At 32.5% G+C, this 71,678-nt stretch overlaps 6 protein-coding genes and 1 pseudogene across 9 annotated transcripts in view; 3 read left to right on the forward strand and 4 right to left on the reverse strand.

Annotated features, from left to right (window-relative positions):
* Positions 1-6,653: 6,653 nt before the first annotated feature.
* Positions 6,654-8,318, reverse strand: LOC111020328 (protein BIG GRAIN 1-like B pseudogene; annotated as a pseudogene).
* A 9,611-nt stretch (positions 8,319-17,929) lies between these two features.
* LOC111020306 (dentin sialophosphoprotein, putative (DUF1296)) lies at positions 17,930-26,455 on the reverse strand. 2 transcript variants are annotated; one of them, XM_022296941.2, is made up of 10 exons: positions 26,067-26,455; positions 24,646-24,689; positions 23,504-23,630; positions 23,060-23,189; positions 20,810-21,390; positions 20,189-20,531; positions 19,627-19,888; positions 19,347-19,439; positions 18,692-19,141; positions 17,930-18,413 (listed from the first exon to the last, which is right to left on the reverse strand). In XM_022296941.2, the coding sequence occupies exons 1-10, from the start codon at positions 26,239-26,241 to the stop codon at positions 18,069-18,071; spliced, it is 2,550 nt and encodes an 849-aa protein (XP_022152633.1). In that variant the 5' UTR covers positions 26,242-26,455; the 3' UTR covers positions 17,930-18,068. The 2 variants fall into 2 exon arrangements, with proteins under 2 accessions (XP_022152633.1, XP_022152635.1); XM_022296943.2 differs by having other exon boundaries at positions 19,347-19,436; positions 26,067-26,454.
* Positions 26,456-31,241: 4,786 nt separating this feature from the next.
* Positions 31,242-39,847, forward strand: LOC111020303 (polyadenylate-binding protein-interacting protein 3). Of its 3 annotated transcripts, none has more exons than XM_022296935.2 (15): positions 31,242-31,535; positions 32,971-33,131; positions 33,214-33,375; positions 33,515-33,654; positions 33,868-34,058; positions 35,708-35,885; positions 35,986-36,219; positions 36,889-37,016; positions 37,153-37,213; positions 37,310-37,346; positions 37,657-37,964; positions 38,124-38,270; positions 38,527-38,625; positions 38,725-38,787; positions 39,393-39,847. In XM_022296935.2, the coding sequence occupies exons 2-15, from the start codon at positions 32,993-32,995 to the stop codon at positions 39,420-39,422; spliced, it is 1,917 nt and encodes a 638-aa protein (XP_022152627.1). In that variant the 5' UTR covers positions 31,242-31,535; positions 32,971-32,992; the 3' UTR covers positions 39,423-39,847. The 3 variants fall into 3 exon arrangements, with proteins under 3 accessions (XP_022152627.1, XP_022152629.1, XP_022152628.1); XM_022296937.2 differs by having other exon boundaries at positions 37,313-37,346; XM_022296936.2 differs by having other exon boundaries at positions 32,974-33,131.
* A 4,124-nt stretch (positions 39,848-43,971) lies between these two features.
* Positions 43,972-46,034, forward strand: LOC111020343 (ankyrin). Its single transcript, XM_022296991.2, has 2 exons — positions 43,972-44,891; positions 45,164-46,034. The coding sequence occupies exons 1-2, from the start codon at positions 44,226-44,228 to the stop codon at positions 45,947-45,949; spliced, it is 1,452 nt and encodes a 483-aa protein (XP_022152683.1). The 5' UTR covers positions 43,972-44,225; the 3' UTR covers positions 45,950-46,034.
* Positions 46,035-46,944: 910 nt separating this feature from the next.
* LOC111020350 (Ribosomal protein L34) lies at positions 46,945-50,361 on the forward strand. The gene is made up of 3 exons (XM_022297001.2): positions 46,945-47,282; positions 49,376-49,475; positions 50,101-50,361. The coding sequence occupies exons 1-3, from the start codon at positions 47,012-47,014 to the stop codon at positions 50,171-50,173; spliced, it is 444 nt and encodes a 147-aa protein (XP_022152693.1). The 5' UTR covers positions 46,945-47,011; the 3' UTR covers positions 50,174-50,361.
* Positions 50,362-52,541: 2,180 nt separating this feature from the next.
* On the reverse strand, positions 52,542-54,508 carry MYB26 (myb domain protein 26). The gene is made up of 3 exons (XM_022296992.2): positions 54,227-54,508; positions 53,619-53,748; positions 52,542-53,541 (listed from the first exon to the last, which is right to left on the reverse strand). Exons 1-3 carry the CDS (start codon positions 54,357-54,359, stop codon positions 52,755-52,757), a joined length of 1,050 nt encoding a protein of 349 aa, XP_022152684.1. The 5' UTR covers positions 54,360-54,508; the 3' UTR covers positions 52,542-52,754.
* A 15,501-nt stretch (positions 54,509-70,009) lies between these two features.
* LOC111020282 (IQ domain-containing protein IQM1-like) overlaps positions 70,010-71,678 on the reverse strand; it is a 3,974-nt gene continuing 2,305 nt past the window's right edge. Inside the window, exons 6-8 of the mRNA XM_022296899.2 lie at positions 71,662-71,678; positions 71,255-71,356; positions 70,010-70,651 (exon numbers count right to left, since the gene is read on the reverse strand). The exon at positions 71,662-71,678 is cut by the window's right edge and continues 217 nt beyond it. Of these exons, the coding sequence (XP_022152591.1) occupies positions 70,256-70,651; positions 71,255-71,356; positions 71,662-71,678 (515 nt within the window). The 3' untranslated portion in view covers positions 70,010-70,255. The remainder of the gene's footprint in view (positions 70,652-71,254; positions 71,357-71,661) is intronic.

Below are 71,678 nucleotides of genomic sequence, written 5' to 3' on the forward strand. Positions count from 1 at the left end.
ATATTCAACTATGATTTATTATTATGGATCATAGTTGGTACAATTTTGATTAATACGTTAATTCAATTTAATGAATGTTTTTTTCATAAGAAAATTCCGTTTACTTTACTATTATGGTTAGTTTATAATTAGTTTAATGACAAAATTTAAAGATTTCAAAATGTAATTAATTTTGTCTCATTTAAATCTTTATTATAGTAATCAATCTGAAGCTAGCTCACAACTAGTTAAAACATGTATCTCTAATAAACAAGTTGTTTACGTGCTTACCATTTAAAGAACTTTCTTCATTATTGTGGCATGCCAAGACGAATTTTAAAGTTTATTTCAAAAATGAGAGGGTAGTTGAAAACTTTATTAGGGTTTTAGGGTTGTTAAATACTATTCAAGTTATGGAGAGACAATTTTATTAAATGAAGTAAGAAATTGTCTATTCAAAAGAAACTATTTCATCAAATCATTCAAAAAAAAAAAGTTATTCGAAGTGATAGCTTTAAAACCAAGAACATCTTATAATAAAAGTAAAGATATAGTTGAAACTATTCATTCAAGAAACGGTTTGTGATGTAACATCCCTCGTCTTTATGGAAAGTGTGAATTAAATGTAACATATTTTTCTATCAAGTTTTATTCGACAAATCAAAGATGACAGTATAATTAGGAGTGAAAATGAGAGGCCCCTTCATGTAGGGATAGAACTAGAATTAGCTAGGCACAACATAGAAAAGAAGGCGGAGAGGCAATAATAAAAATAGTAAAGGAGCACTTTTTAGTAGCATGAAAGAAAGCAAAGAGATAGAATGTTTTCCATGTTAATTGTCACGTCGTTTTTGATAATTCTACCATTGAAAAGTAAACTCTCTATTCAAAATATTAACGAATATGCTTGTTCAAAGAGTATTGTTATCAGGTCGAGAGTAGTATCGAAATTTTTGAAAGAACAGGGATATTTTATAAACGAAGGACAATATTTAGATTGTAATTTAACCCGAGAGATTGAAAAAACCCTAATCTAGAGAGAGAGGAGAGGTCCCTTCATGGGAAATTGTATTTGTATGGACAGACAAAGGCAGTGGATAATGTTGGATAGGTGTTTGTGCATGGTTGGTGAGTAACATAACATGCCAACTCAAGGATTTGTGCTCAAACTTAATTCAATCAAAACCCCTTTTAGTGGAGATTGTACCTAAAACCTTCCCTTTCTTCTTTCCTTCTTTAAAGGGTAGGAAGCTTCCTAGCTTGACCATCAAAAGCCCCCCCTCCCCTCATTCATTATAATTGAGTTGAAATATTTTTGCTATTTTCAAGGAAGAAAAATCTCAAAATTACTTGTCGTGTATTTAATGTCTTGTTTCGTAACTATCCTACTTTTTAAGGTTGTTTACTTGGGTGAATATGAATTTTGTTGCCAATCCTGATATAGATTGTCAGTGAAGGGACACATATTATCATCTCAGAATCGATAGTGGTTATTAAACTTAAAAAGGAAAAGGTAAGACAAGTTCAACTGAAGCTATGCAAACCATGCACATGTAATTAAATTAAACGGTATTCCCGTAGCAATTCAGGTTAAGCAAAAGAAATTGAAGTGGATATGGTTAATTCTCTAGCTCAATGATCATTATCTTTTTCTAAAAAAGAAAAATCTAACTAGCTCAGGTTCTAAATATCGTTATTTTCTCGTCGCAAGAAGTGAAATTTCTTACCACGGTTGAATGTTGAATTTAAAAATTTTCAAATATCAAGAAAGAAGGGAGACAAATTTTGACCCAAAATTTTGTAAATTTCAAGTTTTCTTTAAATGGTTATGAATAAATCACCACTCAACCCAAAAGCAATAAGTTTAGTAAATTTAATTCATTTATATGGATTCTTAACACTCCTCCTCACTTGTGGGCGATCTCCCGTTCTGATATCATGCTAAAGATAAATAAACCAACCACTCAATCGAGAAGCTTAAGTACAATTAAAAATATTAATTAGAGATTCGATTGAAAATTTTAAAACTTTAGAGATAAAATAGAAACTTTTAAAATAATAACGATGAACTCAAAAAATAATATATGCTTTAGTGAGTATGTATGATATATTTAGTTTATCCTTTTCAATTATATTTGTCATTAATATAGTTCCACTAAATTCTCTTATTTCCTTTAATAATTAAACAAAAATAGGATCCCAACTATCAAGGGAGAAAGGGATTCTTTTTTCTTTTTTAATTTACCTTCAATCATATCATCAATAATTAGTAGTAGTAAATAAATAAATAAAATATTGATTTAATTAAATATAAATGACAGTAATAATGTAAATTTTTAGTGAAATTTTAGGGGACAAACGATTTGTGTCATAATTAAATGCATATTTCAAAAAAAGTACTCAAAGCAATAATAATTAATAATTAATGAACATGTGTGGAGCATATTATGGGAAAGATAAGACCTCACCAAACTCAATTATAAAACTGCCTTTTTGTATTAATTAAAATAATATTTTGGCTTTTGCCCACCATGCAACTCTCTGTTCAATCTTTAACTTGTAGCTATGAATAAAATCATCAAAACCCAATAAATAAATAATAAAGATGATTAAATTTTGATTTAAAGTCAAAGCAAGAAATAATAGATAATTAGGTGAAATTTATAGTGATGATTAAGAACATTAGTCAACGATTCGACATAAGTTTAATTAGGCCCAACAAAGGCTACAAGTTTACAACAAGTTTATGTCATATTACTTTGCTATCCTCATTATTGTTGTCTTAAATTCCAAACTTCACCAACTAAAATCGACCACTCTCTTTGGTGTAAATGCTATTTTTTTTTCTCTATGCGAAATTTCAAAACGTCCATTTAATTAGTGTTGTTGTACTTTCAAATTTTTTTCATTTTAGTCCGTGTACTTTCAAAATATCCGTTTTGGTCCTTGTACTTTTAACAAGTGACCAATTTAATCCCTATTTGTAAAATTTTATCAAAGATTTTAAATAGATCCTGGGAACCTTTTAATACAAATTTATGGCTACATTTAAAAAAAATTTAACAAACTAAATGTCGTGAAATTATGGTGGAAAGAAATGAGATAAAGAAAAATAAAGGGATCAAAATAGACGTTTTGAAAGCATAGGGACTAAAATGAACAAAAATAAAAAATACAAAGTGACATTTTGAAAATTATAAAGATCTACCTACCATTAATATTCATAGCATTTCAAAATAGAATGAGTTCTCATTCTAGTTTGTTTTTTGTCTACTTTTTAATTAATGTTCTAACAAATTTACGTTTTTCAACTAATTAATACTAATTGCGTTAGCCTTGCATCACTTAAACGAAAATATCATATCACGAAATTCATTTATCATGTCTACTTTTTATTAAAATCGGAACGTAAACCATAAATAAGGAAATTTGATTTTATTATTTTAAAATTTCTTTTACAATTTCAAAAATTTCTGCTAAAATTAGAAAATGAGAAATAGGAATAGTTCCAAAACACTTGTAATAAAAAATTAAGAAAAGGGAAAAAAAACTGGAAACAAAAAAATAAGAAAGTGAAACATCACTTTTTAAAATTAATAATTGGAAGACTATTGTAAGAGCTATAATTTTATAATTTATTATTTATTAGCACTGAATTGTTGAACCCCAATTAAGAGTTGTTTTAATTAATAGATTAAAGGGAAATAAATAGTGTGGATGCTCATTCTATTAGTGTTTAATCCGAAGATATTAATTACATAATTAATTAAGAAACCCACTGGCAATTGGCATAGGTAGCCCCAGGGCATTTGAAAGCCTATTTATTCTACTTTTGACTATAGGGGTAGCCTAGCCTTTTCCTTTTCCCACACCCTAAGCTAAGGTTGCTTTCTAAAATCCCTTTGCATATTTTTTTGAATTTGGTTGTTAACAAATATTATTAATAAATTTACTTTACTTAGTTTACATATCAAAATGCCATCATTTTGAGGGCCGCACCCCCTCTCTCTCACATTTCCATTTATGTCTGGTTGTCTTCTTTCTAATTACAACGAAACTGATTAAATTGAATTACTTAACTAGATCAGATTAGACGATCCATCTCAATCAGGTTAAGTTGGCTCGATCGAAGACCACCTAGCCAATCAGGAGGACATTCTCTTTATAAATAATTAAGGAAAGAGGTTTGGAGCGTAAAAGTACGTTTTCACAATCCTATTGTTTGCTTCTCTTAATTGAACCATTTTGATTTAGGTATCAGAGTGTGTTCGACTTACGACCACATCCTATTGAGAATTTTTTATGTGTAAGTTGTTCGTGTGAAAATTTGATATTTGATATTGAAATTCATATCCAATTAAAGGTTGAGTTGGCAATGTTAATTGTTGTTATTAAAATTATCATGTATTGTACTTTAAGATCTAAATAATGTTGGGTAGAAAAAATTTGCAAAAAAAAATGATGGATAGAAAATAAATCTAGATCTAATTAGTATTATATTAGTATTATATTGTGTCATTATCAAAGTAAAACACACTTTTGAATTGTAGAATGATAAAGTGTGGATTTGATTATCTTTTTTTTTTTTTTTCCTTTTTCCATGAAACTAAAATTTCGAAATGTGTGGTTTTCTAAAATGATAGACACAATCGATAAAATAGTTAAACAAATGATTTCGCAGGTTTAAACACTTATTTTAAAACATGATCTTTATAGTATTATATTATTGTGTGTCATTATCAAAATATAACACTTTTTTAATTGTATTGTGATAAAGAATTATGTGATGAGTTTTTCTCGGTAGAACTAAAATTTTAGAATATGATTTTCTAAAATGATTGGATACAATCCGTAAAATAGTTGAAAAATTAATGGTATTGAAAGATTACCATATTAATTATTCTTACACCATCCTAATAAAACTATACTGCTTGAAAGGGCTCAAATATATTGAAAATTTTGAACTCTCGCCCATCAAATTTCACTTTCGTTTGGGTCATGTTTTAATTTCTGGACTTTAGTCTGTCACGATTTAGTTAATGTACTTTCACATCATCTTAGTTCTTGTAGGTTTAAAATTTTGCTAACGATTTTAATGGTTTCTTGTTATATGTAGACTCATAAAATTATCATGAGGTACTAAACATGTCAATAAACTACCCAACCTAAATTATTATATAATAAAATCCGACATTTAATTTTGATGAGGTTTTTTTAATACAATAAATTGGAGGTATGAGGTTCGAACCTCCGACCTCAAGAAAAAGAGTATGTGTCAATTACCATTAAACTCTAATCATGTTAACAATTTAAATTTGATGAGATCATTGACGATAAATACTAAGCTTTTAAATTGAAAAGTATTGATGAGGAGGAATCTTGTTATCCATACCATTAAATATTTGACGATTTATTTTTATTTTTAAAAATATTTTTAAAAAATTCAAGAACCTTGAGAATCCCAATAAAAGTAAATGGGTGTCTCTTTCAATGGGAATAGTAAATTTGGTGATGTTTTGAAGCCATAGAATTTCTTTGCCAAAAAGAGAGAGAAAAAAAAAACATTACAATTCGGATCCTTAATTCTCTGTGAACAAACAGAATAATAAGTTCTCCCATGCATGGCTTATGAATAATCACATGCAGAAACAAGATTTAAGAGAAGAGAAAAATACAACAAAATTAAATTAAAACCCAATTTAATATTCACCATTTTAAAGTTACAGTACAACACAGGTCGATCGTAAAAGCTAAGGCACAGCCAAACACACACTGCTATATATTTGAGATGATAATCAACTTTGAAACCAAAATCATGCTAAAGAAAAAAGAAAGAGAGAGAGAGAATATTAAGAAAACTTAAAGCCCCAAAAAGGCAGATGAAATTAAAATTACAAACTTTTTGACAAATGAAGGAAATGGTGTTATGTTGAAGCAATGCAGGCCCCCACCCCCAAATAACAAGCAAGAACACAAAGCAAAAGAAAAATCCCCCCCTCTCTCTCTCTTCTCTCTCTCTCTCTCTCTCTCTCTCTCTCTCTCTCTAAACCCACTTGATGGAGAAGAAAATCTGCCCTTTGCTTTTATTATCCCATTTCCAAGTTCCCCCTCCTTCTTCTCACCTTTATTCATCATTTTCTTTTTTATCAACAATATTTAGATGTTTATTGGCTGATCACCGTTAACAATATTTCATGTTTTTCAAACATTTAAAAAAAAATTGTCAAATATTTGATCGATGGTCAACGGTAAGACGAAGATAAATGCTAATAGGTAAGCATGTATCGAATTATTTTGTTAGGTGTTTATACACAACTTTTATTGGTCACCATTAAGCTATTGACAAGTATAATAGAGAGAAATGCAGAAAAAGAGGTATTTTTCTGTTTTTTTTAACATATATATTATAATTATGTTGATATGTTTTGAATTTATTAATTAAAACATGTTAAAAATATTTCTAGTTTTTTAACGGTATAATAGTGCCCAAAGTTTGAATTTCTATATCTAAATTTTGGCAACAACGTTTTGATTTAGTTCTAAATTTAATGTGAATAATACATATTATTCTGGTTAGAAAAAGTGAAACCATTTAGACCCAAATATAAAACCCCTTTCTTCTCCACATGATTTGAATGTCTAGAAGGGATTTCAACTCAACGCTTGGAACACAATTTAACGGTACAAAATTATCAACCACGTAATTTCTTGTTTAGTACAATGTGGGGTGGAAGATTCAAACTCATGATCTTCTAGTCGACCATAGATGTCTTAATCCATCGAACTAGACTTAGGTTAACTCGAATAATTTCACCAAGAATGTAACACAAAGATGGAGAGAAATCCTAATTATTCTCTTAAGTAAGCCCCCAAAATCCATTAATTACTTCAAAAAAAGGAGAGAGAAAAAAAAGAAGGAAGTGATAGAAGTTTTTTCCCAGATGTTCTCGCACTAATTTTGCTGGGAAAATTTTTACAGAACCAAACCATTAGCAATGGCACAATTGGTTTTGAAATTTGTAGTTTCATACACCGGCAATTCTTCTCTGTACCTCTCGATTCCAATAACCGAAAGATTATCCAATTCAAACAGATCAGAACTCGAACAACTCAATCCATCATCATCCTCATCGTCATAATCTTCATCGTCGTCTTCAAAATCATGCTCTGTTTTTACTTGCTCTGTTTTCAAAGGTTTCTTCAAAATGGGTTCGATTTTGTGCAGAATTTTATGGCCGCAGGGCCTGCAATCCTCGTCCACAATCACACTCACAGGGCAGAATCGAACCGATCTCTTGGCGGCGTTCCCTCGCGAAGATGGCGTTTTGCTCAAACAGGACCTTGAAAACGACGACGTAGAGGAGCACGTGGATCCCTGCAAGGATTTGGACGATTGTACGGAAGAATTCGAAAGTTTTTGCTTCGTTTTTGGGGTTCCGCCATTGAAAAGGGAATTGAGGAAATTGGCGAGGCGGGCTCCCGGGGAAATCGGCTGTTTCACTTTCTTCAAATCGTGGTACATTTTTGAGGCTTTGGATTTGGTTTTGAGGAACCCATTTTCGTGCTTCGGCTTCGGCTTCGGGATTTCTGTAGTGGTTTTGATGGGCTTCGGCCGTGAGAGGAATTCCGATTCCGACGAGGAGAATCTGCCGGCGGTGCAGCTGGATTCCGACGAGCTGGAGCTGGAATTCGTGAAATCGCGAACGTTTGATCCGACTTTCTTCTTCTTCATCTCCATCCACTTTTCGACTCGCCGGAATTTCAGAGCTTCGTCGGCGTCCTCTGTTCTCGCGGCGGCGATACTCTGTTTTGTCATCGTGGTTTCTCTGTAGAGAATCAGCTGCGGCTCTTCTCCCTGGCCGTTGGATTCGTCGATCGAACGGTAGATGGCGTCGAGAAGGGAGGAGGAGAAAGATGGGTTTTCGCGGCGGAGACGGCGGCGGTGATCTCGAGCTTCCCTCTGCAGCGGCTGCGGCTTATCCCACAAATTAAAATCCATCTTTGGAAAAAAAGATGAAATTTTGGGGAAAAAAACAAACAAGGATTAATAATGGAGATTGAAGAGTGGGTTTTTTGGGAAAATGAGCAGAGAGAAAGAATTTGGAAGACAGAGACTGCAATTTTTTGTGTTTTTTGTGTTTCTTGAGGTATCAGTCTGACAGAAACTGGAAGCAAAAATGAAAGGAGAGTTGAAGCTTTTGATGGGTAATGAATGACAGAGAGAGAATGATGAATGGAGAAGTCCACGCCTGAGCAGAGAACCAGAGAGAGCAGAAGATGATTGCTCTTTAGAGAGAGAAGGAGAGTATTGGAATGTCAGCCGTTTTCCGAGGCTAAAATATAGGTGACCAATGAAAACGGGAACGAATCTAGTTCAATTGATTAAAATATATATTATTATAAAAAAGAATATAGACGAGCATAAAATTATTCAATAGGGCTACAATCATGTGACTGTTCTAATAACTATAGTTTATTCAAATTCGAAATACAAAATCTATTATGCATTCAATGTTGTAGGCCAATATTTACTAGCCTTATTGTTCCAACTCATTCAAAAATTTAAAAAAAGTGAAGATTTGAAATCATAACCTTTTTTTAATCAAATATATGTCTTAACCAGTTGAATTATGATTGAGTCGACAATTATCTAAAACGGTTGAAATCGTGTGAATTACCATTCTAAATCACTACGTTATGTAATTATGAGGCAAAATTTTAAAATTGTATAAACGTCTATCTTAGAGAACGATCCAACTTATAGGTTAAATCTCTCATCTCGACATTTGCTGTACTAAAAAAAGTTATTAGAATGGAAGAGAGATTGATTTTGAATCTACATCAAACGATTACATGTTAAGGGACCAAAAAATATTGAAGGTAGTCAAATAACATGCCCTAGATACAAGTTTAGTATTATGTTTCCTACTAACTGACGTAAGTTCAAAACTTTGTATGTCCCTCGTAATTGTTTGTAGCATATTTTGTAATCTCTTTCCTCATACATCGAGCGGAATAAAACTATAGGCCTTGTTGTCGAGCCTACTCCTCCAATACTCTCTCTTATGTGATAGTTATATTGCAATAGCCATATTGAATAATTTAATGCGGGGCAAAAACGTGTTTATGTCAAGTGGATCCAAGCTGGAAGGGGTGCCAGATTGTCGGCGTTGACGTGGCATTTTCTTTATTTTTTTTCCCTGTAATATTATCGAAGTGTGTACGTACTCTTTATAGGAACTTTCCTGCTCCACACGGCATATGACCGTTGCTTTTTTCTGTTTAAAAAAACGATCTGACGGCAAATTCCAATTTTAAGACATAAAAAAATATATATATATTCTTTTGTATTTAGGTATATAATAAATAAATATAAAATAAAAAAATATCTTTTATTTTGAGAACGATCCTGGTAAATTTAAAAATGCAAAATTTTAAATAAACGTATTTACATGTGTGTGGTCAATACGTTTGGGTGCATTTGATAATAGTTTTATTTTTTGTATTATATGCTTTTTTTTTAAGTTATACTTTTTTATTAACAAAGTTAGTAATTTACTTTTATAATCCTAATAAAGAAAATTTAAGAACCAAATCAATTTGTTGTTGCCAAATTCTGTCTATCCCAAAAGTATGAGGTAACGAGACCGAGCTATTCAGAACTAGATGAATGAGTAAATTTCTGTACCATGAAAAAATACATTTCGACATTCAAATCAGTAAGAATCACATACATATATGTCAAAAAAAAATAGTTAACGTATACTTTGAAGGGATATAATAATCTATAAACTAGTATATTTTTTTAAAAAAATTAATAAGATACATTATAAGAGAGACGTCGCTTGAACTTAGGTTGAAAAAGGAATAACCAAGATTTTAACGGTTGATGTTGATACAAATGTCAATGTCTCACAATTTTATGTAAATATCAATAAAATGTCGATGTCAATAAATATTTTTAAAAAAATTATAAAAATAAAATATTTATAACAAATATTTAAATTAACAAAGAATCATTGCATTATTTTTAAATAAAAATTATTAACATTAGTGATAATTTATTGATACTGTTTTACACTGATATTTCTACTCAATATTGAAATAACCAAATTTAGGATTAAAGTAGGTGTGTGTTTAATTTTGCCCACCACTTTTTGCTGTTAGTAATCATAATTAACATCACAATTATTATCAATTAGCCTTCAATTAGTGGAGAATTAACACTTGGCACATAGCTTTAACATATATTAATTTTTTAACATGTAACTAATCATTAGGTAGTTGATTTATATGTGATTAAACCAAAAGAAAGAAGTTTTACAACCCTAAGGCATATAGCTTAATTTACTTATTTATCATGCAAAACTTTTTGGTGATCTAGGGATATATTAATTATCCTAAATTTCATGAACTCAAACTTATGGATCAAATCAAACTAAAATTTTAAATATATTCTAAAAAATGACATGAACACAACTAACCAATCATTCTTTTATGCAAAATCCTAATTTCAAGTAAAAGAAACTTTACGCTATAAGTTTCATATACTACATCTTTCATTTCTAAAAGTTCAGGGAGCAAACTAAAGTAAAAACAACAAATTGATAAAGTACTTTTTATATAATTTTTGAGTTGTGATAAATAAAATGGAGGGGCAATAATTATCTTCCTTCCTTTCCTTCTTCGCTCCGCCCTAAAATGAGAATCTAATATGCAAAATTCTCGAATCTTTTATGGGGCCTTACCTGTCTAACAAAAAGAATTTTTTTTATTACTATGAAAAAATGAAACACTGATATAATACGTTTGAAAATTGATAATTAAAGCTATCGAGTAAAAGAAACTTAATAGATGAGTATAACTGTATAAGATTCCTGATCTACAAGAAGAATTTCAACCATTTATTGATATCGTCTATCTACGTCAAACTAATCTTTATCGATTGAATCGTTGCTCTACGCCATAAAAATTCTCTCCAGTGGAGGTGCCAATAACCCATTATTTGGATACTTTCAACATGTTAATAATTATAATATATGCTTTTACTATACATGCATGTATTTATGTATGTATGGTATGTATAAAATATGCATGGAAATGTGAAAGAAGTGGGGAGTGAAAAAGGTGATTTAGACAGAGAAAGAAAAAGGGATTATGAAGATTGAAGAGAGAGAATTTTGTATCAGAGCTTTTAATTTGTAGTAAGTGGAAGTCATGAAGAAGAAGGCTGGTGGCCATATATTTTTGCCATTCAACTCTTTTGTGGAAGCAATATCTTCTCCTCTCCATTAACAAAGAACCTATCAGATGTGATTATCGCTTCATTATTTACTTAAAATAAAAGTTGATATCCTTGAGTGTTCGGACCAGTTTACGCACATATAGACTAATCTCACGAGCCAATCACCTGATCCGGGTGGTCGTCATGGAGTTTGAACACATTCTAAATATTTTATGAAATAATAGGAGTTGGATACTTCCTAAAATATTTCGAATGGGTTTGTTAACATGTAGGTTTAAATCCTTGCCGTTAAAAAGACGTCGTACTTTTGAAAAAGTAGCCATTTTGACCTTTAGAAATTGAGTGTAATGTTAGGCTGAAATTTTAAAAGAAAAAAAAAGAGATAAAAAGTATGTACCAAAATGTACGCTTCAAAAAGGTAGAAATTAAAATGGGATAAAACTGAAAGTACAAGGATGAAATAGGGACATTTTAAAAGTACAGGATTAAAATTAATCAAAAGTTGAAAGTTTAGGAACTAAAATAATATTTAAAGTTATATTATTGTTTTAACAAGTATCCGGCGTGTGTTTATCAAGTTTCATACCGTGTCCAACACATGTTTTGTTGTCATATATATAACAAGTATCTAATACGTGTCTCCAAAATTAGTGTTGGAGTTATCGACTTGTATCAGATGCAAATACGTTACCCAAACTAAAGTATTTCATTTCGCAGATAAAGTAGTAAAAAAGCTGCATCGTAGGCTTCTTAGAATGATGATGGAAAAAAAGGAAAATCTTCTTCTGCAAATATGGTGTGCAGTCACTTCAGTTTTTTCTTCTACACATCTTTTTCTAAGCGTACGTGTGTGCTTCTTTTAGAGAGAGAGAAATGTTGTGTAGTGGGATGGTGCTTACTTCCATAATTATTGCACTCGTGGCCTTTAAACTTTTAGAGAGAGTGAGGAATTGAAGAAGGAAAAAGAATAAGATTAAAGCCTAATGCATGTGATTTGATTAGCGTAATCAAGGATTAGAACCGGGGAGAATGTGATTATAATTAATTGTGGGAATCAAAACCAAAGTGATCCAAATCTCTCTTCCTTAATTGATGTCTCTTTTTCTTTCCTATTAAAATCGGTAGGGTTGATTTGGGATTTGGACGAGGTGGCAAGTCGATATTGGGTTTAAATTGGACGTCTACCTAGTTGAAGTTGGTTATCTGGAACACCAATGTGGTGTCGAGCTAAGTTCGATAAGGATTGTGTTTTAGAAAGCATTGTGCTGACATCTCTGTTCCATCCTGATCGACATCAAATTAAACTTTCATTTAGTTGAACATATAGGTTGATGTCGTCTAACCTTGATTTCTCCGAGCCGAGACTTCAAACATGTGCTCCTACGCGATAGGGCCACAAGGAGATACATTTGAAAATCTCTAACTATGTTAATATATAGTCTTAAATATATCTTAATTGCATTATTAAGGAGAGAGAGGGGAAAAAAATTGGCTACAAAGAAAATAAACCCTGCCGGCCTGGTTTGAGTTTTCAACTGTGGATTTGCTTTTTCTTTTCTCTCTCTCTTTTCTTCACATGCTCTCTTTCTCTCGTCCCTTCAAGTTGAAGGCAAATAAATCAATTATTATATGCAACAAAAGGTTATAATATATATTACATGCCCAATTAATTATTGTCACGCCCATTTTAATCATGCCATTCCTCTATTCTTAAGTTGTTAATTAATTAATTAATCATCCCTAATTAAAATCTCCACAAGGGCCCAATCTCAAAATGCCATGCCAAAAGTGAACACAAACACAGCTTAGAGAGAGATTTGTATATTCCCATTTTCTGGTTGAATTTTCTCAGCTAAGAAACTTTATTTTGAACCAAATTATAAGCTGAAAAAAAAAAGGGTGGAGTATGTGGGGTTTGGTTTTGGCACTGTACCCAAGCAACATATGGTAGAGAAAGAATAAAAGATTTTAGGGTAAAATATATTTGAATTTCGAATTTAGGTTTCCGCTATTTGATCCTTAAGTTTAAAAAACTCATTTCTTTTAGTTCTTGAGATTTAAATTTAGTTTCTATTTGGTTCTTTAAATTTCAAAAGTTGTTGCATGTTTCATACCTAAAATTTGAATTTAGTTTTTAATTGGTCCTTAAGGTTTGAATTGATTGTTGGTTGATGACCCAACGGAATCATGACATGACAGTTAACATGTGTTTAATTACATAACGAATGATCTCTCTTAAATGATTCAATACGAACATCAACAAATCTAGTTGGCTACATAAAACCTTGTTGATTCGCATTGCAAAATTTGAACGACCTGTTCAATTAAATGTTAAACTGGAGATTAACGAAAGGGAAGAGTCGTGGTGTTGTCGGAAGAGTGGAAGAAAGGAAGGAGAAGAGGAGGGAGGGAGAGAAATGAGAGAAAAATGTCACATAGGAGAAAATAATAATAATAAAGAATAATACAATTTTCCAACTCATTTAGAAAATACACCTCATCAAAGTCTAGTTGATATGTGATCATTTGGTCAGGTCAATTAACGGTTCAACTCAATTTAAAGACAAATTAAAAATTAATGAAATTCAAACGTCAATGACCAAACATGTCACTTAATTTGAAACTTCAATGATCAAAATTGAAACTAAATTTAAATTTTAAAGACCAAAAACGATGATTTATTAAAAACTCAATGTCGAAATCAAGTTTAAAATAGCAACTAAAAGCATATTTTTTCCAAAATTTTATATTAATCCTTTCAGATTCGTTTCATGTCATTTGATCTATATGATCCATGAACTTAATTTATGTAAAAAAAAAAAAGTGGATTTTATTTTCCTGTTAGATTCCTTTCAGATCATAGTATGACGATTTAGAGAGCCCCCCACTATAAATTTTAAAGAAAATTAATCAACCTCTACTTTAACACGTGTCTAGCTAATTAGCCCCAATTTTCTATGAAAATGGCCTTCCAATTGAGTATTAACAGTATGATTAATTGTTGCAAGGGGATTACTGACCGAGTTCAACGATTAAGACATCACTCATTTCTTAGTCAGAGGTTCAATCTTCTAGATCAAAGTTTTAAATGTCGATGTCCATGTCGATAAAAATGTCTGAAAATATTGATATCGAAAAATTTTATAAAAAGAAAAAATTAATTAAAAATATTTAAATTTACAAATAATCATTTGATCACCATTTTTAAATACGTTTAAAATTTTTATTATTAATACTACGTCCACCTATTGATATTCTTTTAATATTTTCCAATACTATCTTTCGTTACGTTGATGTCGAACCATGAACGTATAAAAATGTGGACATGTCGACAAAAATTTAATACCTTGGGATAGACGAGAATAGTCAATATCATGTAACGAATTTGGATAAAATTTTGTAGTGGATGAAGAAGCAATTTGTCTACCACTAATCACAAACACTTTGGGCACCATATTGTATAGGAGCAATCAAACGTATTCTTCAATGTATTCGAGTAGACTTGTCGCCTCCCACTGCAATCACAACTCTTGATTATAATGTTTTTCATTGCCTCCTAATTTACTACATGCAAATATAATATATTCTATTATTACTCAACAGTCTCATTGCCAATTGATTTTGAGATGGAACTCCATGAATATTAATAGTTTATTTTAAATTAACAAATTTCTCCCACTATCTCTTATCCACCAAACCCAACTCTACGCTTGCATTCGAGTATAGACAAATCAATCATACTTGTTAATTGAACAAAATAATAATCATGATATATAAAAATTGGTCTCAGCGTACCTTTTGATATAACGTTTTAAATCTGTCATTTAATTAAGTTATTATACAATAAAGTTATTATACAACAATTTCAGATAGAGGACGACTGTGATGTATTAAATTAATAATTTTATTCGTCTAAAATTTGGAGATTGCTAGCTTGTAAATTAAGATTTTGGAAGAAAGACTAATATACTGCATACTCTTGGAAAAAAGACTTGACATTTACAAACCTAATCCACAAATATGATTTAAGAAATTAGTTCATGTTTATTTAAATGTTTCCTTATACTTTCATGTGACAACCTACGCCACTGAGACAAATTTTTATTGCATTTTAAATTATTCATAACCAAATTATGTGAAACAAATTGAAAATTTTCAAGAATATGAAAGAAATATACAACTCTGTTGGGTAACATTTCTATTTCTTGTTTTTGTTTTTGTTTTTCAATAAATAAAAACATAAATGTACATATTTGGTAACTTTTTTTTCTATTGAAAAAAAAAGAAATATGTTTAGTAACTCTTTTTTATTCTCATTTTCAAAAATTTTAAATTAAAACAGAGTACATTTTTTATATGAAAATTAATTTTGTAAATTAAATTTTTTTAACAAATCTCATATTTACTTATTAATATTTATTATACATGTTATAAGTTAAAGAATGATAAAATAAAATAATGATTTTATTTATGGTTTGGAGAAACTTAGAAATTGATACACGAACAAATAAACTCGATTTTGCTTTTTTTTCTTAATTTCTACACAATTTTTTTAAATATTTCCTACAAATGAAAAATGAAAAACAATAATAGCTACCAAATATTTATGTTATCAAAAACTGATAACGATAAAACAATGAAAAAGAAAAATATTACCAAACTAGCCCATAGCCCATTTTTATTATAGTATCCAATGCAATATAAAAATTTGGACCTGATTTTTAAATATATTTTTGTGAGTAGCTCCTACAATGTTGTATCATTTCAATTCAAAAGTGGTATAATCAATAGCTACAATGGAGTAGGGACTGTACGGACGGTCCGCTTAAATATAGGCCAACACCAAGTCACCAACACATTCAAAAAAGTGCTAGAATAAATAAACAAAAATATTTATTAAAAAAAAGGTTGAGAGAGAAAAGAAAGGTTCATGGTTGCCAATTATTAAGTTACCTCCTATCACCTACGTGACTATATACTAGAAAGACAAACACGAGTTTAGCTCAACAGTTTAGGACATCATTCTTTTCATTTAAATGTTGGAAGTTCAATCTCTCATCTTCAAACACTACACTAAGAAGCTGTGAAAGAGAAAAAATTATTGAAATCTCTGTCACAATGTGACCGCCTCTAATAATCGTTGGATGTAAATTCGAAATCTAGATGTCCCTATTTCTCTCATATGTTCACCGGTGTAAAATTACGCTACATTGTTCCGGTCTTCTGGTCTCCTCTAATAATTTATAGGTAAGAAATATAACCTGAATGTGGGTTGTTGCTGTCAACTGGTCAGAAACAGTCCCCTGCTATTCAGATCTTCTGTCCATATCTATTGCCATGGGAGGGATTCATGAGCTCTTGCTGTTATCCATTAAAACTTGCATTTCAAATTAGATTCATTCATTCATTCATTCACTCACTTTTGTCCACCAAATTATGAACTAAGAAACGTTTTAAACCATTTTTCCATAGCATTTCATCATTCATTCTATTACCTTTGATAATAAGACAGGTCCCTGAGTAGACTTGAAACCAAGAGAGAATAATAGAGACTGATGACTAAACTCCTAGTGGGACATTTGTCCTACCTTGGGAAAATAACCTGTTTTCCCAACAAACTGACAAACAGGACAAGAAATAAAACGATGCTGGGAAAAAAAGAAAGAAAAACCGAAGTATGTGTTAAAGTTTGAATGATGAAGCTCTAAAGAAATGCTTCAACTATAAGCATGGTCACAAACACTTGAAGATGAGAATGCATGAACAATGTAAACACAACTTTAAAACAGGTCAAGAAACTATTCTAACCAAAACGTCTAAAGTACAAGATGCTTCTTAGCTTCTGCGAAATGAGTAATGCATCAAACTTTAAAGTTAGTGATTCTTTTTTTTTTTTTTCAATTTCTTTCAAGTGTTCCAAAGTTCGAAGTACCAAGATAAACATCACACAGATCCCCAAAACATGCATCGATTTTTGCACGCATATCATGTCAAGCCATTGTCAAACTGATGATGATGGAAATACTTTGCATGATGTAATCCCAAGACTCTTTAACCAAAAGAAAAAGCAAAAAAAGCGCAGCTTCAAAATAGATGAGGTATATTATAGGGACTCAGATGTGTAGGGTTACTCTTTTTTGTGCAAAGCATGGAGGTGATCGTAAAAGAAAGGGAAGGAAGGAATAATGTGTTTGGCAATCCCAAGAAATTGAGCTGACAGTTCTATAACAAAAAGAGAGAGAATTAAACAGGACAAAGTCTCTATTCAGAAAAAAGAACAAAGACAGAAGAATAAAGCGTCTTACTCACCTCTTTTTCCTAATCACAAAAGAAGCAACACGCATGGAAATGATCCAGAAACCAGCTCTTTGTTACCATCTCCTATAGTAATTGAGATCTTTCAATATGAATATATTAATCTTAGATTCAAAAGTTCAGGGACTTCACCTTGACATTTACCTGGTAAACTGCAGCATAAAATTCCTAAACAGACATTTCCCAATTAATACCTGCAATATTAACGACTATTATCTCTAAAATTCAAATTCTAACAAGTTAAAGTTAAAGGCTAGATGATAACTACAAAAAGTTGCTTGGTCACGTTCCTAACACCAAGGATTCTGTTTCTGTCCACTTGTTACTTTATCGATGATTAAGGCTAGTATGACAAATAATAACTGAAACAGCAGATGAAACCGATGCAAATGGAAAAACCGCATACTACATTGAATATGAGAAGGTTATCGATTACACATTTGACAAAATATAGAACATTTATGGCTACTTCAGTCCCTTGGTATAATAAAGGGGGTTAGATTCACAGTTTTTTTTCCTTCCCATTTGTCTAGAAATTAGTTGTCCAATTAAGATGACCCAACTGAGGCTGCTGGAAAGTACCAACTTGTGGCCCAGGAGTGGCAGCGGCCACTCCAACTCCAACATTCCCACCCATACCAGGCCCCATGTGATGAGGATTTCCAATAGCAGCAGGCTGTGGAGGTGGATGGTACAATCCAGGGAATTGCATGTGTGTAGACTGTTGCGCCACGGCTGCGCTGAAGGAAGCGTGACCAGTATGAGAAGGCAAATAAGCACCATGAGGTGTTTGCCCTGGCATGTTGTAATATGGAGTCGATTGCAAACCTGGAAGATCTCTTGGGTTTTGAATCCAAATTTCAGATGTCTCGGCCTGTAACAACAAATACACAAAAGCTAATATTTTAAACTACCTTATATTATTAATTATAAAAAGGTCTGATTGGCTTGGGAGCGGCTGATATCATGATGACCCAGATTAAATAAAAATGTCAGGGGTTTCATTTCCTTCCCTTTCCCCCTCTAAATAAAACGTCATATGCACTAACAACCCACAGGCAAGGAATGATATTAGGCCAACAATAAGCTTACATGTAAATCCTCAGAACTATAGCAAAACCGAAATAGAAAATAGCAATCATAGTCACTAACCTGAGCATTTGGAACATAAAGGTTGCCATCCTTGTACTTCATTCGAGATGAATCTTCCAGTCCGGTTGCACTCCCAACTACACCAGGAGCATTCATAGCAAACCCAGCAGGATTGTTGAAGTTTCCAAACCCTGCGGGACTGGCAGCAGGGACAGGCTTGAACTGCTGGATCCCATACTTCAGGTTATTGGCATTCATGTGAGTACTACCACCAGGCATCAGTAAGTAACTGTTACCATTGGACGGATGAGGATATGCTGGGCTACTAGAATAACCAGGCATGGCCATTGGTGGAACATAAAAGGGTGATAGGAATTGTCGATATGGCATCAGGTTCCCAAAATGGGAAACATGAACTTGTGGATACATCTGGGCAACTGGCGTTTGCTGCTGTTGCACCATTGGAATTGTTGACGCTGAAATGCCGTTACCAGTATGAGAATTCACCGCCTAGGGTCAGAGATTTAAAACAGTGAGTGAAAAGAAAAATGATACTTCCTGCAGTAGACTAAACTACTCACTCGAAAAGAAAAAATCATAATGATTATAATTTACAATCATTAGACGCACAAAACATATATATGCCCTTATCCATTTAACATAAATCTAGAAGATAATAAACACGAGAAAATATTATGTAAACAACTACTCTTACATCTTGAGATGGTAGGCCTTGCACCCGTACAGTTTCATCCACTGTCGGTCTGAAATAAGGTATATCATAACCAGTCTGTGGATCATACGCCTGCTTGCAAAACCAACAAATATCACAAGGAAGAAAAGAGAGTTTCCCAGGAAAAGATTACGGAAATGGAAATGGCATCATTTTACAACAACTCAAGAACCACTAACTTTAAACCATCAATAGAGTAGGAATATAAAATATCACAATTCTTGACAGCTGCCTCAAGTTAATAATTCTAATGCAAACTCACTGAAAATCCTGGTAACTCAGTAGGATCTTGATTCTGCGAAGGAGCATATTTTGGACTCCTATCTCGAACCAGTCCAATCTCTGCATAAGTATCCAATGTCTGAGGACTAGAAGGTTCTCTTTTATCTGCTGACGGAAGTTCAGTTGCTGTACCAGAATCTGGAGAATTAGATTCTGAACTTTGGACCTGGTCATCCAGTAAATCCACCTGCCTGCTGCCGGAAGCATCATCAGTAGATATCTCCGGAGCAGATGCTAACTGACTGCAGCAACATTGCCAAATGGATAATATCAGCACAAGATAAAAACTACCAGCAGGTAGTGTGAATCCTATGAAGAATATTTCTTCAGGGACACTTATCTGGCTGGTTATTTTATACCACTTAATTCTAATATTTATCTGTCTAATTCTAATATTTATCTGTCTATTCCATAAAGGAATGCTGTAAACTCCATGCCCTATCAGTTTTGGGGATATTTATACTACATAGGAAGCTCACGATAGTGCCACGTTTTATTCAAATTAACTTTAAAGATTAAGGGAAAATAAAATGAATACGAACCTTGCTGATGATTCTACATTCAATTCCTCTGGACCTCTAATGGGCTGAAATCCTGACGGCAGACATCCAGAAGAATCAGCTTCTGCCCCGAAACTGCCAAAGACCAGCCGGTATTGATCAGTATCGGGAACTCTAATATGCTCTGCTATGATAACACTCTGGTTCTCATGAATGTCTACTCTTGCAAGCTTGTCTTGTACATTAGCTGCTTCAGCAGGCAACTCTTTGAACTCATCATCAGTAGATTTAGATTTTGAGGGTGTTCCTATTACTCCAGGATTACTTGTGGTACTGCTAGACTTCTGGCTTGATTTAGGTTTCCACTCCTTGTTAGGCTGAGAAGCTGCATCAAAGCCGATGGTGAACTCTCTCCTAAAATTTGATGAATTCCCCAAGTAAACACACACATGAACAAGTGAAGTGCGGACATGCATGCTCAAACAAACAACTCTTGTCTAAGGGACAGCATAAAAAATGCAATACTAGCAGTTCGTTGACAAATAATAAAAATATTTGAACTTCACAAACTTCTGAACCAGAGAAAACAATAACAAAAACACTAAGGTAGCTTGGTGTTCCTCTCTTTTGGGGGGAAAAATGAAAATAAGAATACTAAGATACCTTTCTGATGACCCATAGTTGGTTGATGTTGCCTGCTACTATGCTGATTGTTTAACGTTGATCTACTGCTTACCAGGCCAGGAATCACAGGTTCAGTAATTTGACTAAGGTGTTCGCCCTTAGAAATGGAACTTAGTGGTCGAAATGAGTCTGTAGAAGAACCATCCCTTCCCGCAACAGAATTTGTAAGAGAAACACTTGGTCCAGAAGACTGATTTGTAGAACTTTCTTTTAATTGCCGACGAACACCTACTGCCCCAACTTCACGTTTTATGGCTCCAACTGCGGCAGATGATCTAGAATCTGGAGATGGTACATGAACTGGATCTGTGGAAGAAGAATACAAACCAACAGCAGTGCCATTTGATGCCAACACTGCTGAATGTTCCTCAGAATCATTTGGCTTCAGCGTATCTGAAACAGAATTCAAAATGGAAACCCCCACGTCCTCCCTTAACTCTTTCTTGGCTATTTCAGTTAAATAACCATCTCGTTCACTGTTGGGATGAGAATCATTTTTCCGGAAAGACAATTGTGATATCCTACCACCAGAGGGCCCCTGGGCTCCTGTCGGGCTGATACTGATGAATAAATTAAGAAAAGTTAGAAGGTCTGGATATTCGATTCAAAAAATATTCAAATCTGATAAATGAACAGATCTATTTTGGGGAAGAAGAATAGGCTTCCAAATTTTGGTATAGATTAATCCACAGAAGAACATAATGCAATAGACAACAAATAGGTTTTCAGGTCAAATGCTAAAAAAAGTAGTATTCATAAGCAGCAGTATGGCTGCAATATAAATTACTTTTGCGAGTTTCAGGTAAATTTTTGTGTAGAGAGGGATGTAACAAAGTGTTACAGCTTGCTGTTAATGCAGCTGCACTTACATAAATAATACCAAGACCGGAGAAGTTATTTTTGGAGGAGACTATGCGTTTTTGGGATCTGCATGCTCCCTGGTTATTACCACTAAGGGGTCCATACGATTTTCCCGATCTAAATAAAGTAGGTTTTACATACCAAGCAAATGATAATGTTAACCAAAGTCCGTCTATCATGTTTTTTTATTCAACACTAAACACATCAAGACAGTGCCCAAAAATAAACAGAAATGTTCTGAGATCTTTCAAGGAAGACCCAGGAACTCTTCATCGCAAAATCACAGCACAGCTACTTCTGTAATACAAAAAGACATCATAACTTCAGCACAGTACCTTCTAACTATTTTCATTTCTTTTTGGGATGACAACCAAGCTTTCATTATTTAACATCAAATGCATACAAAAAACCAACCCCACAAAGGAGCCCAAATTTAATGGTGTAGAAAAAGATTTTAATCCAAAGACGGACGCCCAAAGAGAAGATTTGAACCTAACCACAACCTCTCTCCAAGACCTCTCAACTCCTCTAAAAATTCTATCATTTCTCTCAAGCCAAATACCCTATAAAATAACCAAAAAAAAAAAGAAGAAGAAGAAGAAGAAGCATGCCAAAGGATTATGCCTTTATCTCAAAAGGGAGGTTCAAAATTGGGAGTTTGAGAGCAAAAAAAGAGTTACCACTTCCACTGTCTCCATATCCGAGGAGAAATGGAAGGAGAAGAACCCAAGGAATGCAAGATAGATGCCACCAAATGCAAGCTGATACAACCAGGGAAACAAAAGTAAATACCTCAACCTTTTTGACTGGGAGTCAGAGCCTTTACTCCCCTACACCATAGGGGCACTTGCACCTAGCCCAAAGTCCAAAATCAGGGGACATCAAATATTTTTGGTACTAAACTCAACGGAAGGTTTGAATTTGAGATCTTTAAGCCAATATGACCAAGAGATTCTAAGCCCTTGCCAACCGAGCTGCGCCTTAGGAGCTCTCAACCTTCCTTGATATAAAGGAAAATCTGAAGATAAAGCATTCCAAGGATTTTTAGAGAAGCCCTCAGACTTGCAGACTAAAGCCCAGGTGTGGACCATATTTACTCACACCGATCCTATGCCATAAAGTGCATGCCTTGTAAAGAAATTCCAGTGAAAGTCCCTTCATTCCACTCTAACCATGGTTTACAATACAATTTCATTTCACTTAACACAAAAATTCTAATCCTACTCCAAAAATGCAGTTGTTCGAAATAGATGTTATATTTCAAAAAGTTAAATAATAACAATAATAATAATAATAATAATAATAATCAAATTATATATAAGTACAAAAGTACTAACAGAAAATGAGGAGAAAATAAATTATTAGTACCCTGATTTTGACACATTTGTAGACACCTCGTTGGTGGATATTGCCAAATGTGGAGATGCAGGTTTTACTTCCCTATTTGTATTTCGATTAACTCTGTTGTCTCTTACAATGCGGAACTCTTTGCTGATACCTAGATTTAGTAAATCAATCAAGCAGTTAAATGAGAATTTTATATAAAGCAAACGAAAAAGCATGATAAGTGAATGCCGATAAGCCATAAGCCCATTCAATTTAGTTGTGTTCATCTCCATCATGCATTATCTTTATTCTGACTAAAATTAGGAGAAAGAAAGTAGTGAAATCAAAATCCTTTCACGGGTAAGATATTATAACTGAGAAACTACATGCGTGAACATCATCAACAGGCTTCAACTTCATCAATAAGCCTAGTATCTGCAGGATATAGTGCTTCAAGAAAAATAATAGGCAAAGATTAAAAAGTACCAGGCCAAGAACTTTTTGCATAGGCCCCTCTCCGGACATTACGATCAGACAATGTATATACCTTTGTCCCTTGCCTCACATCCTCAGAATGTCTTTGTGTATCCAATGAACCTTTGTATCCCATATTCTGAGACCAAACACATCCAAAACCTCAGTTACCAGGTAAAGTTTAAAAACTAGCTGCCATAAGAATTTCATTAAAAACACGGTTTTAAAGATAACATAAAAATCATAAAGCTAGATGCAAATTAGCACAAATAATATTGGAGAGAAAACATAAAAGGCTAAAACAGTCACTAGCTCATAGCCTTGATTTTCCAGTACCCAAAACCATTTAGATATATGTAATATGGCATATAATAGCATGAAATTTAAAAAAACCTAAAAGCAGTACTCCTCAGTAGATAAAACAACAACTTTCCAAAAGAATAGGACAAATCTAGAATATTATCATTCTATCCAAAAGACAGTGCATACCAACCAAAGATAAATAAGCAACAATATGCAATTTGTAATATATATGATTTTTTGTAAGATAAAAGACAATTTTCTTTAAGAGGGAAAGATACAATGAAAGACAAGTCACTCCATGAAAATAACAAAAGGTCTATGTTGTGAAGGTCGCCCGATGTATTATAGGCTTATGTGGCTAAAACCTCAAGGAAAAGTTCAAATTTATAGCCTTAGGTCTTGTATCCTCTTTGGATCATAAGAGGAAGCGGCTTACACTTCCTTAAGACTTCTGAAATAGTTAGAAAAATAAAATAAAATTTTCAAATGCTTCAAAAATATAAGTTTTCACTTAAATATTTAATCCAATTACACACAAATTGATAATTTAGCCTATTACAGCTTTAACAAGCAAAGCTTAAACAAATACTGTAGACATTATTATGCTTTTATCAATATTTTTCAATATAAATGAGGTTTTGTAAATCATATTGTTTCAGGCTATGCCTTGCCTCAAACATTGGCCTTCATCAAGGGAAAGGAACAGTATGTGAAGATATAAATTAAAACCCGACCTTGTATGTATAACTGTTTACATCTACTGCTAGTAACAGCTCACAGTAATCACTAAAGATAAATTATATAAATGGTATTTATGACTAGCAAGATATCCACTATGTCACTGATCATACCTCCTTCTTCTTATCTCTTCTTCTCTTCACTTCACGGAATGGATCTGATAAATAACAAATCTAATGAGAAAATTGATTCATAGATGAAGAAACATAGTGGTAGACAAATTAAAATACAAAAAAAAAAAAAAAAACCAAAAGACTGAAAAACATACCATGAAATCATTTATGCTTTTAATTTCTATATAACGTATAAATTTATGTTCGACTCAGAGGCATCTTTCAGCCGGTCACGGAGCATCTCCACATTAGCTAATTACTTTTTTATTTAATTACTTATGATGCTTTAAGATTCTTTTTCTTTCAAAAAGTTTGTCGTTTTTTAATAAATATAAGGCAATGCAACTAATACATCTTGAGCATGCTCAATACCAGGACTTTTATGTACTACTTAAGTACTTCCTAGCCTGCCAGCATGTCGGAAAACCTTATGGAGTGTGTAATACCCAAAATATCCATCCCCAGGTAATTGTTAGCCCATATTCTCTCTGGTTGAAAGTGAACCCAACCCATAACCTCTTGGCTGAATCAATCTCATTTTCAATTGTTCAGACTATTTCAAATTTTATTTCATCTAATAAGAAACAAATATACTCTCCAAAACACATAATTAGTTAACGAGCCATGTCAGGGGAAAGTAGGCAACCATTCTCTAAAACATATGCAAAAAGGAAATTATTATACATCTATGGAATTGAAATATTACTACGTCTCAGGCCTTGATGCAGGTAGAAGAATGGACCAAACAAATACTTAAGGCTTTGTCAAACTCTTTATTAAACACTTCAACAAATTAATTGGACGATTGTCAATATATGGTCCAAGCTAGAAATCCAAGTTAACTATCACCACACAGAAAAAGATAGATAGGCACTTAAAAATTCTCAAGTCATATCGAAAGGTGAGAGAATCCAGTAAACTAGCATAAGATTAACTGATAAAAATATTTGAAGGGAAAAAAATTCCAAAAAAATCCGCTGAACTTAATATCAACAACTGCTGATTTCTCAGAACACCAACAAATCTGTTTCGAAATTCTGATCATTAATCAATCACAAGAATAACAAAATTGAACTCGACTATAGCACACGAAAACAATCATCGGCGCGTTTCGGAGAATTAAAGCAACTGAGCAACTTGCCACGGTGGGGGAAAAAATCGTTATCACTTTAATGACTTCTTAAACCATCAAAGACGAATTTTTTATCTTTCCCACTGCCCCAACAGAAGGAGCATGCGCCCATTAGCCAGAAGCCAAACACCCCCCCTCCCCGCCCGCCCAAAAAAATACAAAAGCGCCAAGCGAAAAAATGTGGGCCAAGAAAACGCTGTAAATAATATTCGCTTTCTAAGAACAATCATAGATAACCCCAGGCATGGAAGAAAGAAGCCAAAAAAGTAGACCGGGAGTTAGAAAAAACCTTGGTTGAGCAACTTCTGCGCGGTTTCGTTGGGATCCATATTAGTTTCCTTGAGAGTTGTGTATATATCGGCATCGGAGTGATTGCCCACGATCTCTTTAATGGATTGGATGGTTTTGCGGACGCGAGCAGGGAGTATCTGAGTGGCACCGTCGATTCTCAAGCCAGATACCATTTCCAAGGAGTGGAGAAGCGAAAGCGAAAAGGAAGAGGACAGTGATTACCACAGCAGGGGCTATAAATCAAAGCCAAACACAGCAGAAGACGAGAAAGAGAGAAGAATTAGGGTTTGCATTCGATGAAAGTGTAAGAACAGAGGACGGCTTCAGAGAGGGAAAAAGGGTTTGGGAGCAAGGGTTTTGAAAACGTTTTAACCCCCTCGCAGGAGAAGACTTCCTGTTCGGGTTGGGGGAAAGTCATATTTTATTTTGTTTATGTTTATGCCCTCCACGATTGATGAAATTGCAGAAATACCCCCCTCTCTCGTTGCAAAGTACAAAGTTACAAACACAATTTTTGCAAATATTTGGTTGGGAGCATGTGCATCCTATTCCCTCTACATACGTAATATAAACCAAGGTTTAATTTGGTTTGTTTTAGTTCGTGTGTTTTTACTATGTTAATTTCGGTTTTTATACTTTCAATTGTTATTCTTCTACTGTTTTAGAAGTGGCTATAATTTTGGTTTATTTACTTTGAAAAAGTTACTACTTTAATCCTTGTTTGTAATATTTAATGTAAATTTTATATACGATGAAAATCATCTTCTTGGTAAAATTTTATAGGTGTGTTTCAAATAATTTTGCGAGTGGACGAATTGTTGTGCTACCGTTTTGATTGAAATAAATGAATTAATCAAAATTGTCATTTTTTAAAAGTACAATATAAAATGAACTTTCCAAAATTGCAGGATTATAATAATCAAATTTTGAAATTATGGGGTCCATTAATGTTTTTAAAATACCTTAATCCAAATAAACTAAAGTTTAAAGTATAAACATCGTATTTAAACTTATAAATCTAGTTAAATTACAAGTTTGGACCTAATAAAATATATATGATGAGACCTACTTTAATAATTATTATTATTATTACTATTTTGACATCTACTTTAATAAATATTTAATAGGTAATTTCATACTTAATATCTCCTTGAATTTTAAAAGGTATATGACAAGTCCATGTGATTTTTATTTTGTACAAGTTGTGCTTCATTTATTCAATCTATTTTATTATTATTTTACAATTTTATTAAATACAACATTGAATTTCGTTCAACTTCACGCCGCTGAATCCCATAATATATTATTTATCAAAGATATTTAGCTTCGAGTCATAATCTATATTGTCCTTACCATATTTTTAAAAAACAATGAGCTATCAATAATTATCACTCGTGAAGACTTAAGTATTTTCTTTACCTACCATTCTAATAAAATTTGAATTTCAGTGACATGGTTAGAAAAAAAAAAGAGTCTATTATATAGTTTTTTTCTTTTAATTATATTATGTAGATATTTGAAAGTTTGTAGGCGTCATTGTACATTGGACTACTAAAAGGAAATTATATAGCTTTAAAACTCATCTACCACCTTAAATTGATAATTTGTACACTTTATGAAAAGAGCGAGATTTATTAAACACAACTTTGAAAATATGATGATTGAGCTTGTAATTATTTAATGCAATTAACGATCGATATATATGCATCGTTTCGAAAATATACATATAACATCATTTCGTAACATATAAAGACGAGGTTTAAACATTCCACACTTAAGACTACAACGTCTATGCATACAACGTTTATCTCTCAATTATCAACATCTTTCATCTTTTGTAAATAAAACACCTTAGGTGAATATTCAAATACACGCCCTTTTTGTTTGAAATAAATATACTAACTAATTTAGGTATGACCTGTCAACATTTTTTATTAATTTACTAATAACAAAATTTTCACCTTTCGTGTTGTCCACAATTTTTATTCTAACAAATTTAGTCGCGTTAGATAATAATTTTGATGGTTTAATTTTGGTCTTTAACATGGTTACTTGTTCATCTATGGCGTGTCTTTTATCTTCTTCAATTGAAAATCTCTTTCGTTTTTTTTTTGTTAAGACCAAGGTTCAAAATGTCAATGTCGATAGAAATATCGAAGTCTTGATTTTATGGACATGTCGATGTCGATGGATATTTCGGAAAAAAATTACGAAAATAGTGGATATTGATGGAAAATTTTTAAATTAGTAAATAATACTTGTAGCTTAATTAGTCTATAACTAATTACTTCTAACTATCATATATAACCATATAAGTAATATACTTATAGAAATATAGTTACGATGAAAATGTTGAAACAAAATCATGTATACATATATGAAAATTATTTGAGTCGGTAAATTAAAGTTTAATGTTGTTCATAATTTCTAATCCAATCTAATTACGTAAGTGAACAAAATATGTAAAATATAGATATATATATAAAGTATGAAATAATTTTTAAAAATTAGATTTAGTTTAAATTTTAAATATTTAATAATAATTAGTTAAATTGATTTTCTTTATTATCTTGTTTTAAGATTTGGTGGGTTAAATTTAATTTAAAATTTGTTTTTGTTTTAAATAAATTATTTGAAGATTTTATTAGATATTTAAGTTAAATTTAATTTAAATTTTGTTTTTTCTTTAAATCAATTAAGATTTTGTTAGATTTTGTTAGTTAAATTTAATTAAAGAATTAAATTTTTTATAAATAGATTATTTATAATCTATATTTTTAATATTTAATTAGATTTTTATTGACGTTGTTCGTTTCCTTTTCTCTTTTGAACCTAAGAATTAAACTTTTCTGAAATTAAATGTTTAATAATAATGAGTTAAATTGATTTTAATTATTTGTTTGTTTTAAGATTTCATTAGTTAAATTTAATTTAAATTTTGTTTTTCTTTTAAATCAATTCACCTTTAAGATTTTTTTAAATTTGTGAGTTAAATTTAATTTAAATTAAGTTTTTTATATATTGATTATTTATAATCTTTAAGATTTTATTAAATTTTTTTAGTTAAATTAATTTGAAGTTGTTTTTTTTTTCCATTTTTTGATCCAAAATGATAAGAATTTAACTTTAATTTCTTTAAAAAGAAAAATAAAAAACACCCAATGTCGTATAATTTTTTAGACTTTTTTGTTTACTCTTCACAAGCTTTGAATTTACACAAAACTAAAAGACGTTTTGAAAATAAATCATTCTTTTTTAAAGGTTTGGATTCAAAATTTCCGATCTAAATCTTTTCTTCAAAAACAACGGATGTTCTCTAAGTCTTAACTAACTAGAAGGTCACCATGGATCCAAACCTTATCAATAGTTTGGGGATTCAATGCAAAAAAAAAAAAAAAAAAGAAGACATTTGGTCTGACATTTCTCGACATTTGGTCGACATGTCGACGACATTGGGGGAAAACGATTTTCTCCCCCAATGTCGATGTCGAGCGAAATTTTGAACATTGGTTAAGACTATACATATCCATAGATACATTATTATAAATTTATGCTTTAACGCGGATGTTTATATATATATATTAGTACAATATGTGGGGATCAAGATGCCGTGGAGTTTGCTCAAGTAGAGAGTGTGATTTAATGCTTTTCTTTTATTTGTTGTTTCTATTGTATTTATAAAAAAAAAAAAACATCTGGGGATCAAATTTACGACTATTTAATTGCTTCAACGTATATAACCATACACATATTTTATCGAAAAGTTCCACTATTCATGAAGATAAATATAACAGTGGGAGTAAATTGTTATCGATGATATAACAACATCTACTTTTATTATGCATGTGATAGATTATCGTGAACATATACCATATAACAAAAACGGGTAAGGAATAATGTACTTTCGATTTCTCAATATTTCAGTTTTAGTTATTCAGTTTACACTTTAAACGTGCAATACACAACTTAAGTTCTTACTAATCCATACATTTGTTATTTTAAAGGCAATTCTTCTTCTTCTTCTTTTTTTCTTTTTGCTTGAAAGCAAGGGCAATTTTTTTGAACGGTGTTCGACACTAATAGTATATACAACCACACTACTTGATCGGGGATTCTATATTTTTTTAAAATCACTTGAAAATTATTGTCAAACATGTTAGTTTTAAATTGTAGAGTGAAAGCGATATAACCATGTCAAATATGAGTTTAGATAATGATGTTAGAATGAATGAGTTTGGCCAACAAACTTTTAAAATTTAAGGATAATTGATTTTGTACCAACATGAGGTTAAATGAGGTTCACACAAAATCAATTATCATTATAGTTCAATGGGTTACTCATTCTAAAATCATCATTATACTGAAAACACCCTTAATATGGTGAAAAAAATGGGTTAAAACTAAATGATTGTGAGTTCAAATCTCTCCCTCTACAAAATTATTTTTAATTATATAAATATAATAAAAATAATTTTGAATAACTATTATTTACGATTTAAATAGATAATTTGACAAAAATTGTAGGGAGAGAAGTTAGATCGGAACAAAAATCTCAGACATATAGTATGAGGGACAAAAATATTATGGACAGACAGAAATTTAAAAAGGATGGGAACTAAAAATTCCAACACATATTACAAAAGTTTTAAAGAAAAATATTAGAGAATAAACAAAATTAAATATTAATAAAGTTAGAGAGTAACAGAAATTTTAGAAATAAAATTTCTAAAATTATAAGGTGGAGTAGAAAATAAAATTAAAATTTAAAACAATAACTATTTTAAAAAATTAAACTTCTCTCGAAATTGTGATAAAAAAAATCACTTGAGAATCACCTGGTAGATTGAATCACTTCAATCAATTTTTTGTATTTTTCAAAATCACTCCAAAATAATTATCAAATATATTATTTTTAAAATAGTAGTTATTTTAATCCGAACGAAAGTGATCGTAGTCAAAAAAGTTGAATTAAAATTTTACTTTTTCGAATGTACTTAGAAGTGGATCGCCAAGAATCAAATACTCAAAAATTAAAACTAAGAAAAAAAAAACACAATAAGTTAATATTAAACTATTAATCTTTTATCCAAAAAAAAAAAAAAAACTATTAATCGTTATTTCCTATTTCCGCCCGGAGCGAAACTGGTCCGCGAATCCTTAAATAGAGCGCTGTTTGCCAATTACGCCCTTTCTCTCACCCAAAGCTCTTCGTGTCATTACTTCGCCACCGCATCCACCGGCCCTCTCTCTCTCTCTCTCCGCCCATTCTCTCTCTCCTCTCCGGCGACCTCTGCCTTCTGGATCACCGGCTCCGATCTCCCCTCTCAACGAACCCTAGGTCTTCAACAACGAAGCAGCACCCCTCTTCCCCGCTCCGCGTTTCCTAAACCCTAACTCAATCCAATCCGCCATCCCACTTTCCATCTCCGACGCGCCGCTCGTTTATTGATTCATCCTGCATATCCAGGTGAGGATCATGTTTGGAATGTTGCGTTGTTTCAATTTCATGGTTGTCGTATCTCCTTCTGCTATGGAGCTGTTGGTATTGCTGGGTTTCTTTGGGAGCTACAATTTCTAGGGGATTAGGTTTTTAGTGGGTTGGCATCTTCTGAATCATGGAAAACGGATAGTAAAGTAGAAGAAACGGAATGGAAAATAGGTACGAGGTTCACTTTGACGGGCTTGCTTGGGAAGCTTTTCAATTTATCATCGGGCATCTGGCAAATTCTAGTTTTGAAATGTTAATATTTCCTAATCGGTTGAGTTTTCCGGCGGAATGATGATTTGGGTTTCTCTCTCGTTTTTCTTTGTTACTTTTGCTTTCCCCTCAAATAATGCTACTACTATTATTGTTTTTAATGCCCATGATCCTGCTGCTAGACGTTGTTTAATTATTTCATTCTCTGCGAAATTGCTGTTTCAAAGTCGGAGCGGCATTGTGCATGCGTGGACAGTAAACATTATTGTAAGTTGGGTAATTTTTAGCGAATTCACATCCGTTCACATAGTTTCCCATGATGTTCTTGAGCCTGAAGTTATCTCCAAGTCCTTGATGGTGCAAAAAAGTCACCATCTGCTCTCTCTTGAACACGTGCTTAGATCACAAGATGATCAGCACTGCAAAAAAGTGGATTTTAATTTTTTTAATCTGATCATTGATCCTAAGTCGAAATTTTCTCATGCGTTTACTCTCTTCAATTTATTCTTAGCAATTTTTCTGCGGCCGGTATCATCCTCATCAGAACTACTATTTTTAGCAATTTTTATTCATGCCTTTACTCTGAACTTTTTTTTTTTGACTTTTAGCGAGTAGCATAATTTAATGTCATAGTTACATAAATAACAATTGTTTTATTAGTTTCACAAACATAGCACTCAGTAGTTCCTACCATCACTACTTTTTTGTTAAGACAAGGATTTTCATTGATTTTATGAAAAATGGAAAAGGGGACACTAGTTTCTTTCTTAGGATCCAACCGAAAACTTCTCTACGAGGTATTCATTACAAAATTGTTTGACCAGAGTACACCAAGAAGATGCTAGAAACTTAGTAAGTCCACGAATTTCCTTTCAAAACTATAAGAGATCTACTATTTTGCTACAGCCAGTGTTCCAACAATTGAGCTTAACCAAATGATTTTTGCCTGCTTCCTCGACATAGCACTAGAACATTATAGTAGTGCTTTAAAGAAAGTCCTTTTAGTAGTTTTTTTTCATTAATTTTCTAGGGCTAATGATTTTCCTGAATATATTTTCCGTCTTGTATTGTTTTAGATTAGTGGACATCTCTTCTTCTTCTGCTGCATTTTACTCGTGCATAGAAATCATGATATTTATATCAAACACAACACATCTAAATTTTTGGCAGAAGAATGACCCTACAGATTTTGACATTCTTTCAGTAGGTTCTGGTTTGCAACTGACATGAATCTACAACAACCCGTACAGTCCAAACCTTCTGCTAATGGTTTTGGACGTCGGAGAGGCGACAGGGATGTAGGATCTAAGTTTGAGAATAAATTTCAGTCTGGAAAATCAAACCCCAACAGATTAACTAATACAAGTGAGTTTTGTTATCCAAAAGTTTTTTTAAAAGACGTGTTTGTTCTACCTGATGTTCATCTCTCTAATATTTGTTTATATAGGAGCAGTAGCTGGCAGCAAAGATGGAAGTTTTGGGAGTACCTCAAATGATCGATTAGTGTATTTAACTGCATGTTTTATTGGGCATCATGTAGAAGTCCAGGTTAAAAACGGATCTATATATAGTGGAATATTCCACTCAACCAATGCTGAAAAAGATTTTGGTATGTTTTCGTTTCCTCTACTCTTATGTGAAATGCACATTTAATGAGCAGCCTTGTAAACTAATTTTTTCTTCTCTTCATCATCTGTAATTCTATAATTTGATGCCTCTAGCCATGTTAATTTGATCCTCATTTTCAGGAATTATATTAAAAATGGCACGCTTGACAAAGGATACTTCTTCTTCACGGGGGCAGAAAACCATTGGAGACTCTTTGAATAAGGCACCTTCGAAGACTTTAGTAATACCAGCTAAGGATCTTGTGCAAGTTATAGCCAAGGTTCTGCTTCTTCGATTTAAGAGCGTTAATTTTTCCCCCACTTTTGTGATAAGATCAAGAAATTGCATGGTCTGACTTAAATATTTTGATGGATGTTATGTTAAGGACTGATGACCATGAAAATTGTATGTTAATATGTGGATTGTCATATCCATTTTTCATTCTCAATTTATCTTCAATGATCTGATCGTTTTGTTCAAAAATTGATCCCAGGATGTGACGGTTACGAAGGATGGACTGGCAAATGAAGTTCATCAAGAAAAACAAGAGGAACTTTTGATAGACTCTTTTATCTCACAATCACGTAATGTTGAGGCAGAAAGAGAATTGAAACCATGGATACCTGATGATGATGATCCTCAATTTCCTGAATTGGATAACATATTTGATGGCCCATGGAATAGGTTATCACGAACTTCCCTCTAATGCAGTTATTTTCCTTTTCTTTTGAAAATTCTTTGTTCATATGGAGTTACTCTGTAATGTGATTGTGACCATTGACCCCCGATTTTTACTTATTTGTCTAATAAGTCAATTTTCTTTTGTTCATTTTGGCCCAAATCCACCATGTGAGTCTTAACATATAATAATTCCGTTCCCCATAATATAAATACACAACATTGTTTTATTCCCAAATTTGGGATTTTTTGTTCTTCATGTATTGAAGAATATTAGTCCCAATGGTGCCCTGTTATGTGCGTAAGAGATTCTTTGGTGTGTTTTTTTCTCCGAATAGCTTATTTTAAGACTCTTGAGACTTGTGAGTTTTATCTCTTATCCGGTTAATACACCTCTTTTCAAACAAATGTCAAAAGCTAAAGCGCTGTAGCTCTATCTTTTTCTTGACTGGTTGGTGGCATAGGAAGATTAATTTCAATGGTCTTGTTCAGATGAATGCTTCCTCCTGCCTTCCTTTATTAGTGTATCTTGTGTTAAGTTGTGTGGAGGGATCTTGATCATGGCTCCTTCATTTGCCCTTCATACCCTTTATTGAGGCATGTATTTATCTATTCATTTCTTCGTTAAGAGCTGTTGCTTTTGTATTAAGGTTGATTTCTCTCTCTCTCTCTATCTCTCTCTTGTTTTTTTTTTGTTTTTTTTTTTTTGCATCCTTGAGCTTTTTCTATTTGTTTGGCACATGGTTGAAGAGATTTGAATTATGTTTTAGATTATGCTCCTGATATGATGGCCACTAGGAATAGAGTTCAGATCATATTCTCTCTTAGGGCTTTATTCTGACGATTTTCCAAAATTTATCTTTTTATTAATAGCAAGCAGAGTACTTGTTTCTGTCTGGTATATCTTTATATTGAGATTTTTTTTTTGGGTTAGATATTTTATGTAGTCTTCCACTCTTCCTCTCTTCCATGTACTTTCTCTTTGTATGAAATTGTTGATATATATATTTTTTTAATAAAATTATTTTAAAAAGGAACTGCTCATTGAGTATTACTTGTGTTTGATGGTGTTGTATCATTTTCCCTTTCTATCCACCATTCAGTAGTTGCTCCAGGACAACAATTTTGTGAGGGTTTGAACCTATTAGCTACACCTTGTACAACCACATATCTTTAGAACTATAATTTCTTTTGGGTACAACATTGTCATTATTTGAAGACAAGATCATTATTGTCAAAATTGGTATGTTTTGGTTGAACATGGTCGTGGTAAACAAGAAGATTGGTAGAATTAAATGCTTCTTTTCCCTTGAGTTTAAGATCTTTATATTTCTCTTAATTGATTACTATTTTTTAACGCCAAGCTTTTGGTGATGGATGGGTGCCAAAAGCCAGTTTTGAGGTTTATTTTATTTTATTTGTAAACGTGTGATTGTTCTCATTGGTTGGTTACATTTATAGTGCTGAATGTTGAAGCCTTGAAGGGTGTATAATTGCAGCCTGCAGGTAGTCTTATATTCTTGCAGGGATGTTTAATTAGTTCAAAATTGGGACGTCGGTCTAAACTTCTGCTATGTATTCTTTAAAGATGTTTAATCTTGTTACATTCTTACATATATATTTATAATTGTTTTTCATGCTGTTGCTTCTTTTAGGAGTTGGGATCAGTTTGAAGCTAATGAAAAACTTTTTGGAGTTAAAAGCACTTTTGATGAAGAAATTTATACCACAAAGCTTGAGAGAGGTCCTCAGACAAGAGAGTTGGAAAAGGAAGCTTCAAGGATAGCCAGAGAAATAGAGGGTGAGGACACTGAAGATCTTCATTTAGCAGAGGTGAGGTAGTTTTTGGCATCCGACTGCATTTCTCATGGCACAGATTATGAGTATTCTTCTGTGGAACTCATTCTTTTTTCCTTTGATTTTATTTAAACAGGAAAGAGGCATTTACTTTCATGATAAGTTTGATATTGACGAGGAAACCAGATTCTCTTCTGTATTTCGTGGGAAGGTGGCTGATGATGGTGGATATGATGAGAGTGAAGATATATCATTCAATTCACGTAACACTGAAACCTTTGGGGGGTCGTCTGACACCGACATTAGGTTTGCAGATACATTCTCTGGAAAATGCAGTGATGTAGCTTCTGTTTCAAGCTCAGCATCCTTGGTATTTCTTCAATTAGCTTCTACTACAATCTCTTTGTGATTTTGGTTCTTCACTATGTGGGTCATAGTATTAATTGGAAATACTGGTGGCTGTTTTAATCCGCCAACCGAGTCTGCTTTATTTTTTATTTTGTCCTGATCATGTATGCATTACCTTGAATGGATAATGATATTTTTGTCATGCCAAAAACCTGTGTTTGAATGCATGAAACTTTATCTGACAAGTGGCTCAATATTTTTTCTTTTTCTTAAATGGATGGAGGAAAATGTTACAATATTTATGCCTATACCCATGGGAAATCATGCACTCTTTACATCTGCGAGTTGCAAAATCTTGGCTTCTAGCCGTACGTAGCACAAATTTATTAGTTTTCATATATATATATAATAACGTCAGGCATTTCAATTCCAAGACATTATTCCATTATGGACAATCTAGTTTTACTATAACTTTCCCCTTGATGTTATACATTTCAATGTTTAGTCAAACTCATTATTTTTTCGAATACTAAAGCTTATTTAAACTTGATAAGCTGTCTCAACTTGGTGCTATGAGGGGTCTGTTTGGTTAAGTATCCTGCTTGGTTCATGTTCTTCCTTGCTCCTAGCTGTTCTTGGTCCTTTCATTCCCATTAGAGATTTATTTAGACTAACTTGTCCTGATTTGCAGGATCAAACACAACCTGCCCAAACAAATATTGGTGTAGATCTATCCAGATCTACTCCCATTAATCATGCCAGACAGCTGGCATCTGAAACCTCGTGCAAAAGTTGCCCTACTTTGGAAATTGAAAGCAGGTTTTTACTGATACAATGTTTTATATATTTCTTTTTGGTGGAAAATGAATTTATTGATTCAGTAAGAAGTGGTGTTTTGGAGACATTATGATCCACTATCAAAGTTGATTTTCTGGTTTTAACATCTGAAATATAGGATCCAGGACAACAAACAGCATGGGGAGAATGATGCGGAGGAGTCTGTAGAAAAGGAGAGGGTGAGTTTTTTAAAATAGCACTTTTGCAGAATCTGCTTTGCTGCCTGCTTGTATGGTGTTCCTGGACTTACTTGTTCTATTTTGCCATTATTGCAGCAGACAGTTAACGACTCTCAATTTGCAAAATTTGATGGTGAGCGATTTTCTGCATAATTCCCAGCTCCTAATGTATTAAACTGCAATTATTATTTTGATTAGAAGATTATTATTTTGATTAGAAGAGTTAAAGTGACATGCATTAGATGCAACGAGGCCTTAGTTAATCTTTCTAGAATTGTATTTTCCATTTCCAATAGTTTTTTTGGGATAACTCTCTCTTGGTGGTCTCGTGTTGCCTATTGCATTCAACTCGCAAATTGATTTTTAAATTACCATTAAGTTAAATTTTCTCTATTCGTGCTAATACTCAGCTTCTAATTGAACTTTGGTGATGGGAACAATAGATTTGCAGCCGTTAAAAAAAGATGGATCTAGTGAAGGGATATTGCCGAACGTTGCCCCGCATGCTCCATCTCGTGCTCCATCAAAGCATAATGAGAATTTAAATCCCCCTTCTGAGATATCTGATGATCAAGAATCTGGGAAATCTCGTGTAGAAGTTCAAATTTTGAACTCTTGCAGACGACCTGGTAGTTCTGCATCATTGACTTCAGATGGTGCTGCTGGTACTTCTTGTGGTCCTGCATTATCTCCTAGCTCATCGATGGGATCACTATCCTCTGAAAAATCAACCCTTAATCCTCGTTCTAAGGTATTCTTTTTTGCTGGACTAGGTCAACCAGCAAAAAAACTAGAAGATAGGCTTATAACTAGAATGACCGCAAATATTATTCATTTTTATGTGTTGGTTGTTTCATGTCAATTAATATCTTTGGCTCTGCTTTTATACTTCGCCTACTATTGTGAATAGGAATTCAGACTCAATCCTAATGCAAAGAGTTTCACCCCATCTCAAGCACCCGTTAGGCCACCTTCACCAGTATCTGATGGTTCGTTTTACTACCAGGGCAACATGCCTGCAGTACCCCATATGCACGGGATGACTTATGGTGTTGGAGTAAGTGCATGTATATTGTCATGTTTAGTGTCTCCTGCGAAATTAGCTTCTATTGAATATTGAAATATAATTGTATATACATTTATATGCTTGGCCTGCCAAATAAATTCAACTTTGCCGTAGACCTGTCATATCTGCTAGAATCTACTTCAATCTAGATCTTCTGGATCTTGACCTCCTATTCAGATAGCGTGGAAATTTCCTATTGATGCTCTTCTTTTTCTGTAATAGTTTTCAACTTTTCATGGTTTTGCAGTTTGGACCTACATTTGCAGGTCACCAGCCTGTTGTATTTAATCCAATGGTTGCACCGATGCAGTCACCACATGCATATGTTCAGCCAAATGGACCACAAGTATGATTTACTGAAAATATGAAGTTGTGCCTTTCTTAAATTTATTTTCTCTAAAGGCAAAATTCTTTACATTACAATTTTTATTCCCTTAAAATGCAGTATGCACAACCCATGCTTCTTGGCCATCCAAGGCACGCCATGTACATGCCGGGCTACCAACCTGTAAGCAGTTCTCAGATTGTCGCAAAGCTTTTTGGTTTTATTGTTGCCTTTAGAATATGTTTCCTAAAAAGTTAATTTATAAGTTCGGTCTATCAACTTTTAGGATAGTATCTAACATGTCCCAAATAGTACTAGGTACTAAGTGTCTAACATGTCCCTAAATTTTGAAAGTTTACTGGAAGTTTTTTTAAAGTTTAAGGACACGTTAGACACAACTAAACTTGGTTAACATTTTTCTTAAACAGTGTGTTAGAACTCGGAATATATTGAAAGATAAAAGATAAACGAACTACAATAGCTACCAAGTATTAGAGGTACTTGGACCCTCCCCCTCTTGAGATATCACTCGAGCCAAAACCATACTCACTCATTGGATACCTTCATCCTTACACCCACACTCTATTTATAACACTCTCTCTAACTATTTTCCTATCTAATTACTAAGGTACCCTCAATACCCTAATAATATCCCTTTATTACCCTACGGACCAATCCTGTCACAGTGCACCTCGAATGGCTAATATTTTGGGCAGGCTGTTTGCATTTATATCTTGCTCCCATTTATCCCACTGTCCTTATGGATTTCAAATTTTCCGTATTAACAGGATATGCCATACAAGGGGCGCGAGTATTAGACGGTTGCCCTGATGCTGCTGCCTGCAGTTTTACTCCTTCATATCGGAGGCATTGCTTTGAACAGACTCGCACCGAAGACGAAGGGGGAAAAATAGACACATAAAGGGGTGGGGAGGGAGGGGGCGGGGGGGGGGGGGGGGGGGGGGGGGGGGGGGGGGGGGGGAGTTGCTTGGGATGGGAGGAGTTTATGGCATTTAGTTGAATCACTTTTTTACTCATCCCATGAATTTGATAGCTTTGAAATTTCTCAATCGCATTCGCATCACATTGTTTCCTGATTCTCTATTTATTTATCAATCAACAGTTAATGTTTGGGGGTTTGGTTTGGTTTGTTTGCTATATTATACTTATGTGTTCAATATGCAACATCGTAGGCTCTTTAATGTAAACTGACAATAATTGAAATATCATATCGATTCTGATTTTTCGGTGTGCAATAATTGAAAGGGTTGGGCCAAGGGGCATTACGTTGAAAATTGAAATCACAACTTTTACTCCCCTGTTCTCTTGTCGTGGATTTGTCTACTCGTGTTTTATCCAATTGCTGCTTCAGCTGTGTTCGAATGATTAAATATTGTCAACTTATCTGTTTAGGCATTATTTGGTATAATTTTGGAGCAATGATGATGAGCTTTGGGTGTAGTCTGTCAAGATCAAGATTTTATTTTGCTCTCGAAATCATTAGTTGTTAGACAAATCAGTTAAGTCCCCCCCCAACTTGGCATTGCATCGTCTTTGGGGACGACGTTTAGATCGGTTTAAGAGGCCGCCTAATAAATAATATGTATATATATACACTTCCTAAATGAAGAAGCTATGCTCCCATATAATTTTGTTTTCTATTCTGTACAAACAACCTCATACCAATGAGAACATGTCTCTATTAATTCATATATTCCAAATTTTATTCTCTAATATGGAGCATATTGCCCTTATTTTCTCTTTTCTCAAATTGAATTTAATTCAACTTCTGAATGAAACTAAGTGTTTTTTTTTCGTACAACATATGGGTAGGGGATCAAACTCACAACTAATTATCACTGAGTTATGTTCGCTTTGCAAATGAAACTAAAGTATTATTTTAACATTCAACCACTAAGTTATGCTAGCTATTGCACATCTTAGGTTGGAGTAATACCTTCGGAAAATGAGTTGAGGCTAACCATTTGAACTCCTAGTAGATACCCAAATGCTAAGAACGCCACCGCCGTGCACATGGCCAATGCCAACACCCAACTACAAATCTTATTTTTGAGCGGAAACTGGCTGATGATCAACACAATCACGCTCAATGATGCCAGGAATGACACTGTGTTCATCTTCAAGTAAAACAAGTAAGCTTCAGGTTGCTGGTATGCCATTATCGCAGTTCCAGCGCTGGGAAAATTGTCACCTTGCCACAATATTTGGGATAATAATACATGTTGTTTGAATTTCACCTTGCAGCATGAAACGTCACGGTCGCGATCACCGTAGCCACCAGCGTCATTGCGCCTTGTACTTCTCGAACCCAGTTCCCTTTGTACTTCAGATTCTTCCTCCACACATTCCATGACATCACAATTCTAACCTTGGTTGTTTCATGCATATGGAGAATTGAAAGACGGTGTTGGATCTTGTGATTTTCCACCATTCCTCTCTGTCTTAATTACACTCTCTTGCTTGCATACTATGGAAAGGGAAAATATAAATGAGGAAGCTTTTGTGGTATGTATATATTGTTGTGATTTGTAAAGCATAGTACATGTTGACCCCTCAAAACCATTTTTTTCCAAGGTCAAACTTTGACTTTGCTTGTTGGTGGAATGGAAAAGAGTAAATTGATAAGCAATTGTCCTCGAAATGGTTAAAATCAGCCAAACCAGCTGCAACAAAACAATCATAATCATAAGAAAATTCCTCTTAATATCATGTGATTTTCTTAGAAACGAAGTGTTAAAATAAACACCAACTATCTAGAAAGTTTCTGCGAAGTTTCCACGTCTCTCTCTCAAAAGTATTAGTCTTTCTGGACCGTTCTTGAAGATTGTAAATGAGTATTATATTCAAAGAAAAAGGCTCTAGACATACCTTAGCTTTTTCCTTTAGGTTGGTTCCACCATATTTTAGAGAATTTCTTTAGATAAAGATAGATTAAGAAGTATTGTAGGATACCTTATAGAGGGGTCTAGAAAAATTTATTTACTTTGGACTCCAAGGATCCTTCTCCCTACAAATGATGGGAGATACGTTTCCATATATTATGCAAGTGAAGAAAGTAAGGAGAGTGTGAAAAACCCTTCTCCCAAAGAATGTCAAATTTTTTCTTACTAAAAAAAGTTTCTTTTCTTTTTGTTCTAATTATACGATGATCCCTACATTGCTTTCCAGTTTTTTCTTCCTAATAAAAGTTTCTTTCCCTTGTTCTAATTATACGATGATCCCTACAATGCTTTCTAGTTTTTTCTTCCTAATAAAAGTTTCTTTCCTTTTTGTTCTAATTCTACGATGACACCTACACTGCTTTCTAGTTTTTTATTCCTAATAAAAGTTTATTTCCTTTTGTTCTAATTCTACAACGTACACCTACATTTCGAACCGGGATGAGGCTCGAGATGGAATCCAGAATGTCCATCCTTCTGGAATGGACTTTCAAGGTTTCATCCCGGTCCTAAATCCACCGGGCTTAAAGCCGAGATGGAACCCTGAAAGTCAAAAATTAAAACAAAACAATGGAAGCAACAATAAATCAAACTTCATAATAACCTTGGCTACTTCAGATAGAGCCGAAGGTTGAAATCATTCACACCCACGCAAAGAACGAAGAAAAAAAAGGTAGAAAATCATTCACAATAAGATCGCGAGTGCGAAAGAAAAATTACCTCAAAGAGGGAAAGCTCTGATAGAGACGAAGTGAGGGAGACGAAGAAGAAACGACGGAGATGAACTTTCTGGTTGTGAGGGAGAGACCGGGATGAAGACTGGGATGGACAACGAGATAGTGAATGGGGGAGGGGAAGGACCGAGACAGGGAGGGAAAGGAGGGGAGGGCTGGGTTTGATTTCTTTTTTTAAATTGAGGGTAACTTGGTAATTTTACAAAGCAAAATAAGGGGAAGGGTCAGAAATATGAGGTAAAAATCAAAAGGGGGTCAAAAGTTCAAAGTGGTTATTGAAAGGGGTCAAAAATCCCAATTTCCCGGCAAGCACGGCTCCGCGGTGCTACAATTAAATTCAAGAAAAAAAAGAGACGCACGTTTTTGGATGGTGACGCTGTGTTGGTCATAGCGTTGAGACGCTAAACGACGTTTTATAAAAGGGATTTTTCCTTTTGTTTAGGTTTTTGAGCTGAAAATTAAAAGGGCAACAGCAGTCGACTTTGGACTGTTTTTTGGGCAGCTGATTTGTGGCAGTGGTTGGGGAGATCAAAATTATCTTATTCAAGATAAATTGTATTTTGATTATTTGTGAGTTTTTTATTCTTGTACCTAAGTATTGTAGTTCAACAAAAATCTCTAGCTTCTAGATATTTTTGTTGAACTAGGGATATTTTTGGGAGAGTTTATTGTAATCAAATTCATGAAAATATTAGTGAATTACCCACATCATTGGGTGGCACTGGAGGTAGCCCTTAGGTGGTGAACCAATATAATTTTGTATTTTTGTGTTTTACAGTTTCTTCCTTATTTACATATTGTGGTGTATGTTGGGATATTTCGAAAAAATTATCCAGGTCATTAATTTCCCTACAAAAACTTGAGGATGTTGTTTTGCTTTTGTTTCCAAAATAGCTTTTGATGAGTGAATAGCAAAGATCTAAGTTATTTTATACCATAAAACAAACGATGAATAGTGGTATATATTGGGATGTAAAACAATAATATCTTCTTGCCAAAGGCCATTGGGAATTTGGGAGGTTTGATTACACCTTAAAAAAACTCATAGCTTGTCGAACCCAATCTATTTTGTCATATATTTTACTTGTTTCTTCCAAGTAATGTTGATTATCCTTCCGAATATTGTTCTCTTATACATAAGACATCTTCAATTTTAACTGCATTTAAGGCAATACTGTTATTTACTGTACCTGCTACCGTTTTTATTCTTAGAATATATCTCAGACTAATAGATCGTGAGTTTGAACTCCATCCCATATGTTGTTGTACTAAAATGAAGTAGCATCTATACAAAAGTTGTATTTGAAATTAATTACACTTTCTAATCTTCTACCAACCAAATTAATTGTAAAGTTGTATCTGACACGTCACGAAGAATTTTCTTGCCACTATGCTAGTCACAAAAATTATATATGCTTACAAGAAAATAAATATTAGTCGTTTTCCATTGGAACAGGCTTATGAATCTACTCGTTTCCATGACAAAAATTCAGCCACATGAATAATGCCAATGGACTAATTCTAACTTGGAAATAAATGAATGTGGACTAATTCTAACTTTGAAAGAAATAGTTGTGAGATGGGTCAACCTGGACTTGAAAAAGTGGATAGAAAACTCAATCATGTTCTATCAAAAACTTCACCCATTTATATCAAACCTATTGCCCTTTCCTTGATGTGTGTATATATATATCTGCAACAACTAAGTAAAGAGAGAGGAACAATGGAGGAGATATAAAGCTTTTCTATCATAATAGATGGTTCAAAAAGATTTCTCGTTCTTCTATCAAATATTCTGCTTTTTCCGAGATACTTGGGTTCAAATGTCCATGGACTCGCTATTTGTTTACTGACTTCATATAATTCAGAAAATAATAGTTTTTAAAAGCCTCTGGTTCATATCTCTCATCAAAAGGTACTATATCGGATGGTGTTTACTGTCTATCTAGCAAACTCCTTGTTAACCCTAGTGATGAATCACGAAATTCAAATTGAGATGTCGTTCGTCGAAGAAAATACGGAAAAGCTCTACGAGGGGTCAAAGATAGGATGCATTCAAACCTTGAAGACACTCATCCAAGACGACCCGCGTCTCATTCAAAAAGTTCTAGTCTCTACCTCAAACATCGAGAGTCCATTGCACGTGTCGGTTTCGCATGGTCATCTTGAATTCACTCGACTTCTTCTCGATCACGACCCCGAACTTGCTGCCGAGGTCGATGCGTCGCAACGAACGCCCCTCCACCTAGCTTCGGAAAATGGAGACATGGAGACCATTCAAGCTTTGTTGGAGAAGAACACAAGTGCTTGCTTGGCTTATGATAACAATGGGCTGATTCCTCTGCACTGTGCAGTGATTCGTGGGGAGATCAAGATCATGCAACAGCTTATCAAGGCAAGGCCACAATCCATTTGGATGAAGCTCAAAAATGGTCAAACTATTCTACATTTGTGTGTAGAAAATAATCATTTGGAGGCGATGAAGTTGCTGGTTGAAACATTTGCGATGAATGGTGACAAAGACCTTGTCAACGCAATTGATGATGCAGGAAACACAATTTTGGATTTATCTATAGTGCTAAGACAAATTGAGGTAAGGGTAATTATTAGAGTTTTTTTTTTCCTTTTAATTTCGGTTAACGATCCCACCTTGAAATAGGAATGAAAGTTAGATTTGAAATAGGAATGAAAGTTAGACATAGCTAATTCTCCTTTTGTCGCTATGTTAAGGATATGGAAGGTAAGATATCTTATTTCTATTATGGGAAGAAATGTTATTTCTATTATTGTCAATTCGTTTTTAGACCAACCATGACTTTTCAAGCTTGGGATGGAATAACAATTATATCCAACTTGTTTTTGCAGATGGTGGGTTACTTACTCTCGATTCCAGAAGTAAAAACAAAATTTGTAGGCACAAAAAGATCATCACCTACTCCAAAATCAATCATCAAACGAAGAAACAGGAATCTGAAAATTATGCAAAGACGAGGAGAAACTGCATCGTTGTGCAGCAAAAAGAGGAGTGGGAGAAGGTGGGGGAAGGTATGGAGAAACGATGAGGAGTACAAAGCGGAATGGTTTCAAGAAGTGCAAGGCAGAATGATGCTGGTGGCGACGGTGATCGCAACCGTCACTTTTCAAGCCGCAATCAACCCTCCAGGTGGCGTTTGGCAACAAGACACTCGATACAATTCATCATCAAGCAGCCACCATTATAATCCCACACCTAACGACGGGACAATTTTCCCAGCTGGAAGTGCGATAATGGCATACCGGTACCAAGAAGCTCATTTGGTTTACTTAATGATGAACACGGTGTCATTCTTGGCATCAGCGAGCGTGATTCTATTGATCATCAGTCGATTTCCACTCAAAAATAAGATTTGTAGTTGGATTTTGACACTAACCATGGGCGCGGCGGTGGCGTTCTTAGCACTTGGATATCTACTGGGAGCTAGGTTGGTTAGCCTCAACGACGTGTATTATACAAATGTTAGTGCGTATATAGGATATTCAATAGCATTTTACGTCTGGTTCGGGATGATCGCATTGGTTAATCTGTGCTACGTTCTTCGATTTCTGGTTTGGGTGTTCAAAATTAAAGCTTATTGCGCATTTTCACCTCTAAACTTGAATAATGAACGATGATGCCATTGCCACACCTTCAAGTTTAATTCAACCACGCAATTAAATATGTGTATTCTCCTTTTTGAAACAAGTAATATCTATGGTGTGTTCGAATTCTTTACATTCTTTTAACATTGTCTTTGGATAATTTCTCTTATTTGTTATTCAATATTACGGTGGCAATCGCGATTTGTATAGTTTGTTGGACTTTCTAGTACATTTTTTTATAGGCCATTTTATAAAATGCCTAAACAACTCTTCCTTGACAATAGTTACAACTTAAAAAATTAGTCTGATATATTTTTATTTGGGTAGAAAATGACACTCATTTAATATAATTCTAAAAGGTCTTTGGGTTAAACTTTGTTAATGTCACTAATACACAAGTTGTTAATGTCACTAATACACAAGTTGATGTGGTTGGGTAAGTTTGATATTTATTTAATTTTGTATTATTTTTAACATATGTGTCATTTATTATAAACTTTATTGAATCTTCTCTAGCGTTACACATAGCTTTTTTAGCAACTTTCCGACTTTATTGCTTCATTATTTTTCTCTCTTTCATTTTCTATTCTTTTTCTTAAATGTCACAACTATTCAGAGAACGTGAGAAGCAGATGAATAATCATCGGCTCCTAAAAGAAATCGATGAACAAATAACCCCTATTACAGATTATCAATCAAGTTCTATGTGGTATGAGGATAACACCTATGATTATACTTAAAAATATATTCAAATTTACCAATAAAAATTGATATCATGCATCATTAAATTATTATTTTATTACCGAAGTTACCACTCTAAATAAATAGACTTTCTTGATAAGCAGTTGGATTTGTGAGCGAGCAAATTAAAAATGTCAAATTACATTCGAGGAGTGATAACTTACGGTCGCTCCGTCAATTTAGAAATGAAACCGAACCGTGGTCGGACTGGACCGTAGGTTCATAGAAATCGGGCCGAAGGTTTTACAGAAACCGAACCTTGGTCGGCACTTGAATTAAAAACGAAAAAACGGTAGAAGAGACCCCCCCTCTGAGATCTCTCCCCTAGGGTTTAGTGAGCTCGTACATTTGATAATGGCGTCCAAGCTTCTGATTCGAATTGGAAATTCTTTCATAAATCGGTTGCGGTTAAATTCCACGCAACAGAGCCACAGGATTTGGAGTCACCAAACTCTGTCCCATGGCCATGGCGTTGAAGTCACTCCGATGCTATTTCCTTCAGTCTCCAAGCATCAGACCTCGCACCATTTGCAGCAGAATGACATCGAATCCTTGAGGAAGCTCGAATCGGAAGGCGTTTTCTTCCCTTTTGGTCTTCCGTCCCTCCGGTTCTTCTTGCCAGACGGTATGCTATTATTTTTCCTGCTCTGCTTGATATTTAGAGTTAATCATAAGAGTGTGCGATTTCTGCAACGGATTAATATTTTTATGAGCTTAAAGTAACTTATTCTAATAATCAATTTGAGGACGAAAAATGTAGAGGCCTCGTTTTGTATGCAATTTGATAAATGATAGTGACTTGAATTTAATTTCTTAGAGGAGCCAACGAAGCATGGATGGTAAGTTGATGTCTTTTTCATTTACCATTTTGTTTGCACCCATTGATTATTAAATGGCGTCATGTTCTGTTCTATTATGCTGTTTACAGCAAAACTACTCCTATATATATAAGATACTTAAAGGCAAGTTTGCTTGTATGTTCTTTGGGAAGGGGCCTATGATAAGCTATAAATTCACATTAATATTGAATTTAGTTTTTCATAGTTTAAGGGGCGTCTCAAGGGCTTGAACTGTGATAATGCAAGAATATGAAGATATAGACAGAGATAGCAAATGACAATCATATATGATTGAGTCCCTGCAGGATATAATTGGCTGGATGATCTGATCCTATCTTATTTTTCCCTTTCATGAATTCTTTTTGCATGAATGTACAAAATTTAGCTTCTTGGTGGACCACAAACCACAAGAAATTCTTTTGTAACCATAACCTATAAATGACTGTGAATGATTGGAAAGCAATGATTGTTTAGTCCTTAGGGGAGGGTGATCTCCACCCTAATGTACTCTGTTTTCCTATGTTTACATCTTATATTTGCAAAGGCAGTCATTATCAGACAGCATTCACAGATGCTATGGTATTATTAACCAAACGAAATCAGAAGTTTTGAAAGAAAGGTATATGGTGATACTTGATAGATCCCAACTACTTGAGGTACAGAAATAATGCTATGGTAGCATCAGCGGTCTATGTTCTAAACATATATATCCCAACTACTTGAGGTACATAAATAATGCTATGGCAGCATCAGGGGTCTATGTTCTAAACAATGTATTTTTCTGGTTGTGAGGTGTGAAGTGTGGAAACTTGCTCTATCAATGATTAAACTACCAAAAAGCAATGTTTTCTATGCTGCATCTTCTTGTGGTAGTTTCAAATTTCAACTGATTGCCTTATATAATGAATAATCATAAGTTTTGTGTCCAAGTGAAAGTGGGATTGTCAAGTGTTCTTAATACCCAAATGTTTTGCCCCTCTTGAGGCCAAGAGGAAATTTTTAGGGCGCCTAAACTATCGGCCAATCACCCAAGCTTCAGGGATACCCTCTCAATTAGTCTCCCTGTTGATCGTGAAGATAATTTTCTGCCAGCATTTTCTCATTACTGTGAAAATGCATAGGGGTGTCTATATACTTATCCTGTAAGGATCTGACTTTGGTTGTAGCAAATATCATGTGAAAAGCTTGTCAGTTGAAAATGCATAGGGTGCGTCCCATGTTTACTAACAATAATCCTGTTCCACAAAGCATTAGCCTCCTGAAAGAATTGTCATAACCATCTATCCTACAACATCCCATTGCAGTGACTTAGGCTACCAATACCTGGACCCTCCCAACTCCAAAAGCCTCGAGATAATCTCCATCTAACTAAATGAGACCACCCCCTCATCCACCCCTTCCCACAGGAAATAGCTCATGATCTTTTCAATTCTATTGCTCACCGACACTGGGATTTTAAACAGGGAGAGGAAGTAGTTGGAATACCCCTTAAGGCAGACTGGATAAGAGTGAGTCTCCTTATTTTAGAAAAGAAAGTTTTATTCCAAGAGGAAAGGTGTTTTTGTGATTGTTTAAGTTTGAGCTGCTCAAGAGGGGAGGTGTCAGGTGCCAAAGCTCTCATTTTCGGCCTTCTTAAAAGAAACCTTTCTAAGCATTCTCGATAGCCCGCACTGCAAGTTTAGCATCCTGAATAAAGAAAAACTTGTTTTAAATAGTTAGTAAAAATTCTGACTTCCTGTGGCTGGCTGCCTAGTCTTGGTATATGGATCTCTTCATTAAATAAACCTTTGTAGATAATTAGATGATAATTTAACCTACGATTAATTCTTGTATTATTATTTTTGTAAAAGTACGGCACAAATTTTTTTTCTTTCTGCAGGAGATGCTTCTTCGTCCCAAGAACCAATGCTCCTATTTCCTAAAAGGACTTTTCAACCTAGCATCATCAGGCGAAAGAGGAATCATGGATTTTTTGCCCGGTATTTCTCCACTGCCTTTTCTGCATGCTTCGGCATGTATATTTTATATGTAATGTTTTTACGAAGGAGAATTTATGATCTAGGAATAATGTTGCTTTGTTATGCCTAGTGGAGTTTTATGGTTCAGTTGTTTCAAACATTAAATTTAGCCATTCTTGAAATTAGGTTGGCTTAATCAACTAAATTTCACTGCTCTCGCCTCTGAACCACGCTCACTTGAGAGGTTGAGCATGGGCTCACGGAAAAATAAATAGCTTCATATGTTGTCCAGCTTCCTTAATACTTAACTAGCCTATCTGCATTGTTTTGTGAATATTACTTACCTGCAGACCCGATTTCTACTGACTACAACTAAAATTTTGACAACTATTTATTATTATTATTATTTTTTTTTTTTGAAGAAAAATCTCTCTTCTCTCTCCATTTCTACCTTCATCTTTTCTTGTAAAAAATATAATGGTGGACAACAAGAGATTATTATATCTTTTTTTGTAGCCTTTGGAGTAGGAAAAATCGGTTGGCAAGACTAGTTTATAAGCGAAAAGTTTGTTTGTAATGTCATCTCAAAATGCAATTACTCATTTCAAAATGTTGTATTAAAAACCACTTTTTCTCCTTTGAGCAGCAAAGCAACCAAGGGTGGACGGAAAGTTATTTCTCGAAGGATTGCAAAGGGCCGATCAAGAGTAACTGCATAATGTTTATCTCAAGTCAGGTCTATTTGAATTGCCCTGCCAAAATCTTGTGTAGGTTATGTTAGTTTTTCATGGACTAGGCTGGCTGAATATCCACCATTATTGTCAGTCATCTCCTTAGGCCTCGAACACTGTCTGTATACACTTACCTTTTTAAATAATTACCATGCCTTAAGCCAGTTTCTGTTCCATATTGAAGTTTCAGTTACTTTTATGTTTCTTAATTCTTTCATAACTTGGCTAGAAAACAGTGTAATTTGGGTTCATAGTGGCTGATGATGCTTCAGAGAAACTGAACAGAAGTCTGTGAAAGGTGCAAAAAGGAACAAGATGGGATGAGAGGACTTAATTTAAGCCATTTTAAGACTAAAATCATTTGACATATCTGAATTCTTGCTGGGTTTAAAGTCTCATTTATATGAATTTTAGTTACTTTCAGCTGTAGAAGCTATTAAGATGGTGGAATTAGAGTGGGGTGTTGCATTTCCAAAGGTCAAGCTTTGCAAAAAGGAGTTTACAAGGTATGTCCACATGCTTGAAAATTATTATTAGACATTAAAAGTTGAAATCATTGGTAAATGGTAATGGAGCTATATCAAGTTCAGTGCCTATTCTTAGGACCCTGGAGTATGCAGTTGCCATAAATACATGCAGCCCAAACTGAGGCACTATAAATGGGACACAACCTCAATTTTATTCCGGCTTTTAATAGTCGATATGTAATATTTCAAAAAAAAAAAAAAAAATCTTCCAATATTTTTGTTGAAGTATTGATTTAGTCTCTAAACTTTAATTTATAACAATTTAGTCAATATACTTTCAATTTGATTACAATTTAGTTCTTGAATTTTAGTATGTAACTAGTCCTATAGTTTAAAATTGCAGCTAAATTGTTATCAATTTATATGTACAACTTCTAGATCGGATTAAATTCTTACTTCAGTGAAAGTTGCAGTGACCCGAAGTGTTTTTCTATTTTGATTCTATTATCTTTATTTTGCCATTGACGTGGAGTCCAACGTAGATATTAGGTGAAAAGAATATTAGTTTTGATATTAACATGTTATTCTAGATATGGATATTGGAGATCACATTATTCATTAATTAAATAATTAATCGTAGAATAGCTACCACATTAATTTTGACAAAAGCATAATTTAATCTCTGATTTAGGTATCAATCTTTATCTTTAAAGTTTAATTCATTTTTTTAACTATTCTATTCTATTTTTCTTAAATTAAAAACTCAGAAGTTATCATCTATTTTCTCAAGTAAAAATGCACCCGTTAAAAAGTGTCATCTATATTTTAATTTAAAAAATGTCGTCCGTTTTTTAATTTTTAAAAAAGTCCAATGTATTCTTAGTTTTCAAAAAGTGCTGCATCTTTTATATCTATGGCTTCTTAATTTTCAAAGTGTTGAAAATTACTTAAAATACTTAATTACTATATTTGTGTAAAAAAAATATTATTAGATGGTTTCAAATTCAAATTCAGTTGATGAAAAAGTTTTGATTGGAATTGAAGCTTCAATTTTGATTCTTTACACAGCACTTTCTTCAAAAACACATTTTAAACAACTTTATCGAGGGGCAGCAATGGCGGCAAACCAATTTTCTATTTTCTATTTTTAAGTTTTAAATTTTAGATTTATTCTAAGAAAAAGACCCTTTTGACTTGACAATATGCTTAGAAAATGCCTTTTTTTTTCCTTATAAAAATGCCAATTTAAACATCACGAAGTCCTAAGTTTTACTATATATGATTTGCCTCCAATACTATTCTGACGCCTACCCTCTTCATTTTGTACTATTCTATTCCACTAGTTTTATTACATTAATAGTTTTTTGGATTAAATTATAAAAGTTCGTTTCTAAAATTTTTAAAATTCAATTAGGTTAATTGTGACTTTAAAGAAAATTTGTGTTAATTAAACAATGACATGATACATTTACTAAACATGTGTCAGTTGATTTGGTACAATAATGTAATGTCTGTGAATAGACAGTAAAAACAAGTACACTAATTCTAATTATTTTGTTTCAAAGAAAACATAGGACGGTTTGTCCTATTCAGACATTCACAACTAAGAAACACTGGATTTTCTATCGAAAATTTTAATCATGATCAACTAACATAATCTAGCTACACGGCTAAATAAGAGCTTCTAATGCATAGCCTATTTTTCATTTTGTCTTTTGTCTTTCGTGTAGTCAACTTTTTTCCATTACACTTTAATGTTGAGAGAGGAGAGAGAGAGAGAGAGTAAGAGAGAGAAAGGGTAGGCATACAAATATAGGACATACTTGGGAATGTAGGAGAGGAATATAACATAGTATACGAAAATATATTTGAGGAATTTGAAGGAGGCATGTGAAATAAATAGGGCTATGTATTTATGGAACTTGAGCAAGCATTACTTACTAAAGAACCTGAACTAGCAACTTTTAGGTTTTTTCTTATGGACTAGCTCTTACCTTCTCAAACCATATATATATATATATGTAGCACTCAAAACAATTGCACTCTTTCAAATTATTATTTAGTCAGACTCATACATATACTACATACCTACTATATAAACCCTATGCTCCCCAGCTCAACGAAACAAGATCGGGGTGTGTCGCAAGCTGACCGCTCGATAATCCCGATGACCCCAACGACAACGACGAGCACGACTGGTTCTGCAAGATCGACGACATGATTGCGTCGATTTGCTCCATTGCCATTTGGTTGGCTGCCAAGCATTGATCTTGTGGAGAGTAGCCAATTGCAAAGGTTGATAGTTTGGCTGTTGTTGGATCAACCTGGTTTAAAGGAGCAGAGGTTTGTTGAACTAAGCAAAGATTTTCGTCACCAACCTCGCATAATTTTGGCATCGTTGTGGGGTGCAGAAACGAACCGTCGATGTATTGCGGTAACACGGTGCTCGGAACGACAAACTCCCCGCCCGTGACGGGTTGATATCCGGCGGACGGGGGCCACATTGTGGGGTCATGGGGGAAGAAGTTTGATGGGGGAGAAACGGAAGGTAGCAAATGAAGAAAACTCCCATTTGGATTGAGATTATTGGTAAATTGGTCAAGTTTATAATCAATGAGATCAAACCCTTGAAGCAAAGAAGGTGGAGTAGTTGAATTTGAAAGACATGGCTGGTCCTGGTGGCCAGAAGTTGCAAGAATCAAATTAGGGTTTGCATTGAGAATGAAGAAGCCCTCATTATTGGGAGAATTAGGGTTTTGGAGATGACCAGAAAGTGTTGCCAAGGCTGAAACCTCAGGAGAAATGAGCTTCTTTTTTATGTTTGAATTCCAAAAATTCTTCACCTCATTATCCGTTCGTCCCGGTAGTTGCTTTGCTATCTGAGCCCATCTGTAGCAAAACAACTAAATTAGATGAAAGAAGAAAAAAGGAAAAACAAAACAAATTAGATAGTAAAAGAAATGTACCTGTTACCAAGAATACTATGGAGTTGAACAATTAGGGCAGCTTCTTGGTGAGAGAAACTCCCTCGTTTGAGGTCGGGTCTCAGATAATTTATCCATCTCAGTCTGCAACTTTTGCCGCATCGCTGCAGGCCTGAAAAGTCCGAAGAAATTAATTATTCGAGAGAGTGAAACAATGCAGTTAAACGTAGAAGAAGAAAGAAATTAAAGATAATGTCTCGACCGCGTGAGCAGCACCCACATATGAAACAAAACATGTTGTATTACGACAAAACAAAACATAACCAGCTAAAATGGGAAAAAAACAGAAAGCTTTTCCAACTTTGAATTTTCAACTGTAAAACAACAAAAGAAAGTTGTAAAACAAAAACCCAATAGAGAAAAAATATTAAAAAAAACGTGAACATGAATATTAACTTATCGTAACTCATCCTCTTAAACTTTTAGGTATAGTATTCTCATTCGTTAATACATATGAATCGTGATTTGTGGTTAACTTGATCTCAAACCCACCGAATAAGAACAAAAGATTAAATTCACGGTGATCCATCAACTTAAGCTTTTGAGTGAGCAATGATTCGACGAGAAAAGAGAAAACAATCGCCACTCACCCGCGAGCTTGGGGACAGAGCTCCAACAGCCATGGCCATAAGTGGAAATGTAATTGACAAGCTTCTCATCTTCCTCAGGAGACCACAGGCCTCTCTTCACTTTCTGTTTGTTACAGCAAGAATGGTGCCCCATATCCTCTCTCTCTCTCTCTAGAAGCTTATGCAACTGCAACAGCAGCAGCCTATGGCTCAATATCTCTCTCTAAAGGGTTGTTTTTAGAGAGAGAAAAAGTTGAAAAAAAAAAGAGAGAGAAGAGAGTGGTAGGGAATGTGTGAGAGAGGGGGAAGGGGGGTTATGAATTTAATGTGGGAGGGAAAGTGTAAGGTGGTGGGCCACTTTTAGGGTTTATAGGAATGGCCTAAAAGCTGTGTTTTAAGACCTCTGTGCCATGGTTGGGAGAGGGGGGTTGGCCCCACGTGTCCACGTGGCACTCATATGGCCCTCTCCGTCGGACCCACCTTTGAACTTATCTTCCCTCCCAACCCCTTAGAATTAGGTTGAATATATATTTTAGTCTTAATGTTCGAGAGATATTATTTGAACGAGATTCAAATGATATAGTTGGTTATTTTAGACGGTTAGATGGATGCATGAGATATTACGAAACTTGAATCTGTATCCCATGATTCTTAGATGCAACGATTCAGATGTTTCTTTAATTTAATTTTTTTAAACATGATTTGTCATGCGATGAAGATTGAGTTTGGCTGAAACTCAGAATAAACTTACATGGTAAGAAATTTAGAAGATAATATTTGTATTAATTCTTTAATAATCAAGTCCCTCAAAATCAAACATGGAAAGGGATGTATTGTCTGATTGTGATCATAAGAGAAAGATCCAACGGCTCAAAACAAATCATTCTCTCTCTCGAAAATGTATAATTTCAACCCTACATGTATAATTAGGACCATCATTATGGAATAGAATATGAATTATTAGTTCCGTACATTTGATTGTCAACTTTTCTAAAGCATTCTTACAATGATTAATGACTCTTTAGTCTTAAATCACTTTTTAAAAATGGTATTGGTTTAAATATTATTTTCATATCTTCTGCTTCTCGACTTTGGTTTATTTTCGTTTTTAATTTTAATTTTTATATTTTGAAATTGATACCGTGTGACTTCCGCTTGTTAGATACCTAAATTGGGGGTGTCGACGTCCACCCAACACTGCATTATGAGACTCGTGTCAAATGGTGGGGATGTGGGAATGTATTTTTGTTTTTTTTTTAATTATTTTTTTAGTACAATAAATATGAGGACATGAGGACAGGGATTGAACTTCCGATTTATATGAAATTAGCAAAATACCTTATTCCATATTGTTGTACTAAAAAAACATCTAATGCCATATCATAATTTGTTCAATGAATATTAAGTTTAGTGAAAGTAGAATAAAGAATTAACATATAATTAGATACACACCATTGGAATAATTGCTTTATTGGTGAAATTTAACCCACACCATCAATATGAACTTGTCTAAATTAGTACCCTAAATTTTCTAATCCTTCTATAATTAATAATTAACTAATTTCCCCAAATAATTTGGCACGATCCCATATTGACATACATCCAATCGACCTAGTTAATTAATTATTGTGAAGTTTGTGGTACAAGTTTGGTGAGATTTGTCAAGCTTTTTGGCACAAATTTTTTTGGGGTTTTGCATCCCAAAACGAAAGTAGAGTTAAAATGGGAATCAAAGATATGAAAAATTGACGAAATGAGTTATTGTATTTGGAAGAAAAACCCAACGCTAGTCTCCTAACGAGAGCGTGAGAGGGAAAAAAATCTCTAAATTGTATTACAAAATATAGATAAACATCAAACGGATAACTGTCGATTTGAACTTAACTCAATTGATTTTTTTTAGTACCATCGAGGTGAGGAGATTCAAATTCACGACCGACCCCGAAAAACTAAACTCTGCCTTATGTGTAAAGTTGCTAGAGAGTACACTTAACCTCTGAATTTGAAATCATTGTTTATGTATCAAGTATTGACCATAGTTTACAAGAACATTACGTAGTCTTAGTGAAGGGAAAAAGGTTAAAGATTTACCCGGTGTGAGATATCACATTGAAGAACCTTAGATGCCGATGGAGTAAAGGATCATCAAGTTAAAACATAGGTGCCTAAACTCATTGAACTATTTCAAGTAAAAGTGCCCCTCGATAAATGTAGAAATAAAGATAATGACACAAAAAATAATATTGTTTCCGGGAAGCAGAGATCCATATATATACATCCACATATGTGTGTGTGGATAACTAAACAAAAATCTATCACAAAATTGATCCAAGGTACAATTTTGCTTATTGCAATTAATTGACATGACGAGGAATAAAACCAAGAACCATTAATGCCCACTTTGGTTTTAATCTTGTTTGATTGAAAAACTAATGCTTCTCTCTCTCTAAACTCAAAATTAATCATATGTAACGTCGTGAATCGAGTTGGACCTTCGATATAAGTCCATTAAGTTCTTCAATCATTTCTCGAATTATGTTATTATTATTATTGGTTAATCAAGAGAAGTCAAGTAGAAAAGTCAAAGCGAACATAGCTCGCAGTAATTAGCATATGTCTTCAACTAAGAGGGTGTGAGTTTGAATCTTCTCCCCAACATATTGTACTTAAAAAAACCAAAATAATTATACACGATCAGCTCAACTTAATGTCAATCTTAGAGGAGGATTTTGTCAGCAGATCAAAAATGGGATCCTTAACATACCCCTCAAGATTGTACTAAAAACAAAAAAAAAAGTTTCAAATTATTTTAAAATTTTGAAAAGTTAATTAATTTGATTATTGAGCGTCTTAGACCAAAAAAAAGTATATATTGTGTGTTTTTCTTTCTGGTAACTAATTTGTATATATGAACCTATGATTTTTAGAAAGTTAACCTTAGAAATATTTGGTATTGATTTTATTTATGAATTTTATAATAGGAGTTCAATTTCTTAGATTGAAGTTTTAATATCTAATAAGTAAGTTCTAAACCTTGGTCATCCAACTATAGAAATGGGGCCAACTAGAGTATAGCTCAGCGGATTAAGATACCTGTATCCGATCATGAGGTCGTGAGTTCGAATCTTCACCTGTACATGTTGTACTAAAAAAAACCAAACCTATAGAAATGGGCTTTGAGCACAAATATATATATATTTTAAATCTTGAATTCACAAATTAGATTATTAAGAATAAATAAAAAGATTAAATTTTACTCTTTTTTTCTTTTTTTTTTTTTGACATATTCTCACCTCTACATGTTGTATTAAAAAAACCTATAGAAATGGGCTTTGAAAACAAATATATCTTTTTCAAATCTTGAAGTCACAAATTAGATTATTAAGAATAAATAAAAGGAATAAATTTTACTCTTTTTTTTTTTACATATTATACTTGGAAGTCTTACCATTTAAACTCTACAATATATAACAATTTAATTGTTATACCTTGTATATATAGCTTAGATCGCCTTCAGCATTAAAATCAATATAAATAATATCACATGAACTTATAATCAATAAAATTTACACTTACTATTAAAATGTAATTACAGTCTCTCCAAAGACACATGCATACACCCAATTTAACAATTTAACATTTGTTTTACATGTGGAGACCTTTTTTTCACTTTTGATAAACTTTTTTTATTCATAAAGCAAGTAATTAATCCCGTGTCTTTCAATTTCAACCTTATATATAAGAATTGTCTATCTAAATATAGCTCAAGTGTTTAAAGTACCTATCTCTAATTAAAAGATCGTAAGTTCGAATCCTCACCTTCACATCTGGTACTAAAAGAATCTTTGTGCAGGAATTCATACATCAATTGGCACTGGTATGGTAAAAATAAAAATAAAAGAAAGAAAAAGCTTAATAGGACCATAATGAATATTGTCAATAATTTGTTTTATTTTGCAAAGGTAATATATCAATAATTGTACTCTATTTCTGTTCACGTGATAATTTTTGCATGGTTTTCTTTCAAAAGAGTCAATATCAATGCCCTAAGAATTTGTTATATAATCAATATATAAAATCTAATATATGATCTTTACAGAAAATGAAAACCGCTATTCTTTAAAGTTCCAAACTGCAATTTTAAAAAGCTATTTTTTTTTAAACCTAAAACAAAAATACCATCAAACACTTCCCAAATTCAGTTTTTACTCTTGGACTTGATAAGGTAGGTAAATTGTAATTTCGTCCGATTTTACTTAAATTCAGACAAGTGTTGCAATCTCTTACCTCAAACTTGAATAATTATTGCGATTTCTTGCTCCCGCTAAGTTTTCGTTTGAAAAATCATTAAAATGAAAGTATCTCGACATTATTTTTTTCCTCCTACTAATAGATCACTTTCAATTTTCTAGAATAGTAAGGAATCTTAGTTGTTAATTGGTAAATGTCGGAAACATTATTTATGAAAAGTTTTGAGAGGGGATGACACACGATTAGTCACCAAAATGACTAATACAAGACAAAAAACAAGGCAGCCTTTTCTTTTTCTGAAGTTTTGTCCAATGGAGAGCAGCACTTGTTCATCTTCACCAAGTCTTTGCTTTAACATTTGGTGACAACTTCTTCGCAAAGTTTCATTTTCCATCACATGGTCTGCTAATTCATAACTTTTTTTTTCTTCTTTTTCACAAATATTTCACAAGAAAAAATTGGATCCCACCGTCTGGAGTCGAGACATAAAATGATCAAAGAAACCTGGTAGTAAAAATGCAACACGATTGCCAGGAAATAAATAAGAAAGACGTTAGAATCCATATAAATGAATTAAATTTACCCAACTCATCAGCTTAAGCTTTTGGGTTGATTGATGGTTTATTCATCCTTAAGATGGTATCAAAGCGGTAAGTTATGTGTTCGAACCCTTGCCTTATGTTGTTTCCTCCCTCTTCGTTATAATTTCCACTCGTTGGGTATTGATGTAATTTTCCAAGCCGACCAAAAAAAATAGACACACCCATCATGAATTCTCTGGAATTACATAATATTTCAATGGCATTTTAGTCTCATTAAATAATTTCTATATTGAAACATTTATGAGCATTTTTTTCTTTGGTAACACCATATTAAAAATAAATTATTTTAAAAACTATTACTAAAAAATCTTGAGGGAAGATAAGAAAATTAATAATAATATATTACCAATAACAATAAGATTATAGCTAGGTTGTCTAATATAACAATCATTTCAAAATTCTACTTAGGTATAATATATATCAAATTATTAGTATATGTATATTGTGACAAAATAATGAAATTGATTGGGGAATAATATTTAATGATACGTACTATGTTAAGCTTGATTATGTTCACATTTAATGATCTGAATAATGACAATAAAATTTAATTTAATACTTCGACTATTCTTTCAGATAATTAATGCCAATAATATTCTCTTTTTATTCCTTATTTTTCGTACTCAATAATTCCTCACAATACAAATCACTTTCATTCTGAATAAGTTTGAAAAATTAGGTGGAACAGAGAGAAGATATTTTATTATTATATAGAAAATGTTTAGGTACATATATTTATTATTTTCCTTTTGACTTCTATTTTCTGGAAAAAAAAAGAGAAATAGTGAAGGAAAATAGAAAAAAATAGTTATAATAATGTGTTATTTTTCTTTCATTTGAGTCGTTGATGATAAAACTCTCCGAGTAAAAATTATAAATGATGGAATATTAAATGACATATAGACCGAAATATAATTTAATTAATCAAGATGTTAGTTAAACTTATTTAATAGAGTAGCCCAATTTGAATTCCTACTCCTTGTTTTTGTTATAAAATTCTAAAAAAAATTAATAAATATTGCACCTTTTTAATTATAATTATATATTCTCAATTGCTATTAACTTAATTTTCCATAAAGTCTCCTTTCATGACCCTTTCATTTTTAATATATTTTTTAAATTAAGTGGAGAAACACTACTTCTATCTTATGCTTCTTTGTTTTGTTACCATACTTTTTAAAAAATATTTTCAAAATCTCATCTAAATTTTGAAAATTTAAAAAAAAAAAGTAGTTCTAAACATTTATTTTTGTCTTTAGAATTTGGCAAATAATTCAACTGTGTTTCTAAAGAAGGCGAAAAACATACCAAATATAGTATAATTAATTAAAAAAATCAAAAAATAAAATAATTATCAAACATGACTTTTAATTAATGGATTAATACACATATTCCTACTAAATTAAAGAGTCGTAATCAATAGGATATAGCTCCAAATGACATCGGACCAATGTCTACGGCCTATGTCATCACATAAATAACTTTTTTGATAATGGATGGTGAAATCCAATGAATGACATGGCAAATAATTCAAACCTTTTATTTTATTTTGTTGTTTGTTTATTTTTGTAGATAATCAAAAAGAATATTATGTAGGACCCAAGTTTGGAAAATGTTTCCCTTTTTCTTGCAAATGAAGTGAGTAAAAAAGGTAGTTGACCCAAGTGCCTATGGAAAAGCCTTGATTTTGTATCTCCTCTCGAAGGATTCTTATGAGTTCTGCCATTTTTTTAACACATGCTCCCAATGAGTAAATAAACTTTAATTATAAAAGTTTCGATCAACCGAGAAGTCTGAATTTATATATACTATATATTTTGTGTGTTTATATTGTAAAAGAAAATGGCGAAGTTGCAAAAATTTTCACTATCTAATTCACGTTATAATGTTATAAAAACTCAATTATTAATGGGGACACATTTTTTTTTTCAAATGAATGATTAAATTATTGCTATAACTAAACGATAACTTGATATTTTATTATTCGGAATGATGATTTGATAATTCAATTTTTACCCAAAAATGCTTTTATTCTAAAAAAAAAACCATTAATGTTAAAAACGTAGTTAACACCATTAATCATTGATTTATAAAAACATAGTTAAATTTGTTTTTGCTATTATCACTTTTAATTTTTCATTAAAAAATAGCATGTTGTACTGTTATTTTTCTTAAACATAATATTGTAAACTTTGTTTCTTATTTTATATTTTTTTATTACAAATTTGAAAATGGTATAGTGTAAATACAATATATTACTTTTATATTTCTCTCTGAGTTTTAATTTTATGTTATTTGGTAGAAAATTCAATCATAACTCATTGGATAAAGAATCAATTACGTTTAACTTAATGATCAATAACACAACGGTTAGAAAACAAAAACTTTATATAAGATCTATGCATGGGAGTAGGTTAAAGAACTATAATATCTGCATGGTTTGGGTCTTCCTCAACTATGCAATCTTAGACCAAAGATGGACAATACTCTTTTGGATGGGGAATAGGAGACTAAAAAGCATAGTATATTGAGGACCATAATCTGTATTTATAAGTTGATTATATACTTCTTTATCTTTTGAGTTGTTCTGTCAGATCGGTCGTTCAAGACCTTTGGTCTCTACTCGAACCCGATGAAAAAAATGGAATCACTTCTTATGGACTCGTTGAGAATGATTCTGATCTAGTTCATGGCCTATTAGAGGTAGAAGGCACTCTGTTGGGATCTTCACGGACAGAAAAAGATTGCAGTCGATTTGATAATGATCGTTTCCCATAATCCCCTAGGATCAACGGGCTGGTATCTGCCCAGCGGGCCATAGGAAGTTTATGGGTCCTAATTAGACCATTTATTTTTCCCATGGATAGTAGTACATTTACTTTATCATAAATTATTACCCATTTAATGGAATTAATTAAATTAATTCCAACAACAACTCCATTGTAAACTCATACTTTCTCCCTTAAGAAAATTTTCTAGAAAATCACGACCTAAAATTGCTTCAAGTCGAAGAGGCAAAAATTTTCAATTTTCCATTTCAGTTTTCAATTTTACCTTCTGTACTTTTTAATAATTAAGCGGATATATAGGGAAGAGAAAAAAAAGAGTCGAGAAAAAAATTGTTTTTTAAAAGAAAAATATTTTTATTTACCCCAAACCTTTTGTTGTTGTTTTTAATTATTATTATTTTTGTTGATTTTAAAATTTAAAATTTCGATGTTTGTGAAAAAGGTATCATCACCTGAAAAAAACCAAATATGTTTCAAAATTCTTATTTTTCTATTATTCTTAGTACGTAGAAGCGGAGGTTGGAACAAATGACTTTTTGTTGGCAATATATGCATTAATTAGTCTCTAAAATTCTATTTGTTAAAGCATCTTTAAGAGAATTTTTATTTATTTCCAAAAAAAATAATAATAATTAGAGAATTTTTATATATTAATTTCTCTGCCCCTTGTCTACTTACCTAATTACATCATTATTCATTTTTAGGCTAATATTCAAGATTCTTTTCTATTTTGATTTGAAGGCAACTTTGGACAAAAATCTTTTCTTTATTTTCATTATTATTATTATTGAAATTCTTTCGTTTTCTCAATGAATTTGTTCGAATTTGTCAATTTATAATCAGTCTAATGACGTTTTCATATCTCATTCACTTTAGAACAGGTATAATTATTTGCCAAGTATTTTGGTTGTTGAGAAAACGTTTATTACATTATAGGCATAAATTTTGGCTTTCTAATTATTTCCCATTTTAATAATTAAATGTGCCTTAAATATCATAAAATTAAAATTGACCTAACAACTTCAAATCATTTCAAAGGAAAATTTTAAGGAGCAGATTTTATTTGTGTTTCATCATTTACTTCAATTTATTAATATTAATGTTTTTTTTCATTAGTGTGAGTGGTATTCAACCTATCAAAAAAAACTCTTTAATTGAAGATATAGCTCAATTATCTAAAACATTGATCTATTTACCATGTCATTTTGATTGAAGTTCTCATATTATTATAATATTTCTTGTTGTTCTATGTATATTCTCACCATAAATTTTAATATATCTAAAATTAGAAGGGTGGGGTAAATACGAGGTTAATGCATCTTTACCTCTTTTAAAGAATCATAAAATTTAGAAAAACGGAGGTGTGAGCGAGTTATATGACATCTGGATCGATAATCAACAGACCCAATAAAATCTCTCAAAACTAAATCGATAATTAATATAAACAAACCGAGATGATAAACTTTGGTCATTTTCGACAATTTATTTTTTAAATCTCATGTTATTACTTGTATCTTAAATTGATGTATTGAAAATGAAGGAATTAGGCAATGAAATTTTGCTTGAAATGGAAGGGAAAAAGGAAAAAAAAAATGTTATTGTGTGACAAAGCAAAGCAAGATAGGTAAGAGGAAGGATGTGAAAAGAAAAGATTCTTAAATTTATTGTGTGGCACATGCTTGCATTTAATACAAAACAGACTCTTTTGCTTTATTTGTTAAGCAATCAAAGGACAATTGGTGAGGGAGTTTTTTGTTCTTTTGCCCATTTTATTTACAAGAGGAATCAAATAAAAACTACTTCAAATCATGCGTCTTCTTAATTCTTTGTCCTTTATTCCTCCCCATGCCCTTTTTTAATTTCTTTTAATTTTTTTTCCCTTTTTTATGGTATCCATCATTTTCATTGTTCATTTTTTTGGATGCAAAACAAACTCAAAACCCAAAATGGAATTATTAAGGATTTTTAATCTCCTAATAATGGTATAATTATTTTTTTTGGTTAATTTGGTTTTTAATTGATTTTTTTGTTAATAATTGTGATAACCATTTCTAATTTCTGCGTTCTAAAACCTATATTATACAAATATTTCAAGAAGTCCCGACTTGTTTTTGTTTTGGGAAATTAAAAATAGAAACAAAATAAATAAATTATCAATAAAGAAAGACTAACAATTAGATATGTCCAAAAAATGGTTTTTTTTTTGCTTGGAGTACCAAAAAATGGGTTTGAGCAACAGCTCTAATACCTAACCCTATTATAAAAAACAAAATACGATGATGTAAAATTAAATTAATGGGAATTTTAAATTGTCATTGAAGTTCATATTTTTAACTTTTAAAACAAGTTTTATGTTACCATTTATTTTCTTCTAACCCGCGGTACAATTATATAACTACTTGAGTACTTTTATGGTCAAGTTTAGAATATCAACCACATTCGTCGAACGTCGTCTTCACATAACTTCACCAAACATCCATCACACGTACATTGTCTCGATCGAACCCCCTTCTTTCGTTCAAAAAACAAAAAGAAAATCCTAATGCCCCACCCCACGAATGTGTTCCTTGGTTTCGTGGCAACAACCTAATGAAGCAAAGATTGTAAGGTTTACTCAAAAATGAAGAAATGGGGTTTGTTTTTCTCTCTCTCTCAAATAATGAAGAAATAATTTTGGTTTCCGTTAAGAATCCCAATGAAATAAGTTGATGAAATTTCACAGCTTTTGGTAGCATCCTGATTTCTTGCCATTGTTGGCGCTGCCTCTCCCACGTGCTCTCTCTCTCCATCAACATAAACTTTCCCTTTTTGCATCCCCATGCACTCCATATTCTCTACGTATTCCCCCTTCTTCTTCTCTCTTTCTCACCTTCTCCCAACTTTTCCATTTTTTTACTTCAATCCCTCATTTATCAATTTGACGAATCAAGCAAATCGAGTTTTAAGAAATACGGTCATCAACTCTACGAGAATGGACGGCTGATAACACGTATATATGTGTGATCTGTTATGACTCATTGATGCATGGATCCTTAGATGTATGATAGTCTATGATAAGCGCCAAGGTTGCTCGGATTTACAAAGCTACAAGTAATTCTAGGATCCTTGCAAACATTCACAAAAGTTGCTAACTTACTGAGTTATTCCAACCAAGAGTAGGGGTGAGAAGGATGAATCACTCTTAGATCACACCTAGAATGTATGATAGTCACTCGTAGATTCTAAAACGACTCACTCCAGAATTAGCATGATCGAGACTAATCCAATGAATCGGTTTAACATCAAACCTAAAGCAAGATTTGGAAGAGACAACACCAAATGTGTTAAGGAACAAAAGTTCTTGATTTCAATCTGTCAAATCTTGCTCTGACACCAGGAATTATTTGGTAAGTTAGTCACTTTTGTGAATGTTTGTAAGTGTCCTAGAAGGACCTCTAATTTTGTAAACCCGAGCAACCTTGGCGCTTATCAGTCTAACAATATATATAGTTTCGTTTTTTCTTTTATATATCCGATGGTTAAAAACATGTGACAATTTGTATGTCAACAAGTAATAGTTTAGTAGTCATGTGACATGATATGATCAAAACCTTCGTGAATATAAAATTAGAAATCAAACACTAGAATCTTCAAATCGATTCATTTCAATCCTAAAATTTAGGTTGTACATTGGATTGCCTTGAGATCAAAGGTCTCGAGATAAGAACAAGTTCCTTGATCAAAAGAGTCAATCCTCCCTAAGATAGGACGATCAATCCTACTTGAATGTTCTTGACATGTAACTCAAAAACATGAATTTGCAGAAGTTCAAAAAGCTTCTAGCTAATTTGAAAGGAAAAACTCAGGCGCTAAATTCCATTCATCAAATATTTGATATGCCAAATAAACTAATGACAAGACTTTAGATAGCCTCCCAACTAAAGTTTAGATGTCACATCATCAGCTATAGGAAAAAGGACAAAAGTACCCCTAATTAATAGGTTCGTAAAAGGGTAAAATAGGAAAGCAATAAAATTACATTAAAAAAAAACTCTCAAATACGTGTATCATAATGTGATTTTCTAGCTAGGCAGTTCATATCATGACATCTCTCTACTCTTAAATAGCTATAAGTTTGAATCCACACTATTATATTTGTGACAACTATATTATATCAGTTACATACATTGCATACTTTTTTTTCCGTTGTTTTTCAATTAATTGTTATTTTCTAAAATAATGTCTTATCAAATCTCAAATCAATTTGCTTCATTCAAAAGGCTAATTTTACTAGCTAGGGTCAAGAGGCTAATTAGCACCATCTCAATCAATTTCTTCCTAAAATAAAATGTATCACATACACCAATTTTTTCTCTATCAAAATTGATGACATGACATCTTCATACGTATATAAACATAGATTCGAATTCACGACTCTTAGATCGGAAATAAATATTTTAACTAGCTGAGATATGCACATCTTGTATCTATATTAACATAAATACACATAAATACATATAATCTCAATTTATGTGTTTTTTCTTTTTCCTTCTTATTTAGAAAATTGATCCACCAATTCTTTGTATGCAGTAAATGGTTAGGTCAACTTTGTGGGGGAATTCTGTGTCATTTCTGTTCAAATTATTTTATCAAAAAGTCAAAAAGATTTAATATAATTCAACTTTTCCATCAATTTAAGTGAATATTTGATTCCAAATTACAAAGGAAGAACGATCATGATTTGATTAGAAAGTTATATTGATTTTATGCAGCACTGCAGCTACATCTCTTTTTTTGTTCTTTTTTTTCAAATGATATTTTTAGCATTACCAGATTAAACTCAACCTGCTAGATTTATTTATTTACTTACTACATGTCTTTTTATATTAAAGTTTATTTTTATCCGTTTAAAAAAATAGCAGTATTTTTTTTAGTACAATAATTTGAGGATAATGGATATGGTGATCGAACCCTCCAACCTCAAAGAAAGGAGTACATGTAAATTACCGCTTACCTTGTTCATGTTGGCAAAATAGCTGTAATTTAATATTTAGTTGGAAAACCATATTGTATTAATAGACAAAAACCGAATATAATAGACTTGTGTTAGATCTTGAAATAGATAACTAGTTAATATGCTAAACACTCAAAAAAAAAAAGAAAACAAAAATAAAAAACTAGTTACAATGATTTAAATAGACTTTCATGTTCTAGAAATAAAAATATAACATTACTATAAAGTTTAAGAGCAGCTTTATTTTTTGGATATTGTTTTATCAAAAAGACTTTACACTAAGAGATATTTTTCTATGCACCTGTAAAAAAAAAAAAAGAGATATTTTTCTTACATTAATACATATAATATGGTTGATTTACCCCACTTATAAAAGCTGTAAAACAGTATTTTTTTTAAGTTGGGTGACTAAAATAAAATAATATAAGAGTTTAGAAATAATAATATAATACAAATTTTTTTCTTTTTTGGTATACTATTGGAGTGGCCTTTGTGAGCTCATGCAGACGTAGAGGAAAGAAGAATGATTAGGTGAATAATTGTCTGTGTTTAGAATTAAAATTAATTAGAGAAAAAGTTGAAATTGGGAGATTACCAAGCCTTAATAAGAACGCACGTTTAGAATTAAAATTACGTTTAAAAAAAACATAAATTAGGTAAAATTTTAAAAACAATCAAAATAAAGCGATTAATTAATTATTACTTGATTTGACATAATTTGTAGGAACTTTTTATTATTTTATATTTGATGTGATACATTTAAAACAAAAGAAAGGGAAAAAGATAAGAAGTTGGATTGATTTATTTGATATAGTACAGTTATGATAAAAGGAGAAAGATGACACAATTAGAGAATCAATTTGCATCATAAATTGTTAGGAATTAAAATTAAAAATTAACAAATAATATTTGACAGAGAAATTCTAATCCATGATGATTGAAGACAAGATTTAGGGGAAGTTTTTATTACATATTCATGAGTCCATTTTAATCTTAGATTTTAATTTCATTTATATCTGATTCTAAATTTGAATAAATGTCTATCTTAATCCGGTTAGCGTAGCTCAATAATTAAAATACTAGTTACCTTTTCAAAAATCGAAAATTTGAATTCTCATCTATATAATTGAAATGCTATATTCTCAACCAGAGAAGAAGAAAAAACTCATTTAAAAATACCGTAACAAGATAAAGACGTTAAAACACAAAAAAATTAGGTTTATAAAAGTAATCTCATGCAACTATAAGAGTGATAAAAAAAATACTTATTTTATTAATTGATTAGCTGCATTTAAATTTGGAGTTTAGTTTTTTTTAAGTACAATAATACATATGCGCAATTACAATAATACAGATGGCATGCGGTCCGGGATAATTAGTAGATTGGCATAATTTGATGTTTATTGATAATTTTTTTTTTTTTTATGGTTAAACAAAATTAAGTGTTTGGTTTAATAAAACAGAGTTTTTTTTAATACATCAAATTAGAGTATGGGGTTCAAACCTCCAACCTTAAGGAAGTGAGTAAATACCAATTATCATTAGCTACTCATGTTCGCTTTATAAAATTAGAGTTAAATGTATAGGTAGGATATTTTTTTTATTAAAATTTCAAATTTCGTTTTTTAAACTGAAGATTTTGTTTTTAAGAATTATGACCTCGTTCGGTAAAGATTTTGTTCTAAATTTTTTATTTTTAAAAATTATGATTACTTCTCCTCACATTCTTTAGTACGTTTTTTATCACTCTTATAAATGTATTTAAAAATATGAACCAAAATTCGAAAACAAAAATAAATTTTTAAAAACTTTTTTAAAAAATAAAATTTGACTTAGATTTTTAAAATGTTTTTAAAAACTCTATAATAAAACAAATAAATGTATAAATAGAAGTAGTTATCAGACCCGACAGAATAATTCTAATTCGATATTCAAACATCTCGGCCCACCGAGGTTCTATTTTCAAATTTTAAAATCCCAATTTTTCTTCTCAATAAAATAAAAAGATGAAAATCATAAACATTGGAAGGAATCTTACTTTATAGGATGAATTAATGTGAAGAGAGAGATTATGGCACTATTTTTGGAATATCTACAAAATTATATATAAAATAACTTTGGTTGTAGAAACATATTTGCTTTTTCCTCTTCTTAAAGTCAAAGTTCCGTATGGTTTCTTTTATAATCACAAAAATAAGTGATTCTTATCGATTTTTCTTCCTTTAGACATATTTTACTCAAAACGTTGAAGAGAAGATAGTGTATCAAGCTGTTCGTAAGAGTCAACTTATCATTTTCCACATAAATTTTAGACGAAAAAAATTTTAAGAGAGTTCGTCGACTCAACTACTGTCAATGTAGGATCTATACTTAGATTTAACCAACTACCTATTTGGTCAGTTGTATTATACCAAAAGTGCAATATTACTCTATAAACATTAAATATAATATCTTTTGTATAGATAATAATATTGAAAATTAAAATATTTTCACATTATTATAGACCAGTAATTTTTTGAGTTCTAAAGTTGTATCCCTGTTTCCAAATTTGTTATAGACCATATTCTTTATTTTCAAGTCCGGATAATATTTATAAGCTTTTTTAAGGGTATTATAATTTAAATAAGACTTGAACCCAGCATTTTTAATGAAATGTTTTTTTTTTTTGACAAAATTAAGGTTATTAACGTGTTGGTGGGAGGAAAAATAATTACAAAATCATGACAGCAACAATTTTGATTAGTCTGTTTTAATTAAGAATATTACAATTTAAAATTTAAAGTTAGAAAAAAGAAACCCAAATTCTAATTTTCTAAAAGAAAGTACCGTTGGAATAAAGTTGGAATGGGCTTTATGAAAAACCTTTACAGGCCTGCATTCTGTGTTATCTCGTATACTTCTCCCTATGTGCCTTGGCCCAATTACAATTTTAACTTGAATATGGGCCTCAGCCTCGGCCCAATTACAAATCTACCTTTTTTTAAGGTTTAATTACAAAAATAAATAAATAAAAGACTTATATTTTTTCAAAAATTTCAATATTATCCTTAACCTTTCCTCTCTTTCCAAAATATTAACAGATGTTTGTTCAAATGATATTTTTGAAACGCTTACTAAAAGCCAAGAGTAGTATAAAAATTTTGAAATGATATTAACATAAAGTATCGACAAATGTGAAGGATGCTCAAGACAAATCTCATCAAATTACATCATTCATTTTCACCTACATTTCTAATTTAAGCATTAAAATTTAAAATTTTTGGGAGAACAGAAATGACTCGTATACATCAATTAAAAAATCATTAGTAAAAAGAAAAATGAACTAAACCTCTATAATACCAAATCATAGCTAGGTTACATCGTGTTAGCCACATAATCGTATAACTAAGAACGACGAGAAGTCGAGAGACGATTGTTATCGGGAAGTTCGGGGACTCGGTAGGACGATGGAGGCAAGCCTAGGGGACATGTGGATTCTAGGGCTAGGCCTTGGGGATGGAATTGGCATATTGGAGTTGAAAGGTTGTTGCGTGGAGATTCTTGGCGACAGATTCAGCTTCTCCAATGCCTGAAATTGGAGCTTCGTCGGATATTCTCTTACGCACCCAATGCGAGGCCCGGCGCCGGTCGTCCACTTGCTTCTTCTCATTCCGCCAGCTTCCACGGTGGCTCCTCCGCCGTGTTCGGTTTCCGCTGCGGCCGCGGAGTCGCGGGTGTTTTCCTTCTCCTCTTCTGTGCTCCAAGATGATGTGGTTTCGTCCATTTTCTTTCCGTTGTTGTTGGGAGGTACATCATCGTCTGTTGCACATCTCTGCGTGGTCCAAAAAATAAATTAGTTTTTTGAAACAAAAAGAAAAATAGTTTTTACTAATATTTTTAAAAAAATAAAAGTTAGACTATAAGTTTCCCTGAGAATACTTAAACTGGTCAACACTTATCTTCATGCTTATCACTAATAAAATTTTGATAGTTTTTTAGTTTTCTGAAAAACATTAAAATATCTCTTTTTTCTGTATTTGTATCTTAATTACTTGTCAAATTTCTATTTTTTAATACAACATATTAGGGGGGAATCGAACTCACAACCTTTATTTGAGGTATATGTCAATTATTTGTCAAATTTGTATTGGTGGACAATAAGTAGGCACTTAAATTTTTTTTAATAAATTCATAAACTTTCTAATTAATGTTTTGTCTAATAAATTTTTTGAAACTTTAAAAAGTGTCAATCTCATCAAAATTAAAAGTTTAGTTTAATTACAAAGTTATTAAAGACTTGTTAAACATTTTTGAAATATTTAAGAATATTTTAGATGCAACTTTAAAAGTCTGGACAAACATTATGATTTAACGAAAAAAAATAATAAATATAAGTAATACAATTTTACATTGTAAAGAAACAAGTAATTTATACCTTAACGTTTGTTAGGTCAACATTGTTGTCCTTCAAGAATGCAATGAACTCCATGAAATTCTCTTCGGTTGGACGGTAATGCCCACTATACGGCCATATTGCCTGAAATAAAGTTCCATTTTCAAAACCCATTAATAAATTTTTTTCTTAGTTTGAGAAAAAAAAAAGTGGTGATTTATATTTTAATTTTCTACCACATTAATAAAAATATAAAATATTTAGGTCCTGATCGGTGAGCACCTATCTCTACTCTATCCTAATCCCAATTAAAAAATTGACAGCTCCTTATTATGTTTAAAAAAATTATATATTTTTGCATTTCTCTCTGAATTGTCAAACATTAAGGGTGGTTTCATCAATCGAGTCCTAAGTATTTTTCATCATATTTTGAAGATTATATATGATACCTTTAGAATACCGTCAT

This window comes from Momordica charantia, assembly GCF_013281855.1.
Source record: "Momordica charantia cultivar OHB3-1 chromosome 8 unlocalized genomic scaffold, Mcharantia_2.0 BLBB01000008.1, whole genome shotgun sequence".
Taxonomy (NCBI): domain Eukaryota; kingdom Viridiplantae; phylum Streptophyta; class Magnoliopsida; order Cucurbitales; family Cucurbitaceae; genus Momordica; species Momordica charantia.

Bases quoted from the DNA above. Each gene is read 5' to 3' on its own strand.
- LOC111020306 (XM_022296941.2), bottom strand. From the start codon at position 26,241: ATGGTATCTGGCTTGAGAATCGACGGTGCCACTCAGATACTCCCTGCT. The intron at 23,190-23,503 runs GTACTTTTTAAT...TACTAAATCTAG, and splicing joins TGCAAAAAGTTCTTGGCCTG to GTATCAGCAAAGAGTTCCGC. The intron at 19,142-19,346 runs GTAAGAGTAGTT...CTCTGACCCTAG, and splicing joins AAGGCCTACCATCTCAAGAT to GCGGTGAATTCTCATACTGG.
- LOC111020303 (XM_022296935.2), top strand. From the start codon at position 32,993: ATGAATCTACAACAACCCGTACAGTCCAAACCTTCTGCTAATGGTTTT. The intron at 33,376-33,514 runs GTATGTTTTCGT...CCTCATTTTCAG, and splicing joins CAATGCTGAAAAAGATTTTG to GAATTATATTAAAAATGGCA. The intron at 33,655-33,867 runs GTTCTGCTTCTT...AATTGATCCCAG, and splicing joins TTGTGCAAGTTATAGCCAAG to GATGTGACGGTTACGAAGGA.
- LOC111020343 (XM_022296991.2), top strand. From the start codon at position 44,226: ATGGTGTTTACTGTCTATCTAGCAAACTCCTTGTTAACCCTAGTGATG. The intron at 44,892-45,163 runs GTAAGGGTAATT...TTGTTTTTGCAG, and splicing joins TAGTGCTAAGACAAATTGAG to ATGGTGGGTTACTTACTCTC.
- LOC111020350 (XM_022297001.2), top strand. From the start codon at position 47,012: ATGGCGTCCAAGCTTCTGATTCGAATTGGAAATTCTTTCATAAATCGG. The intron at 47,283-49,375 runs GTATGCTATTAT...TTCTTTCTGCAG, and splicing joins CCGGTTCTTCTTGCCAGACG to GAGATGCTTCTTCGTCCCAA. The intron at 49,476-50,100 runs GTATTTCTCCAC...TCCTTTGAGCAG, and splicing joins AATCATGGATTTTTTGCCCG to CAAAGCAACCAAGGGTGGAC.
- MYB26 (XM_022296992.2), bottom strand. From the start codon at position 54,359: ATGGGGCACCATTCTTGCTGTAACAAACAGAAAGTGAAGAGAGGCCTG. The intron at 53,749-54,226 runs GTGAGTGGCGAT...CGGACTTTTCAG, and splicing joins CTCTGTCCCCAAGCTCGCGG to GCCTGCAGCGATGCGGCAAA. The intron at 53,542-53,618 runs GTACATTTCTTT...GTTTTGCTACAG, and splicing joins CATAGTATTCTTGGTAACAG to ATGGGCTCAGATAGCAAAGC.